Source organism: Haliotis asinina, chromosome 11, assembly GCF_037392515.1.
Source record: "Haliotis asinina isolate JCU_RB_2024 chromosome 11, JCU_Hal_asi_v2, whole genome shotgun sequence".
Classification (NCBI taxonomy): domain Eukaryota; kingdom Metazoa; phylum Mollusca; class Gastropoda; order Lepetellida; family Haliotidae; genus Haliotis; species Haliotis asinina.
Window position 1 is genome coordinate 45,236,827 of NC_090290.1, and position 71,810 is coordinate 45,308,636.

At 39.7% G+C, this 71,810-nt stretch overlaps 2 protein-coding genes across 2 annotated transcripts; both read left to right on the plus strand.

The window, feature by feature from the left end:
• The first annotated feature begins 5,476 nt into the window (after positions 1–5,476).
• Positions 5,477–31,739, plus strand: LOC137255466 (kinesin-like protein KIF28P). The gene is made up of 25 exons (XM_067792901.1): positions 5,477–5,629; positions 6,847–7,062; positions 7,463–7,577; positions 8,437–8,548; positions 9,335–9,442; positions 10,663–10,796; positions 11,271–11,341; positions 11,649–11,709; positions 12,375–12,542; positions 14,471–14,565; positions 15,328–15,442; positions 17,218–17,281; positions 17,968–18,096; positions 18,757–18,929; positions 19,472–19,620; positions 19,844–19,981; positions 21,847–21,982; positions 22,714–22,796; positions 23,098–23,166; positions 23,679–23,801; positions 24,514–24,744; positions 25,528–25,554; positions 28,766–28,840; positions 30,819–30,875; positions 31,599–31,739. Exons 1-25 carry the CDS (start codon positions 5,477–5,479, stop codon positions 31,737–31,739), a joined length of 2,943 nt encoding a protein of 980 aa, XP_067649002.1.
• A 6,849-nt stretch (positions 31,740–38,588) lies between these two features.
• LOC137256201 (kelch-like protein 10) lies at positions 38,589–55,208 on the plus strand. Its single transcript, XM_067793919.1, has 7 exons — positions 38,589–39,311; positions 41,173–41,425; positions 42,111–42,258; positions 42,884–43,053; positions 43,926–44,197; positions 53,019–53,110; positions 55,076–55,208. Exons 1-7 carry the CDS (start codon positions 38,589–38,591, stop codon positions 55,206–55,208), a joined length of 1,791 nt encoding a protein of 596 aa, XP_067650020.1.
• The last annotated feature ends 16,602 nt before the right edge of the window (positions 55,209–71,810 follow it).

Sequence of the window (71,810 nt, forward strand, 5' to 3'; positions counted from 1 at the left end):
AAGATACTACGCAAATTTGTCTTACCTCACACATGAATGTCACTTTCTGATTGGCTAAGAGCTATTGTATTATTTTCAATGTACACCGCTGACAGGCGATTTATTATTTTCAATGTACACATAAACATAACCTCGAGGGTTCATGAGCCCATGGCCCCCTCATGACCAGTGAACAACTTCCAGTGCCTATCTTGGGACCCAAATGTAGGGATTGAACCTGCACATTCAGAGTGGCAGGCAGACGCTTTACCACTGCCCTATTCTAACAACGCATACACTCAGGTCTTTGTTATCAGAATATTATTGTCATGAAATTTGCAATGGGGTAGCTCATCATGCTAATTCTTCACATGAGTACAATATAAGTTATCACATCGTGTCGAGGGAAATATGGGGTTTTATCAGTCCTGAGTAAGGTTGTATTACAACAAAGGGGAAATACAACCTTACTCGGGACTGATAAAACCCCGTATTTCCCTAGACACGATGTGATAATGCATTTATCTAGCTGAATATTTTCACTAGATCAAAACAAAACAACACAACACATTTCATTGCTGCCATGTTGACACCAGTTAATAAAGGCTTGTCGATGCACGCTTTTCTCACTTCGTGTCGTCACCAAGGCAAAGCGGGTGATATGACTTTCATAGCGAGAGTACATGACTTTTATACCCCCGCTCGTGGATTGTTATGGATGTTCATGGTATTTTATCAGAGTCATGTGGACCAATAAAACTCGACATTCTTACAAGAGGTTAAATAATGTGTGAAGCCCATTTCTAGTGTATCCTGCTCTGATATTGTTTTATTGTTTTTTGTGGGTTTTTTTAATCATCTTTATTTCCACAATTTACATGATACATATGTAGTACATTCAGGTATGTGTCAAGGAAGGTATGAGTAGTTACACAGTGTATTGTTGCTGACAAAGATATTTGCGTGATATACCTTTAACACACTTTCACAAATCCATGTAATGAAATAAACACTCCATCATTCCAACTGCAACGATTATTGCAAATACGCTTATAATATATTCTCTGGGTTATTGCACCTGAATAGATTATGAAAAGATGACCAGAAGGTGAAGAACTCGCTATTGCTACATGTAGAATATGCATTGTATTTTGTGATTTCATAGTATTTTGCTATCTCCCTTACTACTTGGTTAAAATATGGAACTTGTTGTTTTGTTTTGTGTGTATATTTTACCTGTTTCACTACAAGACATGTTGCATCTAAAGAGTTATTGCTTCTCCCTTTAAACCCGAGTAGAATATTTTCTGGTGTAAAATCAATTTTGCCATCAGTTCCAGTCTTAAGCCAGCTGGCCAGGTTCTCCCAAATCTTTTTAACATGACAACAATCGTAAAAACAGATGGATAATTGTTTCGGGTTCTTTGGAGCAAAATGTACACATAGATGTGTCCTTTAGTCTAATTCTATTTAAGAAAATATTTGTAGGTATGATGTCACATAGTATCCTCATCTGTAGCCATTTCAAAGTACTACATTTTGTACATTGATATGTCATCATGTATATGTTTCGTAACATTATGTTATATTGTGTTTCAAAGACCCTTTCCCACTTTTTATGTGCATATGATTTATTATGCATGTAGTTTGAATCTAGTAATGAGATACAGAATTTTTTGATACCTTAAACCTTCAAATTTAGTTTGGATATATTGAAAAGTAGTATTGTAGAAAATGGTATTGTTATGGGAAGGGAAATGTGTCTTTTCTTTAAACAGGCTGTTATGGAAGATTTGATACTATAATACCTTAAGATTTTTATTCTGACTCGATATATTTTTTGTAGCTCTTCATGAGTATAAAATTCTCCTGTAGTGGAGTTCATTAGATCATAGATAAAGTGTATTCCTGCACTGTACCATTTTTTTATAAAAAGTGACATGTTGCCTACTTTTAGCATGTAATTAAACCAAATACTTTGACTTAATATATCCCTTGAATTTAGAGTCTTGTATTGTTTTTGTAAATATAATCCCCATGCAGAGATGACATCTCGCCGAAAGGGGTTTCTTATGTAAAGTTTTATGAGTTTTTCCATATATTCTGGGTCTGCTAACCAAAGTCTCTTGTAAGTAATTATACAATTTTCAGCTAGTGCTTTCCATTTACAGGTACTTGAGTATAGTCTCTTTATCCATGATATTTTACATGCATAAATAATGTTCTTGATAAGTGGAACAGCTTAAAGCTGCTTTGGGTCCAATCTAAATGCCAGTCTTTACAGAGTTTATATCTACATCTTTTCTTAGAACCTATCCAGATCAATCTTGTCTTGTCTGCATTAATTTTTAATCCGGAGAACCTTGCAAAGAAAGATAAAGTATTCAGTAATGCATATAGACTACTCTCTGTGCCATCCAAAGATAGGAAAGTATCATCAGCAAATTGTGCAAGAACATATTCAATACTTCCTTTTTTAATACCTTTTTATATTTTTATTGTTTCTAATAAGTATTGCTAAAATTTCTGCATATAAGATAAAAATATATGGTGATACAGGATCTCCTTGACGACAGCCCCTAGCTATAGGGAAAAAAGTACTGGCAAATGCATTTACAAGTACACTTGATTTCATATCATTAAAAAAGGTTCTAATCCACTTCTGAAAACTAGGTCCGAAGTTATAAAATTTCAATACAACTAATAGTCCTGATAATTGATAGGATTCTGTGTACTCCATTAAATCGTAAATTAACCTTCTGACCTCACCAATATATCTTCCTGGTACAAAGCCCTTTTGATCCTCTTTTATTATTAGTGGAAGTATCTTTTTCATTCTATTGGCTATAACCACTGAAGCAGTTTTATATGATGTGTTTAAGAGAGAAATTAGTTTCTGCATATGTTAATTCACCCTCTAAAGTACAGCAGCATTGTCTTCATTTAGTTTTGGTATATGGTAATTATTTAATAGAGAATCAAGATTAATTTGTGTACAGTTTTCATTTTTATGAAGTTTTTTGTTTAGTATTTCTTCTTGATCTCTAATGGTTGTTCCATCTGTTTTTTTAATTTCTGACATAGATTTGTTTAAAAACATTCTAAATTCCAAATTTAAAAAATGTGTACTTGGTTTTTCTCCCTGCTCAACACATTTAGCTTTGGATCTAATAAAGGATCCTTTTGTTTTATTTGTTTCAAATTCATTAATTTCATTTTTTGTATAATATATTCTCTCTAAAATTTGTTCTTTATTGTGTGGGTTATCGTTTTTATCCAGTTCTGTCTGAAAATCATGCAACAGTGTTTCTAGATCGATGATTCTCGTCTTATCCTTTTTTTGTTTGTTGATGTATAGTAAATTGTTAGGCCTCTAATCTCCATAAGCATCGTTTCCCATAGTAATTGATCCTTAATTTGATATTTTGAAATTTGGTCGTCGGTTTTAGATTTATGAATGTTTAAAGTATTCTTGATAGTTTCTTTGACTAACTGTACATACTTTCGATCTTGTAATAAAGAGTTATTGAATTTCCAAAATCCTTTTCCTCTTTGTGTTTTAGATAGAGATAATATTATTCAAATAAGTGAATGGTCTGAATCTATACTTGGGCTTATATCACAGTTAGTAACATTTTGTAACAGATTATGAGAAATCAAAAAATAGTCTAGTTGAGCTTGTTTAATTGGAGTAGGCTGACGCCAGGTAAATCTTCTCTCGAAGGGGTTGGTTTCCCTTCATGGATCTTTTAGATCTAAAATGTGAATAAAATCAATAATTTTTTCTCTAGCTTTTGGGTTTTTAAATTTTTTATAATTGAAAGTATTTTTCATAGGGTCTTGTACTGTATTCCTATCTCCACATAAAATAATTTGTGCCCCTCCTAATTGTTCCACGTGATCTTTAAATTAATAATGTCATAAAATTCTGGTGAATCTTGGTTTGGGCCATATATGTTTGCTAATGTGTAAAGTTTTTCACATATTTTTACATTTAATATTATATAATTTCCCGAAACATTATCGACAACCACATCTTCAACTTTGAATTCAAAGTTATTATTAAATAAAACAGCTGTTCCTCTGGCATTACTTTTGGATGTTGTCATATAGCACTGACTCTAGCCCCATTGTTGCCTAATGATTTGTTCTTGATCTTTAGTAAAATGCACATCTTCTAAACAATAAATGTTGGGTTTATTTCTTCGTAAGAAGCGAAACACCTCATTTCTTTTAAAAGGATTATTTAAACCCCTACATTTTAGAGACACAATCTTATTTTTTTCTTTTTCAACCATTTTCAAAGGTACTAATTTCTCTGACCCATAAAACTATGTAGTCATAAAAATGGTATAGGATGGGATTTGTGAAAGTGTATTTTTCAGTGGCATATTTTATGGATTTTTCATTGTTTTGTATATGGAAACAAGAATTCAAAGATCTTAAAATTATGAATGTAAAAAGCACTTCCAGCATCTGAAAACCAAGATACATTTATGGTTTCTTTAGTACACTCTTCGTTTTTAAGAAACTTCACATATGGTTCTTTATTCTTGGAGAACTACAGTGGTATGTTTAAACGTAACACTACTATTTCAGGCATTGTATTGTTATCCCTATAATACTGATAAAACAATATATTACCATTAGTTTAATATCTAACGCACCACAGTATACAACTAGAAGGGTATGTTTACCAGAGATGTGTTACATGACTTTGAAACAATGAAATTTACCTTTAGTTCTGTATACAGTATACACAGTATACATCATATAGTGAAATTCATTATTATTGTGGTTCTTCCTGTCATCCAATTAATTATTATGTTTTCTTGGTATTCACCAACATTTACTGACCAAACAGATATTACATGGGATGAAACAAAATGGATAGGGGAGGTAACTCAATTTGCCTACAAACCAAGGAAACCATTATTTTTATGGACGTGAAGACACACTTTCCATCAAACAAATTTCATAGGGCTTTATTTTGTTAGTAATTTAGCATGATTTTCTCTCAAACTGTGTCTTAATTAGCGGACACTGCAGCCATATTGTTGTTATAATAACTTAAAGTGATGCAGGTTGATGCTGCATTCTGATTGGTGCACAAAAAAGTAAATAAGCCAGTGAAAATGAAGGGCAGGTGGGAGTGACAGAACCTTGGGAGTGGATCCAGAAATTTTTGTAGGCTTAAATTGAATTTAAATTTGATTAAACATGTCAAATAGTTTATGAAAAATCTCAGTTCACTTATTTTCCTGTTCTTGAAAAGTTTCTCCTTTAAAAGATGGAATAATTGTGAGAAAATAACAACAAATATTTTTCTGTTATGTGTCTAATCTGTTTGATATTTTTCATATACATGTATATTGTATTTATGTCAGTGATGCAGGAATATTGTTTGATCTTGTCAAAACCTGCTAGACACCTTGATTTCCTTGACGATGTCCACAACTCCCGCGAGACGGCCAGGAATGCAGCCCTCATTATCAAGATGACTGGTAATCAGACGGAGATCACAGACCCAGAAAATAGCAAGGAAAAGCCCAAGAAGTTTGCTTTTGATTTCTCGTACTGGTCCCATGATGGATACACGGAGAGGGATGACGGGTACTTGGAGCCCAGCTCATCTAACTATGCTGACCAGGTAGGTCTGTCTGCACCTCACAGTGCAATATGTTTTCAGAACACTCATAATGGTCCATAATTAATTAATCATTCACTGAATGTTTTTGAAGGGCATTAGAAGTTGGTTGAACATGAATACATCACACGTTTTATGGACAACATTTTTTATAATCTTTATTACAGTTTTTCGGAGCTAAGTCTCCTTCATCAAGTGAGTGATCTGATGGGAACCTACAATGTCTCTAGACAGTGCTATAAAGAATAGACAGGAGTCATTGATGTCTTCATCTTTATGTCATGTTTCTGACCAATTCCTTGACTGTTTGTTCATGTGACGAAGGGGCAAGGAATATGATTACACGATGCCATTTAGAAAGTGGTCAAATGCAACATATGTCATATTTGGGATTTCACTTTCTTGGTAAAGTACAAATTCTAGTGCTTTTTTTCGGTTGAGTCCCATCCGGGATTCGAACCCGCACCCTCAGAGTCAGGCACCTAATCGCCAGCACACAAAGTCAGCCGCCTAGCCCGCTCAGCCACCGCGAAAAAAAGTACTAGAATTTGTACTTTACCAAGAAAGTGAAATCCCAAATATGACATATGGGGCAAGGAATAGCCCAGAAATGCTGTGACATACAATAAAGAAGTTGCCATCCGTGATGTTTGTCTTTCACTCGTGTACCAACTTCTAAATGCCTCTCAAGAACTGGAAAAGACGTTGTTAAATAAAAGACATGTATTCAGGTGACTTGTTGCTGGGATCATAATATTAACAACAGACTTCTGGTTTTGGAAGGACCAAGGATTATTTTATGACTTACTTTCAAACACCTTGATGCTTTGCCAAAGGCTTAGGTTTAATTCCCACATAGGTACAATGTGTGAAACACCTTTTCTGGTGTCCCCCTGCTGCTATAAAAGAGTAGGTAAACTTAATCACTGGCTCACTCAAACACCATGATCATACATGTAGCATTTATAGCAACCTTCGTAGCTTTGTGGGTTAGATTGCTGACTTTGTATGCCGATAGGTTGGTATCTAATTTTGTGAGTTTGGGTTTGTATCCAAGATGGGACTAAACCTCTACTAGAAGCTATACTCTGCTCTCTAAACAAAAGCATTGCATGTTACCATGGTTAGTTTGAACATGGTCAAGTAGGAGTGTTTGTTTATTGGTACTTGTTCTCAGTGTACCAGAAAGCAGTTTTCCATGTTTTTCTGTATGTTCGCAGAAAATTGTGTTTGACGACCTGGGCAAGGGAGTGCTGGACAATGCCTGGAAGGGCTACAATTGCTCCCTCTTCGCGTATGGTCAGACGGGCAGTGGCAAGTCATACTCCATGGTTGGCTATGGCACCAACAAGGGGATTGTCCCCCTTGCCTGTGAGGACCTGTTCCGGGGCATCAATGAGAAGAAGACAACAGCAAAGGAGGGGGAAGAATATCAGGTGAATTCACTGTTTTCATTATAGTTCTCAATATTTCTGGTGTTATTATCACTTGTGCATTTTAATTAGTAAACAACAGTTTGAGTGTTCTATTTATCCAAGGGATTTACATATAACCAAAATAGAACACTCTTTAATGATCATCACCATGATGCCGTGTTTAGATTTATACCATGTTTATTCTATTATTCTATTATAAGTTTATTCTATTATGCAAGGTGTTTTGGGTTTTGAATAAAGGTTCCTGTTGTGGTGATGATAGTGCTTGTGGTGTAGATGATTATGTTGACAATTGGAATGATAATTGAAAGAGTGGTTGTGGTGATGATGATGGTATTATTAGTGATGATGATGATGATGATGATGATGATGATGATGATGATGATGATGATGTCTGCAGGTGAAGCTGAGTATGCTTGAGATCTACAATGAGCAAGTCAGGGACCTCCTCAACCTCAAGTCATCACAGAAAGGAGGTCTCAAAGTTCGACAGCACCCTTCCAAGGGATTCTATGGTAAATCAGTCAAACAGTAGCAATGTATTTTGCACCCAAAATACTTGGCCAAACTAAAATGATGCAAATAGAAAAGTGACAGCACCACAGGTGACCGACTGTGAGCATGACAAGTATTAGTAGTTTTATAGACCGTAGCATTTTAGGACTAACATTGTTGCAGGAACACCCCATAGTATACTCAGCAGCAAAAGAAAAAATGAGATCTAATAAAAGTAAGCATTCATGTCTTTTATTTAAAAACTTGATAAAAGCATAGTTGTGTTGCTTTTGCTGTTCAGTATATTTGTGTCACTTACCGTCTCACATTTAGTGTGGCCTCTTGTCTGTTATTATCGCAAGGAGTCATGTGACAACTTGACAACTTAATTGTCATATTTCACTGTATTTTACGCTGGTCAATCTGATCAGTGCCTGATCATCATAAAGTCATAAAAGGGAGAGTAGATACTTAACATGTATCAATGCCAAATGTTTCATTTTTGTGGTTTTATCCTAAAGACATGGATTGTACAAATGTACAAACAAATGCTTTGAATGACAGATCTGTGTTTCACTTAGACCTTGTGGTATCAGTTTCACCTTGACCTTGTGTTATATGTTTCACCTTGAGCTTGTGTTGTCTGTTGCTCCTTGACCTGGTGTTGTTGGCTGCACATTTAAACTTGTGTTATATGTTTCACCTTGAGCTTGAGTGGTCTGTTTCAACTTAATCTTGTGCCATTTATTTCACCTTGACCTTGTGTTGTCTGTGTCAACTTGACCTTATGTTGTTGGCTTCCACCTTGAGCTTGTGGTGTTGGTGTCACCTTGACCTTGTGTCATCTATTTCACTTTGACCTTGTACTGCATGTTTCAGTGGACACACTTACCTCCTGGCCTGTTGACAGTTACATGGCCATTGACAACAAGATCAACGAGGGAACAAGAAACAGGACGGTTGCCTCAACCAACATGAACGCCACCAGCAGGTGAGCCACATAATGTTTTCACTGTGTACTTTCACTACTGCTTTGCCCTTCAGGGCTTGTATATCAATGCTGACTGAAGCTCATAATATCATTATCATTAGGCTTTATTCAGCATTTACACTCTTACATAACTAATTCCATATTTTCATGTCTGAAACAAAACACTGTTTCAAGTTTATGATATGCAAACAAAAAATACAAATGAATTAATCCAAAGTTGCATTTAATCAACTCTCATGCCCACTACTGTACGTACTTTATTCTAAGTGAACCCCATAGATTTTGTTCTTTGGAAAGTTCAGAACAGACCGACAACACAGTGTGCAACAATGTTTTTTTTAGTATGGAGCAGTTGTTTATATTCCATATATGGCAAGTGTTACCTGTTTTGAAGCTGTTCACTTCGAATTTTCAATCATCGATTCCAGGCCAACTGAAAGGGATAATAAGTCATTTATTGTGTCAATAAGAAGCTAAAGCGAGTACTAGTGCCCCAGTTTATATATATTGTCAACCATTGTATTGCCAAAAAAGCTTGACATTGTGCCGTTAATGTTTGTGACAAGTCAATGCACAGTGACAGATTCATTGCATAAATTTGACATTAGCCTCAGATATGGGGTGGAGTTTTGGCCTCTTAGACTATCTAGATAAATCCTTAACTACAGAATATATTTTATGAAAATATGGATTGTTCTTAACGTGATGAATTTTCAGTACTGATATTTGAATTACAACAATATTAGACTGTGTAATATGACAAGGCTGATATCTTTTTAAATCCAGTCGAGCCCATACAATTGTGGCAATCACGTTCGTACAGAAGACAATGAATGAAGCGAACCAGAATATGACGAAGACTTCCATTATCAACTTGGTGGATCTTGCCGGCAGGTATGTACGCTGTCGGCGGTGAAGTGTTCAGCGGATTTGTTTTCATCATGGTGTAATTGATACAATCAAGAGAGGTTAGAGGTTTGAATATGTTGTCACTGGTCCCTTGGGGCCAGTGGATTGATGGTACATCGAGGGTATGTCAACCCATGTCCTGCTTGTGACCAGTGAACAACTTATATTGTGCTTAAATCTACAGAGAGCAGGCAGAGAGCACTAGTATTTCAGCTTTTGTGCTTTAAATCTACAGAGAGCAGGCAGAGTTTTGAGTTTTGTCTATGCTTGATCCTTCAGTGAGTGCGTAGAAAGCACTTCTTGTGAGAGTGAACCGTAGAAGGCACTACTGTTTTATCCGTTGTGCTTAATCCTACAGTTAGAACGTGGAGAGCATTTATGTTTCATCTATTGTGCTTTATCCTAAAGTAAGCATATGGAGATTACTTGTATTTCTTGTGATGTGTTTAATCCGACAGTTAGCTCATGGAAAGCACTTGTTTTTCTTGTATTGTGCTCGATTGAAGAGTGAGCCAGTAGAGAGCGTTTTTATTATCTTTTGTACTTGATTGCAGAGTGAGTGAGTAGAGAACATTTGTATTTCATCTATTGTGCATTATGCTAGAATGAGCCAGTAGAAGGCACTGCTGTTTCATCTAATGTGCTAAATCCAAAAGTAAATACATGAAGAGCATCTGTGTTTCTTGTATTGTGCTCTATCCTACAGTAAGCATATGGAGAACTCAAGTGTTTCTTGTTTTGTGCTTAACCCTATGGCTGGCATATGGAGAGCACTTGTGTACTTGTATTGTGCTTGATCGTAGAGAGAGAATAGTGAGCACTTGTATTTCATCTATTGCTCTTGATCATATAGCCAGTGGCGAGCACTTGTGTTTCATCCATTGTGCTATATGCTAGAGTGAGCAAGTAGGAGGCAGCACTGTTTCATCTACTGCAGTTAACATGTGGAGAGCATTTGTGTTTCTGGTATTTAGCAAGCACTCACATTTCTTGTGTTGTGCTTAATCCTATAGTAAGGATGTGGAGAGCTCTTGTGCTTCTATTATTGTGTGCTTAATCCTATAGTAAGCACATGGAGAGCACTTGTGTTTGTTGTATTGTGCTGAACCCTACAGTAAGTAGCAAGCACTCACATTTCTTGTGTTGTGCTTAATCCTATAGTAAGTAGCAACCACCTGTATATAATTTTGTACCTAATCCTACAGTGAGAGGGCAGAGAGCACTGGAGCCACAGGTGATCGGTTGAAGGAGGGGTCAGCCATCAATCAGTCACTCAGTACACTCGGCAACTGCATCAAGGCACTAGCTGATCTGTCTATGGGCAAGAAGAAAACTGTAGGTCAGTCTGTGGCATTGTATTCCATGGGTCAGTGTTGGCCTTGACTCTTTCTTGACAATAGGGCACAGGGTGGCTTAGCATCTATGTAGAGACAACAGGTTTGATAATAATTAGTGATGGTCATTATGATGATAATTGATGAAGGTCGTTATGATGATATTTAATGATGGTCATTTTGATAACCATTAATGATGGTTGTTTTAAAGGTTGCAAAATTTGGGGGCTCTTGTCAGTAGGGAATATATTAGTTGGTTTCGTGAAACGTCATGCACAGAATTTCCGATTGTGAAGTAAATAATTGCAAACTGAAATTGAAAATGTACAAAATCATGTTCAAATGCTGATTGATTGGTAGTTGTTTCCCTATATCCACTTACACGGAACTTTACTGAGATGTTAGCTAAATCAGATGAACAGTAAAGTTTTAATTTTGGGCAAGGCAATTCTAGTGAACGAATGTAACTCTCTTTGTAGTTCCATTCCGAGACTCAGTTCTGACGAAACTGCTTCAGAATGCCCTGGGCGGCAACAGCAAAACCATCATGGTAAGCGTACAATTACTGCACATGGAGACTGCGTCTCTTGGATGTTGGCCCACAGAAAGGAAGGCTGCTGTTTTGATTAGTGCCACGTCCTGTATACTATATCAGAGTGGGGTGTTTATGTCAAACTTTGGTGTATTTGAAATCTGTGTATTGGAGAGGCAAGTACACAGAGAGATGAATGGATGGAATGGTGGGAGGGCAGATGGACGGACGTACAAACAGACATCTTGACAGATACACAGACAGGCAGTCAGAACACTTGTCTGTAGTACTATACTAAATAACACATTGAGTGTTTCTCCTGTAGATTGCTGCCTTGAGTCCTGCTGATATCAACTATGAAGAAACACTTTCAACTTTAAGATTTGGTAAGACCAGTTGCCTTTTATCTCAATGTCTGGTAAAGTTTGGATTGGAGCCAATGACAATCCAGATAATAATAGTACAAAACACTAAAGGTAGTGAAAGACAAAATCTGATTAATATGTCCTTCTCACTGTCAACATGTTTTCTTGAGAGAATGACCAGATTGTATATCTATGAATAGAAATCGGAAAATGAAAAAATGTTTCATCTCTTATTTGAATTGATGAGTTCCTAGTCTGTAGGGCTGCATCGATTCACCCACTCCTCAATTTGATTTAATTTTCGATATTGGAACTTTTATTTGATCATTTTCAAATCAATTTTTAATACAAGGATAAACGTCAGTTTTCATTTAAATCTCAGAGTGGAGTGGAAGTCTACTAACAACAATTCTCACAGGCTAATTATCTCAGCTTCAACCAATCACATTTTGCTTTGTGTCAGCACTGGAGTTGGAGTCAAAATTACATGCTTGCTGTGTGGATATAATTGAAAGAAGTATTCAGATATTGAATTGAAATAGTTGCAGTAGTTATCGAAAAGTGAAATTGAGGCATCAGATTCAGTTTTCTTTATGAATTGAACTGAATTGTTGCAGCCCTACTAAACCTCTCAATATCACGAAAGCTTTAAAGTTAACTGAAGCAACGTTTTTGTTTTCTGTCAGCTGACCGAGCTAAAGCCATCAAGACCCAGGCTGTGGTGAATGAGAGTCCTACAGACAAGCTGATCAGGGAACTACGGGAGGAGAATGCTCGTCTCATGGAGATGCTGAAGGGAGGTGGTGGAGCTAGTGTTGTGGGTACTGACGCGTCCACCTTCAACAGAGAGGAAGGTATGGCGTTACACGTCATGAAGATATAATTCAGTTTGCCATGACCTATTATGTATACCTGCTGGCGTAGGTTTGTTGTGCTGCGAATATTGTACGTCTGTGTAAATCTCTAGCTGTCAAAATGGTTGTAGTGCAGCGTTACCTTTGTGGGTCAAGATCAGGCCCCTCTAAGTAATGGAAGGAATTACGGCAAATTTGAAGGAATTGCATCTCAAATGTAAACAAATGCAGTCCATCCGTGAAACAATTGCAGTGATATCGGTAGTTTAGCGGTAATAACCGCCATGCCACCTGAAGGTGTTTACGTCTGAACATCAGAAGCATCCAGGAGCATGAGTTGTGACGCTCTTTTGCAGTGACGATCTTTTCCTAAAAAAATAATTTATAGCCCCGATAACACCTCACACCTAGACATATCCAACATTAGTGGTCAATGATGGATAATTATGAAAATGAAAACAGTAGAAACTAAAAACAAAACTCACCAAGACAGGTGCTCCTTCCAGTGACGCCATGTTTTGATGTGTGAGTTCCAGGACGCGACTGACAAATCACGGAACTGAGCTGAGAAATCTCCGAAGATGGCCGATCTTCTTTCAAGTATTACCAACATTGTTTCCGATAGGGGCATTGTGTTTCTGTTATTACCGCTAAACTACCAATATCACTGCAATTGTTTCGCGAGTGGGCTGCGTTTGTTTACATTTGAGATGCAATTCCTTCAAATTTGTCGTAATTCCTTCAGTTACTTAGGGGTCCCTGAAGATGGTTGTAGCCCTCCTTTACCTTTGTGGGTCAAGATGGTTGTAGCACTCCTTTACCTTTGTGGGTCAAGATGGTTGTAGACCTCCATTACCTTTGTGGGTCAAGATGGTTGTAGACCTCCATTACCTTTGTGGGTCAAGATGGTTGTAGACCTCCATTACCTTTGTGGGTCAAGATGGTTGTAGACCTCCATTACCTTTGTGGGTCAAGATGGTTGTAGCATGGTATTATCTTTATGGATCAAGATGGTTGTACTATTGCATTACCTTTGTGGGTCAAGATGATTGTTGCACAGCGATTTCTTTGTGGGTCAAGATGGTTGTCCCATTGCATTGCCTTTGTGGGTCAAGATGGTTGTCCCAATGTATTACTGTTGTGGGTCAAGATGGTTGTCCCAGTGTATTACCTTTGTGGGTCAAGATGGTTGTATAGCTACATTACCTTTATTACCTCAATCTTAAGTGTGGGGATGTCTAATAGATCTGTTGACTTAAACTTGCTCCACAGAGTTGCCTCCCTTAGGGAATCCAGAAGCATGTTACCTTGTTTTTGAATCCTAGATTTGCCCTGATCATGATTCATGGTATATTCACACTGTACCTGTGTGTCGTGTGTTTCATGAGGGTTACCAGTGACATCAAAGTGAGAGGTGGAGATATGACTGCTGTTGTGGGTCCAGAGAAAACATTTCCCTGAATTTCCTAAGGGTCATTTCCTATTAACCTTTGGACTTAATGATCTACACACACACACACACACACACACACACACACACACACACACACACACACACGTGCCTTTTCCAAACTGAATGAGTAAGTGAGTGGCTTTGATCCACTTGTAGCTATATTCCTGCAATATATCACAGAGGTCACACCTTTCATCTATTTGGGGACTTGAACTTGTATTTTCAGTATGAATAACCAATGCTTTTACTACAAGGTACCCTCACACTGTTACTACATATGGACATTTAGAAACATGTTCATCCAGAATATTTCTTTTTGAAAAATTAAAATGTTCTTCTAGCCTATAAAATTGTTATAAGTTTTAAAATGGATTTACCAATGCCATTTTACACTATCCAGGAGGAAGTGACTGTCACGATAGGACTGACATTTTTTATAAGTAGACTTAACTCTTTTGTGTTGTCATGGTTACAGAGATGGAGCGTCTGAGGAGGGAGCTTGAGGAGCAGATGAAGGAGAGCAAGATGACATGGGCTCAGAAACTGGAGGAAGCTAAACAGGCTAGCAAGGTAAGACAAGCATTAACATGGTCAGTTGATAGCTGACACAATATCCAGATGTAGTACCTGTCCAGTGATTGTAGGTCGGTCGGATAGCCAAGTGGTTAATGTGTTTGCTCCTCACACTGAAGACCCAGGTTCGATACCCCACATGGGCACAGTCTGTGAAGCCTATTCTGGTGTCCTTCACTGTGATATTGCTGGAATAATGCTAAAAGCGGTGTAAAACCAAACTCACTCCACTTGATTGTAACTGTTGTGGTTCTGGATCATCATGGATGAGATTTATAGCCACCCATCCTGCTCCATCACTCACACGCTCAACCTGGTGCCCTGACTCCCTCCAGCATCCACTGACTAGCTACCTCGCTTGCCTCAGCAACCTATGCTTGTTGTAACGGGTTACTTATGAGTGAGTGAGGGAGATAAATTTTACACAGCTCTCAGCAGTATTCAATCTATATGGCGGTGGTCTGTACGTAAGTGAGTCTGGACCAGACCATCCAGTGATCATTAGTATGGGCATCGATCTGCGTAATTGGGAACCGATGACATGTGTTGACCAAGTCAACAAGTCTGACTGCCTGATCCCATTAGCCATTAGTCACGTCTTATGACAAGCATAGTCGCCTTTTGTGGCAAGCATGGGTTGCTGAAGTCCTATTCTGTGGGATCAGGTAGTCAGGCTTGCTTTCTTGTTCATAGTTCGATGCAGCGTTATACAACAAACCTCAAACAAATAAACATGTACTCATTTTGTTTTGTCCACAGGGCCAAGCAGAGGAGGAGAACCAGAAACAGATGAGACGGAAGACAGAGTGCCACTTCTGGAACCTGAACGAGGACCCCGCCCTCACCGCAATGGTCATACACTTTGTCAAAGAGGGTAAATGTCATGGAGGAAACACACTTCCACAAACCAGCATAATCTTCATCATAGTGGTAGATAAATAGTATCATTTTTCCTTATCCTGACTTAGCTTCATTATGCTTGTCTCCTTATATGCAAATGATAGTGGGACACCTCAATCCCTTGTATTTCCCTTGAAGTGGATGTAAAAGCACAAGTTGCCTCCCTTGCATATTTTCCCGCCATTATCAGTCACATGACCAACCATGCAAATCACTGTCTGCGTAATACTTGGATCTGCAGGGAAATCCAAAGTGCCATCTGATGGGGGAGGTTGGGAGGGCTTGACATAATGAGTCAGGATATCTATATGTATTTTCCCTTGAACATTATGTATGCCTGCTGGTGTAGGTTTGTCTTCACTGTGCTCTGAACTTTCATGTATGGAGCCTTGTTCCAAGCGGCATTAACAGGGTTCTCATGGGAAAACCTGAAATTAGGACATTTTACCCAGAAAATGCCCTAAATTCATTTTAGCCTGGAAAAGACCCTGTATTTAGTAAATCTTGACATGCTATGATTTTACAGGAAACTAGTATGTAACAAAATACCTTGCAATGATGGTTGATGTTAATTAATCTCCATCGTGAAGCCAAAGTCCTCTGATGTAGCCAATAGTTATTTCCCTCTAATGGTCGGTCCCACATTTGACCAACCTTGTGTCTTTTCAACTACTTATGTGTTATATTTAATTCCGTAGTTCCTTAAATTTTGAGTCTCGAAATAGGCTTAATGTGATGGATGATAATGTGTACAAACCCTGATTAAGTCAGTCTATCAACAATCTCTGTCCAAAATTCATAGCATCACATAAACATGCATGTCATAACACGTCATACAAAGATTGAATTCTGTACAATTTTACAACAAGTCTTGAATGCACAGTGCCTTGGTGGTTAGGTAGGTTAGACTGCTGACTTTGATGCCCCACCCTGTGAATCTAGGGCTGGGCGTGGGGTGAACACCAAACTTCTAATACATGGCAATATATTCTTCAACAGGGAGGCTAAAATATATTGAGTTTTCAATATCATGTAATTGTATTATATTCAGGAGACATGACTGTAATTATGTCTGTATCTTCAAAGAATACAACCTTTTAATCATGTCAGAATATCATTTTACATTGTTTGATCTTTCAGTCACATGTTCATAATGGGTCCACGTATTGAGACGGGTATCGGGGTCCAAATGTTTACCCACCCGTCATGGGTATTTGGGTTATCTGTCCCAGCCCTGCTTGAATCGCAGATAAAATATGTTAAAATCACATCATGCATGTGACAAGAATTAAGGAGAGAGTGAAGAGAGCACAATAATCTTCATGGCATTTTGATGTCACTGCATTGTATTTGTAACTCGGTATGACGTCACCGAACTGTATGATGTCATCAATGGAATGCTGTTCTTGTTAGTTATTGTGAGAAATATGTAAATTTGCACCATGTTTTTAAATTTTTGCACTAATATACAGATGTTTTCCTATAGATGAACAATTTATACTCATGTTAAAGTCTTTTGGGAAGATACAGCGTAACTTTCAAGATGACAGATGATTTCGTTTTATGTCTCTGTGTTAAAGGTTAATGTAAAAGTGATTTTCCACACAAGATGTATCCCTCTTTGTAGTTGAAGGCACCAACACAGAAAGCCATAAGACATAAAGGTTTACAATCTATTCTCTATTTCATATTATCAATAACTTATTAAACAGTGTGTTTGTGTTAGCATGTGATATGTTCTCTCTTCAGGGAAATCCACTATTGGCACCAAGAACGCTTCCCCTCCACCTGATATTCAACTGAATGGTTTGAGGTAAGCTGGGAATTAATTTAGCCAGACAGATGGCACTGTCCTTAAGTCAAATTATGTAAGTGAGTGAGTGATAATAGCTTGACATCCAATGTGCCAGTATGTCACCAGAAATGGCCTTTACATTGTACCCAAGTGGGGAACTGAACCCGGTTCTAGGATGTGTGAGTGAGAGAGTGAGTAAGTATTGTACCCATATGGGGAATCAAACCTGGGTCTGGGGTGTGTGAGTGAATGAGTTTTGTACCCATTTGGGGAATTGAACTCAGGGCTAGGGTGTGTGAGTGAGTGAATATTGTGCTCACATGGGGAATTGAATGAGGGTTAAGGGTGGGTGAGTGGGTGACTGAGTATTATACCAATGTTGGGATTGAACCCAGGTTAAGGATGTGTAAGTGAGTACTGTACCCATCTGAGGAATCAAACCCAGGTCTAGGGTGTGTGAGTGGGTGAATGAGTATTGTACCAATGTGGGGAATTGAACCCGGATCAAGAGTGTGTGAGTGAGTGAGGTTTGAATATGCAGTATGTAAACATTCTGGACAAGGCAGACCTGTGAGTGAAAGCAGCAATCTAGACGATCAGGTCATGATGACGTGCAGTCTCATAAGCCTGTCCACCAGTTTAGTAGCTTCTTTGAAAAGACTAAGTATAATAGGGTCCAGTGTTACGTTCTGACCTCTTTGCAGCATACAGAAAGAGCATGCAGTCATGGAGAACAAGAACAACATTGTGACGCTGACTCCAACATCAGGATCGCGCATCCTCATCAACGGCGAGAGCATCAAAGACAGCCGGGTCTTACACCATCATGACAGGTGAGTCAAACACTACTTTTTATAAAAAGCCTTGTTTCAAATAAACTGAAATCAGGGAAATTTTAATGTATTTTTGAAGTGATAGAAACACCATTTTTGAACATTGTGGATGCAAGAATCTATTCAAGGTTTGATTTTGTGCTTTGTTGCTTGCACTGGTGCAACTCAATATTATGAAGTGGTACATAGTTATCAGTCTTGCACCATATTGCATGTCAATGTTTGAGAGGGTAAACTTCTGAATACAACATCTAAATCATTCTTGAGCATATTTCTTTCATTGCAATAATAGCAGTGCATCTGGAATTTGTCTGGTGCAACTAGGTTTTTAGACAGATGGCACTGTCCTTAAGTCAAATTAGATGAGTAAGTGAGTGAGTGAGTGAGTGAGTGAGTGAGTGAGTGAGTGAGTGAGTGAGTGATAACAGCTTGACATCCCTCTTACCAATATGCCAGTAATGTCACCAGAGGGTTTCTAGAAATTGGCTTTACATTGTAGCCATGTGGGGAATTGAACCCGGTTCTTGGATGTGTGAGTGAGTGAGTGAGTAAGTATTGTACCCATGTGGGGAATCAAAACTGGGTCTGAGGTGTGTGAGTGAATGAGTTTTGTACCCTTTTGGGGAATATCTTGGTTATTTTCATTATTTTCCTCCCCAGAGTTCTGTTTGGATCGAACCACTTGTATGCATTCCACCACCCTCACGATGAGTCCAAGCAGAAGGAGCAGGGGATCCAGGTTGTGAGTCCGACCTATGACTCTGCACAGGAGGAGATTATGAAACATACAGGTCTCTTCAAAGACACAAGTGGCGGGGATGGCAAGTCTAAAGGTGGGCAGTAGGTTAGACTAACAAAATATCGAGGCTTGCCATATTTTATAGACTTATGTGGGCTTTCTTGGAGATGTTCTCTTCAGGGTCTGTATGACAAACTAGCTGTTTGTTGGTGGTGGCTCCTCCAGGGAGTGTGTGTTTGATCAGCCTGGGATGGTCTGAGGCAAATTCAATGTTTTCATGCTGTCATGTTTTTGTGGTGATTCAAGTGTAGATTTGGTCCCGACCAAGTGTTTGGATCTGAAGGCAGACAGATCTGCATTGCTGACATGTATATGAGTCTCCTATGCCTCATCTGCTTATATTTACAGATCAGATGGTTTAAACTGATGACTTCTTGTATTCACATATCAGATGATATTTCCTAAGACTGTTGCTTCATTGACATATCAAATGATATTTCCCTGGGACTGTAGCTTTATTAACAGATATATTTCCTTGAGATTGTTGCTTTATTGACATATCAGATGATATTTTCCTAAAATAGTTGTGTTCACATGTCTGATCATATTTTCCTAAGACTGTTGTTATATTTGCAGAGGACTTGCTGCTGCAGGAGGACCTGATACAGTTGCTTCCGATGGTGAATGAGGCAAATGCAATGTCTGAAGAACTAGACAAAAAGGTCAAGTTTGAAATTGCACTAGTCTCGCCTCAAGCCAGAGGTCTGCAACATGGCCGGACAGAGGTAATTTTAACTCCTTTAGGTCTAAGTATTTTTGTTGTGCTGTATGGATATTTGGAAAATAAATGTTTGATTTATTTTATTGAACTGTTTGCAGTCAGCTGTATGACAGAAGCTTGTAAGTTGTTTAGAAGGGTAGTGTTTGACAAAAAATAAACGGAACAAATGTCCTGTGTTTTCCAACAGTGTTTTCAGTCCTGAATTTTTCTCTGATTTTTCTTGTCAGGTGAATGTGAAGATGAGGAACTTGGTGAATGGCAATGAGTGGATGTTCGACCGCAACCACTTCATCAACCGCAAGTTCCTGATGCAGGAGATGTACCAGAATTTTATGGAGGGCTGCAAGGACTGGGATGTGGAGAGGGTGATTATCTCCCCTTGAATATGCAGTATTCTCAATAACAAGTGATAATAAGTCTCTTTGGATGATGCACCAATGTAGCTGGAAAAGATGACCCACCCCATATTTCTAAATCACCATGACCTTTTTCCATTTTCACCGTCCCCAAATATCCTTTCAATCATGATATATACTCACCAGCATTGAAAACATACCACTTACAAAAGCTGAAATTACTAAATGTATTTATGAGCAATTTGTATTTCTTAGTGGATAATAACAGATGGACTACTGACAAAAACTACACAGAAAAGATGCTAAATCATTTGATTGTTTCACAGTCAGAAATTATGAAGAACATGTGGGGCCAGATTGTAAGTCAGTATTGTGTGTGACCGCCATTTGCATTGACACCTGCAGTGCAACATCTCATTGAGTTGGTAAGCATCAGAATAGCATTCTAGGGGATGGCATTCTAATCCTGCAGTAGTGTGGCCTCAAGTTCATGGATGTAAAAGGCATTAACTCTCCCTTGACAGATATGAAGGACAGTCCTCTGATTGTAACTTATTCTACCCACACCATGACACCAACAGTCTGACTGAACCACACGTTTATCAGCATAATGTTCACCATCGTGATGCCAAACACATAATCGGCTGATAGCTTTAATTAGGTGACTCTAGTCAGTGACTACCACATCATTGCTGTATCCTGTCTGATCATGCCTGTTAGCCCACTCCTTATGGTGTCTGTTGGTGTCTGTCAGTCAGTCTTGGTACACAATAATGACATCAAGCATGGAGCCCTGTTGTGTGCAGACAGCATCTCGCAGTGTAGGTGCTGATAACATTATATCAACCTTGAACTAGTGCAGCATTTTGGCAGTCGGCAGCATGCAATCACGGAGATGGACAGTCTGGCGATCCTGATGGGGCATCACGACGGGGCATCCCGATGGGGCATCCCAAGGTCGGGGGTGCCACGAGTCTGCTAATGTCTTCTATGAAGCCTGACAATGGTGTGGTGTCTACATCCATGTCATTGAGCAATATCCCTGATACTGGTGCCAACCTGAATCGTTCCTGGGGCACGTTCTCATTCCTGAGATGTTAACCCTGGTATCTCTGTCCTCGTTTCACAATATTTAGTGAAGCCATGAGAATCCTGTCTCGTAGACACCTGCTATCAAGGCTCCAACATAATTTCAGAGCAAAATTACCTAACGTGACTAAGAGAGTGCACTGAACAGGAACATATTAGATTGATGTATTATCAAGGTTGGCGAGCATATGTATATGAACCTCGTTTGGAGACTGCTGTGTTTCTTGGTATTGGTGTCTCTGACTTGTTCTTGAAACTTTTAAAAGTTTAGTGACATTGTAGTGGTTAGGGCGTTTTCTCATCATGATGAAGATCCAGGTCTGATTCCTGTCATGGGTACCAGTGTGAAGCCCATTTTTGGTGTCCCCCACCATGATATCGCTGGAATATCGCGGAGTAAGGCTAAACTCACTATTCTTAACTCTAAGATAGAGTGTAATGTCTCTGTGGAAATTGCTGACACAATTAGGATCAGAATTAAAATGTGGCTGCAATGGTATCCATATTGGAATTGTCCTTTGACCATGATACTCAGCCTGTAAGTTTTGTCTTGCTGTCAGTTGAAATCTTGATATCTATTTATTGTTGAGTTTTGCGATGATTTATTGAAGTCACTGTTACATATGCTTTTGACTGGATGCCAATTGGCCATGGTGATTTGCTGCTGTTAATATAGGTGCAAGACTTGGTATTATGGCAAAATTGTGTTTTCTATATTTAATACTGTTTCTATTTTGACCACCTGCCTCATAGCAGATATTTTGACAAGGTTGCTTTTGTTGCAGGAGAAAGATCCTTTTTGGGAACCTTCCACTACTCCAGTTCAGATCGGTACAGTGCATGTGTACCTACAGTCTTTGGCCTACATGATAGAGTTGCAGGAGAACCTTGCTGTCACTGACTTCAAGGGTGTCGAACAAGGTAGGGAGCCTCTGCCATAGCTCAACTGACAAGATGATGTGTAATGGACATATGGTCCGGTTTGATTTTGACATCAGGAGTATCCAATCTCTGCTGTAGCTCATCTGACAAGATGATGTATTATGGCCATCAGGAGTATATTGTGTGAAATCTCTGCTGTAGCTCACCCGACAAGATGATTATTTGGCCATTCAGTAGAGCTGGGTACCAATATAGGTCATTGAGACTGATAATAGTTTGTTGTAAATAACAATTGATTACTGATATGTGTCAGAAGTTTGTTATGAGCAAAATTGCCAAATAAAGTAAAAAAGAAATGAACTTATTTCAAGCCAGCAATGATTGGCAAAATGTTTATGGATGGATTACTGAAACAACAGTTTCGTGAACATAATTTTGAAGCAACATAAATTTGTGCATTGATTGAGTAAACTGAACGTTTATGAATGTCCCGGGATAGAATAGGCCTTCAGCAACCCGTGCTTGCCATAAAAGGCGACTATGCTTGTAAGAGGCGACTAACGGGATCAGGTGGTCAGCTTCACTGACTCGGTTGACACATGTCATCGGTTCCCAGTTGCGCAGATCGATGCGCATGTTCATCATCACTGGATTGTCTGGTCCAGATTCGATTATTTACAGACCGCCACCATATAGCTGGAATATTGCTGAGTGTGGTGTTAAACTAAACTCACTCATTCACTATTTATTGTATCCGATCTCTGCTGTAGCTCACCTAAATGTTGAGATTCTGCCGTGTTCTGATGACTGGACAGAGTGTTGTGATGAATTCATTGAGGACCCGGGTGACCTGGTAAGTATCCTTTCAAAGCATAGATAAATGTTGTCTTAAAGCAGGTACGGAAATTGGAAATTCAATATGGCCAACTGGCAGCCATATTTGAATGACTTTCTGAAACAGCAGAACAGCAGTAGAACCAATATTATTTGCTCTGTACATTATTCAAGGTATTTTGTGACCTAACATGACTAAGAGAGCGCACTGTTAATAAAAGCATCCATTATTAGTCTGGTGAGGAAATCATATGATATGAAATATACAGCATTTGATGCTTGTGTCACCAGTATATTCAAACCCAGCTTTTGCGTTTCAGCTATCCAGAGCCCTACACTTCAAGCTGAAGATCATATCTGGACGTGGCATCGCAAACCGTTTCATCAAAGTAAGTGAGACATATCGCAGAATCTGAGAAGTATAGGAATGAATGCAGTCTGATTGGTGGTAATCTATTTGCAGAAGAACACCATTAGGTTTTGAGAAATCGACACTATTCTTATCTGTTGAAATATTGTGTAACCATGCAAATCTGGATTAGAATTGATCAACAGCAACCCATACTTGTCGTAAGAGTTGACTAATGGTGTTCAGGTGGTGACATATATCCCAAGTGTGCAGATCAGTTCTCATTGTTGAACCAAACAATCCAGTGATCAACAGAATGAGCACACAGGCAACTGGGATACAATGTCATGTGTCCACCAAGTCAGTCTGACCGACCACCTAATCACGTCAGTTACGACAAATGTTGGTTGCTGAAGACCAATTCTAAACCGGATTTCATTGGATTAGGGATATGAACATTCGTTATGAAAGTCAGCAGGCCCGACCACCTGATCCCATTAGTTGCCTGTTACAACAAGCATGTGTGTTACTGACATCGTGTGGTTTGTTTAGTCGTACTGCAGATACAAGTTTTACCTGGACGAGAACTGGGTGGAGACAGAGACAATCTCCGGTACCAGCAACCCAGACTTCAACCATGAGAAGCGCTTCACGTTCAAACCTGTCACCCAACAGGTACGTAGACTGTTCTGTTTTCTGTTTTACATTTAAAACAAGACTTGCCTGAAAAGGGGTTAAATAACACATTCAGACGGTGGTTGTTCAGTACTGTATGTCTAACAGTCGATTCACTCGTAACAGCATTAGCCATGGACACCATTTTTGCAAGTTAACCACACTGTCAACAGGTTAGTGCCGGTCCTTAACTTTATGTGACGTTAACAACCTGATAAAAGTTAATGGAATTTTGAACAACAAGATAAGCCTCTGTTATTAGTTAACAGTCAGTTAAATGTATTTGTTGACTGCTTAATATATAATTTAGTTTTGAACAATTGGGCCTAGATCTATTGTTCGTAAAGTTATAGTGGTGTCTGCTCTGTGCCATTCTGATTAATGCAGAGATTGTGGTGCTAGCCCTGCAATATTATTCAACAGTCTATGAGCACATAATTTTTGCTGACTCTAAATGACCAGAGGCGGTCAATATGACTTGATTGAGATGATAAATGTCAGTATTTATTATGTTTCTCTATGTGAACTACATTGCTATTTTTGGTCTTCGAAATTCAGCATATCTACCGTAATATACAGTACATATTTTGCTTGTGAGCACTTTGAGCATTGCCTTTGAGTGGTGGAAGTCAGTGCTATATAAGTGCAAAATGTACTCTTTTGTATTATTATGTTACCATGGTAACTCCAATAGTGTCATGGACTCTTCTAGTTGTTGGACTACCTGCTCACAAGGTCGCTGGTGATCGAGGTCTGGGGACAGCAGAAGCCAGACAAGTCGGAAGTGGTGGCTGATGATGCCAAGGCAGCGAAGACGTCTGAGAAGACGTCTAAGGGTGACCCCACCCCTGCCCCACCCCCAGCCCAGAACACCACGAAGGCTCTCATGTCCCGTGAGAAGACCACTCTTGGAGTGGGGGCAACTGCTGCCAATACTGTCACTGTGAGTTGATTGTCACATGCCTGTCATGTGTTGTACTTTCAGATCTTTGAATCAAAAGCACACTATCATGCCACAATTTTCTAAAAATCAATATTTTATAAGCTAACATGTAATTTATTCTGAACAAAATTATGTATTAAAATTATGTATGAAATTAAAAAGTGTCAATATGAAACTAAAATGTTGCAATGTTGCATTAAATTGACTCTCATACTGTCTGCTGACTGAACTTTATTTCATGCGAACCCCTCAAAACTATGTCCCTTAGAGTGTTCTGTACGGAGCAATCATTTACAGTCAGTATATAGCAAGCGTTGTCTGTTTGGAAACTGCTCGTCTCAAAGTTTCAGTTATTGATTTCAGGAAAGAATGAGATAATACGTCTTTTATTGTTTTAATAGGAAGCTACACGGAGTGCATATGCCCCAATATATATACATATATATCATAGACTAAAATACTTTTGAAAAAGCGTCACATTGAGCTTTTAACCACAAATGTGATACTTTCACAGATCACTGAAATAAATAATTTTATATCAGTGGTAATGGATATTGATGGGATTAAGGATCTGTACTGTCAGACGGTGAACAAGGGAATGACCACTTGATATTCTTCAGGGTCAGAGGTGGGCTGGAATTTTGTATGGGGACCAGATAACTTTTCAACAAGATCTAGCTGTTAAAGCAGATACTATTTTGATGCTAATCTTGTGTATAAAGACCAAACACCTCATGAATATGAAATTGATTTGTCTCTAATCACTTGCTGTGAATGTTTCAGATCGACAAAGAAGACAAGATCAAAGAGGTGAGTATACGTGTCAGTTAGTTAGTGAGTCATTGTTATCCTTTAATTAACAGAGTAATGCAACCCAAATGTGTTATTTTTTATAATATACTAGTTATCATACATGCTTTTAATGCTATGACTAACAAATAAAAGGTTATTCTGTCTACAGCAATAAATTGCTGTTGACAAATTTAACATGGCTGCCTTAGCTGCCATATTGAATGTATAATTTTGGGCTGATACTAAGCGTATTACAGTTGTGTGAATGTGTAATAACATCTACATGCATTGAAATTCTGGTTACTACCGCAATATTGCTGACACTGCTTAAAGAATAATCACAATAATCAAACTTGTAAAAAGATTCAGGATGGAGAGCAATATTTTGTCTGTTTGATGCTGAGTGGAATTTGCCGGTGCCATATCTTCGTGACCTCAGCCCAAATATGTCTAACTATTCAGTGTTTGCCTTAGACATGAAAATTTAGGAGTAATCAGGACTCCCCGGTGTCATGAGAGGGAGTCATGGACATGTTTTTGGGAGACAACTTCAGTATGCAACTGTCATCAAGACATCTACTGTGATTGTTTAATAGCGATAAAAACCAAGGTAAAGCAGGTCAGGCAAACAACAAACTAAGTGGTTTGTAAACAAAAACAAATAACAAGTTTAGATTTTCTGAACTTAGGGCCCAGTAGCATTGCTTCAACAATGATGTAAGCTTTTATATTCACTGCGTATTTGAGATAATTTGTGCGTCAAATACGCAGATTTTCTGTATCAGGGCAAACATTGCCCATCCTCCCCAGTCCCAACAAATTGTCCCAAACATTTCAGGAAAAAAAATAATAATAAAAGAGTAAATTTTTCATAGCCCCTTATATTTATGAAGTATGCGTATGCTCACTCTCTGTCATGATTGACCCAGTCCCCAAACTGGCTAACATTAAATCAAAGCGTGACATATTTGAACCATCAGACAAAGAATTACACAAGACATATGTACCAGTCAGTAACTCAAGTTTGTTAGTTTCCATAGAGTGATGATGTTCTCTAATCTGTCAGTGGATTAGCTGTGTGGTCAAAGCATTTAACTCAGATTTGATTCCATAGGTACAGTCAATATTCTAATGGTCATCCTGATTAATTTACCCGGTTGCACCTGTGCAGGAAGTGAGAAAAATAACTGAATCTTGTTCTCGTGTCCTCTGCTGTGATGTTGCTTGAATGTTGCTGGAATGTTGCTGAGAGCTTTCTCATAACCGTACTCAGTTGTATGTCAAGTGACTAAGCCTCTAGCTCCTCACTGGTAGCTTGGTTTATCCAGGGTGATAATGTCCATGTTGTATGTGCTTAGACCATGTCCGTGGGGTGGGATGGAGTTCATAGCTTTATCAATCGCTTCATTATTATTATGCTATGAAATATGTGAGCTTTGCAATGTCTGATCTTGTAACTTTCCTCCACTAACCTGCAGAAACAAGAAGTAAGTATGCATGGGTTGGACGAAACTAAATTTTTGTTGCTTTTTATGTCTAATATTGGGCCAGGTCTTCTTTCTAATACTTCAAAAGGTGGTGGGGTAGCCTAGTGGTTAAGGCGTTCGCTCGTCACGCCAACGACCCAGGTTTGATTCCTCACATGGGTACAATGTGTGAAGCCCATTTCTGGTATCCCCTGCCATGATATTGTTGAATATGGCTAAAAGCGGAGTAAAACCATACGCACCCACTCTAATGCTTCATTCACAATTTTATGTCTTAGGCAAACCTTAATTTGGGATATATTTAGTGGTTTGTTTCATTTGGCCAGCAATGCTACTAACAGTTTATTGTTTTTCCTTTACTTAATGTGAAGGTTTCTCACATTTTCCAATGCTTTTAACATTATTTGGATTAATAATGAAAGCTTTATTTTGTTGATCTCATTATTAACACAGTTAAAGTACTTAGATAGACCGTTTGTGTTTGGCACTGTTGCTAACTTCCTGGGCATTAAATACTGGCTGCAGCATATGGACTTAAAGCATGAGGGGCTGAGCTATTTTGACTCAATCTGTTTTTTTCCTTGGTGCAGTAAGAAGCACAACTCATAGTTCAGTATTACAGACATTACCGCTATTTAACTGGTCTTTCCACCTGCACTTCATCTTGATACATATTGTCACCCAGTGAAGATCCAAGTCAGAATTGGTCTTCAGCATCTCATGCTTGTTGAGTGAGTGAGTGAGTGAGTGAGTGAGTGAGTGAGTGAGTGAGTTTAGTTTTACACCACACTCAGCAATATTCCAGCTATATGGTGGCGGGCTGTAAATAATTGAGTCTGGGCCAGACAGTCTAGCGATCAACACCATGAACATCGATCTTCTCAGTTGGGAACCAATGACTTGACATTGTGCCAACCAAGTCAGCAAACCTGACCACCGGATCCTGTTAGTTGCCTCTTATGACAGGCATAGTCATAGTGGTTTAATACATGGCCTATTCTACCCTGGACATTCACAGGTTGTGCTTTATGAAAGAGGCAACAACATTGTTGACACATGTCAACATATCCCAGTTGCATAGATTGTGAATGATGATGTCAATCACTTGATCGTTTGATTTACAGTGGCGCTAAATTATGAAAGTGAACAATGTTGAAGATACTGCAGTGATAGTTAATGAATGTTGTTCTTGAGAGCCTGAACATGATAAAGATAAGAAAATCTTCCAAAGTAGATATGTAATACCATGATCTGTCACCATCAAATCCATGGGTTCGATCCTTTGCATGGGTGCTATGTGTGAAGCCCACTTTTGCAGTCCCTTTCCGTGATATAGCCTGAATATTTTTAAAATTTCAGAAAAATATACTTTCTCCCTCCAGAATAGATAATAACAAATAAACCCTGCTTGCGTGAACAACTCCACCCCTTGGATGACATGACCCCATGAAGAAGCATGTAGAATGTGAATGGCACCACCCCCTACCCCCAACCCCTCTACTACATGTGTGCAAAATTGACACACCTTCCCCCAGAGAACAAAATGGATGATCACCATCGTCAGCCCCGGTTGGTAGGGTAGCCAAGTGCTTGTTGTGTTTGCTCATCATGCTGAAGATCCGGGTTCAATTCCCCACATGGGTACAATGTGCGAAGCCAATTTCTGGAGTCCATGCTGTTGTATTGCTGTGATATTGCAAAAAGTAGCGTAAATCCCAGCTGTCTCACTTTGTCACTTTCAGGAGGAAGCCAAGTACAAGGCAGCACATGAGATCAACACATACAAGAAGATCGCGGAACGTGCAGAAATCAGACTGGTATGTATGTGCAAGGACATCATGTCCTGTTTTTAAATTTTTGGGGGGTGATTTATAGAAGAAAGTATGAATTACGTGATGAAACACTGTCTCATCTCAAAATGTTGGTTTGATATCTGACTTGAATGAATTTGAGATTCTTGGGCAGAGAACGTTTGCAGTACACCTTGCTGTCCCCTTGTTTGGACTTGGATAGATTATGTCCTCATTTTCTGTCCATATCTTCCTTTGTGGGCAGAGTATGTCCCCAGTGTCCCCAGTATCCAATTTCATTTTCTTGAACAGAAAAAGGCCAAAGCCTTGTTTCAAGTGCCATGCAGCAGGCTGCAGAAACTGATTGTCTGACCTAGGTCTGATCCACATCACTACAACATTCATGAGCCTATGATAAAGCTGACAATGTACACAAGTTGTAATATTATCAACAGTTGTGACTGTTGAGGGGGAAGCAACTATTGCAATAGTCTGTTGCAACATACTGTTGTGATAGTGATAGTCTGTTGTGGCCAACTATTGCGATAGTGATAGTCTGTTGAGACCAACTATTGCAATAGTGATAGTCTGTTGAGACCAACTATTGCGATAGTGATAGTCTGTTGAGACCAACTATTGCGATAGTGATAGTCTGTTGAGACCAACTATTGCAATAGTGATAGTCTGTTGAGACCAGCTATTGCGATAGTGATAGTCTGTTGTGGCCAACTATTGGAATACTATTGCAGTAGTCATTTTCTCTTTACGTCTCATTTCAAGTTATTATTCCCAAATGAATGTATGGTCCTCATGTGGCAAAAACAAGTTGAAGCAGCTTCAGTCTTTTTTAGTAACTGACAAGAAACTTGAAACCCATATCAAGTAAACAAACTCCATGACGCTCTAGCCTGCATCCAAACGTCCTGTATTTTACGTTGCGTATTTATCAACGGAAGTCAGTTACTGAACTATCAATAGTCACACGTCTTATTGGTACGTTGTTAGGTTTTCATTTCTACCATCAATTAATTGCTATGGGGGACTTGGCAATTGCAATCCATTGATAGTTTGATGCATCGTAACAGCACTAGTTACGTGTGCTTGTGGTTCTGGACCTTGGCTTCTTGGATGTTATCATAGCTAACTGTTGATCATGGAGAAACTACAGTAAAATACTTTAATAACAAACTACAAGGGACCACTGAAATTATCATAGCTAACTGTTATATCATGGAGAAACTACAGTAAAATACTTTAATAACAAACTACAAGGGACCACAGAAATTATCATAGCTAACTGTTGATCATGGAGAAACTACAGTAAAATACTTTAATAACAAACTACAAGGGACCACTGAAATTATCATAGCTAACTGTTGATCATGGAGAAACTACAGTAAAATACTTTAATAACAAACTACAAGGGACCACTGAAATTATCATAGCTAACTGTTGATCATGGAGAAACTACAGTAAAATACTTTAATAACAAACTACAAGGGACCACTGAAATTATCATAGCTAACTGTTGATCATGGAGAAACTACAGTAAAATACTTTTATAACAAACTACAAGGGACCACTGAAATTAGTTCATTACATCCATAGTTCGCTATTCATGAAAACCCATTGAAAGAACAGTAAAATACACTATACAGTACAACACATTCCTAGTCAGTTTATTCATACATTCATTCATATTACGTTCTTTTCACTACAAAGTCAGTAATCTTACACAGGTCACTCGTCACTATGCTCTCGTCATTGAATATATGGTATTTTAAAAGTCTTGCGACTATCAAAAGCCTCTGTCCACATTTCCGATGTGTGTGGGAGGCATATGCACAGGCCTTTCGAGGGGATGCAGTTGTTGTTTTCTATTAACAGCAATTGTTAACAACTATTGTTTTTCTGGCCAAGGATTATTTACAGACAAAGTTGGAATAATGATATGGATTTGTATTCAAATTTACTCTAGGTTTCTGATGACAATTTTACTTTTCAGAATCAGCTACAAGGCTTGATACAAGGAGCTAAAGATTCTGGTGATGGCACGATTAAGGTCAGTTTTTGATTTTGACAGTTTGATGATGAAATTGATTCTGTGTGTAGCTGCACACGCCTTGCTCATAAGGTTATCAGGTGGTCATTTTAGCACTACACTTGATCACGGATAACTTGGCGCCTCTTCGCTCATAATGGCACTCACACATGCAAATAAGGGTCAGTTGTCAGATTGGTGCTTAACTTATCCTTCTTTGCCAGTAGTTATAGACATAAAGAAATGGTGTGATTCACAGATTTCAAAAAGAAAGCTCATGGCTTTGATACATTTATTACTCCACAACTTAATAAACACAAATGTACTGACATCAGTTCTCACACATGGGGCTAGAGTCTCTTTTCTTCAGTCTGACCTGTGAAGGTGCGGGGTAGAATAGGTCTTAAGCAATCAATGCTTGCCACAATAGGCGACTTATGCTTGTCGTAAGAGGCGACTAACGGGACCGGGTGGTCAGTCTTGCTGACTTGGTTGACTCATGTCATTGGTGGCTAATTTTGCAGATTAATGCTCGTGCTGTTGATCACTGGATTTTCTGGTCCAGACATGAATATTTGCAGACCACCACCAATTAGATGGAGAGTTGCTGAGTGTAAAACTAAACTGACTCACTTGCTCACTTTCTTCAGTCTCAAACTAGGAATAGATATCAGGCAAGTGTTACTAAATAGAGAGTTGTATGAAAGTTTTACTATCATTCATGGTGGCTTTCTTTGTTTGTAGATCGCAGACCTGGAAGCCATAATTGCAGGCAGCGATGCCAAGGTGTCGTCCTCTCCATCAGCCAGTTCAAACGGCAGCAGCCTCCGTGCTGCCAAGCGTTCTGGAGAGAAGCAGGGCTCTTCAACATGCAGTCTACAGTGAAAAAGGCTCGTATCCGAAGTCATCTCTCCGTCCATTGTTTATTAATCTTGTTATGGATTTGTCATCAATTAACCATAACTAGTTAATATTGGTTATTGAAAAGGAACTATGAAACATCTTTTCAGTCAATTATTTAACTCACAAAACTGTATGTATATACTACCCATCAAAGGTTTATACTCACAAGTGTACATGTAACCACTTACTTCAGTCAACTGTTCTAAACTAGATTTTGTAAAGTATCTCATACTGTTTAAAGGTAGTTGTAAAACAAATGTAACATTTAAAAGATCCTTGTCATAGTTCAAAATTGGCAAATTCGTATCAAGACTTTAACCAAACGCAGCTGTTCATATGCACATTATGTGCACATGCTATTCAGCAATTTGATGCTTGATCTTCATATAATTCATCTGCATAAGGTTTGCAGTTGGTTCCCCTAAGGTAGTGAAGAAATCCTTTTCGATCTACACATATATATACACATTAAATATTGGGAATGGTTTAAGTATGTCTAAACGTTTGATGGGTAGCGTGTTTTTCTGTTGTTATTGAAGATGTAAAATGAAAGACCTGTTGGATGAATGCGGATAACAGAAGCAGGTGATTTCATTATGGATTAGAAATGTACGTTTTGACTCAGTGCAAGGGAAGCTGTCATAATTACTTTATCAGATTAATATGATTGTGACATGGCCAGAGTTGGTGAATAATCTTTGTCAAAGTCAGAAATATTTGAACTTGTGTCAGTATTCTGCTGTAATCAAGGTAAATATCAATGTGATTACATTCAGCATGTGTTATCAGACAATATAAGCAGTGTGTCCCATAGTAGCTGGTTTGTTAACTGTGTGTATTGACTGCTGATTGTCTTGACAAAGTTGTCTCCCCTATTTGCCATGGTGATTGTGCATCTCAAGGCCATGTAAAGTGTTTCATGACTCAAATCAATGCAAATGTAGAACTGTGATGTTGTTAACGCTACAACAGTTGTAGAAATTGCCAGTATGATGATGTAACACTATTGTTGTTGAATTTTGAATCAGAAATTCATTGGTCATTCTAAACTTGACACAACTTGAGGTCATTAAACAAATATATTCATAAATTGTAGATCAAGTATAAAATGTTATTTTGTCTGAGAAGTCATTCAAATCTGTTGATTCGGGAAGTGTGATCAGTAAACTTTAAATGATTTCTCAGTAATGTTGAACCAGTACATTTCTTGGATGGGTAATTAGTTGATGAAGAATGATACATTTTTTGTGAATATGCAACTTCTTTTGTTCTGGAAAAGGAATCGTTTAACTGATTTTCATGTCATTATCAAGCAAGATAATGACATTTGAATCTGCTGAAATGCCACTTTTCACAGAATAAAAGAAGTTGTATATCCATGAAAATTGTTGTCATTCTTCAGTTAGGGCATGTAAGTTGAATGCTGGTTGCTACTGAGTAATGAGTTCAAGTGGTGTGAGCTGGAAAAAATAACCCACATTTGTCTTGTTGAAAAATCACAGAGGGAAAATGCTGAAGGAGCTGTTTTTTAGGATTCATTATGCAAAAAGTATTGAGGTGTGGTAGCAGTAATGGTATTGTGAAGACAGGGATCCCAGGAACTTGGTAGAACACTTACTTTGGTCTAGGAATCATTTGAGAAAATATGTTTGCATGTTTGAATAAACTTGATTTTTTTAATTGTTTGTGAAAGTATTGAAAAGATGAAATTAAATTAGTTGAAAATGAATACAATTGGAAAATGGAAAATGTAGTGTTGTATTTTTTAATGAATGTTTAGAAATCCTAGCATCTAAACATGCTTTGTGTCTCAACAGACTGTGTCTCCACAAAATGTTTTGAAAGAATGTTGATCTATGGTGAATGATGGAAGCAGAAACTAAGAAAATAGATGTATTGATTTATGGTCTGAAGGAACAGATGGTGAAACTGCTATTACATTATTAAGGAGTGATAGATAATCCATGCTTTAAGTCATTAGTTCTTATTTTGTGGATAATAGTCATTTGAAGAAAGAAAATGTGCATTTTCTTGAAGTCAACCAACTGTGATGATGATGTGATGTCACATATTTGTGATGTCATAAAGCATGATGTCATGCAGCATTGTTGCAACTAATCATTCAGCTTTAAGATATTATGCTATATTTCTCTGTCGTCATCTATAGGGATTTACCTAGGTCATATGTTTTAAGATTCAAGGAGACCCAAAGCCTTAAAGTATAATGGTCCAATTATGAAAACAATGAGGGTTTTTATGCAAAAAATGGTAATACAGTGATCTACCTCAGAGGCTTTGCTTCAGAGGCTGTTAGAACGAGATAAGTTTTCTGGCTGATGCAATTACAAATCTGTCACAACCAGCCCTTGAAGATTGTGAGGCATTTCAGTATGTATTGTTCTTTTTAAGTGATTATATACAAATATTTATTGAAACAATATTTTATAATTTATATCTGTATATATTTACCAAAATGTAAAAAAAATCATTAACTTCTGAACATGGGTATACATTTGTGTATCCCTCCTCTCTGTATATTTTGCATCCATTGCCAGTTTATATGCTTATGAGATACTGGGATGCATGCATGGTATGTCTTGAATAGTTGTGAACTTGTTGGTAATTAGGTCTGTCATAGACCTGTTACCGCCTTTTAAACTTAAGACAAAAAATGGTTATGTTTAGGAATTGTATTTCAAGGCATGTACAGAGGAGACAGGTGAAACATTCACCCATAGATGAAGCAATGTAAGGCCAGACCAATTCTGTTTCTTGTTTTACAGATTTGCCAGTCATATTTTTTGACGATTAAGAAAAGAACAAAGATCTTGTATTTAACAGGAATATTACTTTGATTGATTGATTGATTGATTGATTGATTGATTGATTGATTTTCCCTCCTGTCTTTAGGTTTTCTGAGGACAAAAATCCATAAAACAAAAACAATATTGGTCTGGCCTAATTTTAGAATCAGAACTGAGCCTAGCTTCAGTTTGCTGAACATAGAATAGCCTCTTCATTAATGTGCAAATTTGTGTTAGTTGTGTTCTTGGTACATTTAATGTATTACCTGTTGCTGATGAACACTGTTGATACATTTACTACCACTGAAAATAGTGTCAGTTTTTGTTACATTGAGATATTTAGGGTATTGTTCATGTATAGAAAACAGCTGCTTGGCACAAATTGGATAGATGTGAAGCATCTTTTTCATTGCTTCAATCAAATGTATCATAAGTATAAAATTCCCCCAGGACATTTCATTAAATTTTGGTACAAATATTACTGCAACTGGGTCAACGGGAAAAAGGGGAAATTTGCGAGAATTTGAAGAAGACCACAGAACAAGCAAGGGGTAACGTTATTCCCACACTGACTTAAAATGTTATTTTCAAACATGTAAAAAAGCAATTTATTGCTCAGACTTTATTCTGTTTATTAACATATTTTATACAATCTTTCATTGTGATATTTATGTCTAATTTTTATTTAACAATGAATCAGCATAGAGAAAGGTTGTTTCAAAGGCATTTAGAAGTTGGAGGAATCAAACTAAAAGTGCTTTATGGTTCAGCTTCTTTATTATACAAGGTCACAACGTTTCGAGACAGATTCTAGTCTCACTTCACCTGAAGAAGAGACTACAATCTGTCTCGAAACGTTGTGACCTTGTATAATAAAGAAGTTGAACCATAAAGCACTTTTAGTTAGAGAAAGGTTGCTATGCAACAACTAGCTGTACTAGTACTCTTGTTTTTATTTTTCATTGAAAGTTTGTATAAATATTACTGTGGGTAGGTCCCATAGGGAAAAGGAGAAATATGACAGATTTTTTTTTTGTTTAAAAAAAGGACCGTAGAAAAGCAAGATATTGTATTTATTCCCTGACTTTTGATTTTTTCAAGATTTTTAATGCTCAGAAATTCAGCTGTTAATCAACTTTTTTAAAAATCCTTTATCATGATGATTATATCTGTTAAGCATATACTTAAAAATACTTCTGCTTTATAAAGTGTGAATTAGAGCATCCTCATATCATTTTGAGGTTAATGTGTTTTATATCTTTAACTTTATTACAGCATTGTAACAGCTTTTTAACAATGTAATGTTTTTAACTTTTACATGTTGATTTTGTCTGTGTTGTGTGATTCTCATGCAGAGGAATGTCTCTGTTTATAACAAATTGTGTATTATCTGTGATATTTGTAAATTTAGTTTGAATTTGCACAAACTGTGATCCACTCTCTGTCTCCGTCCGTTCTATTATGCCTGTATGGCTGAAGGTATTATTAATTCATCTCAATAACCCTCTTTACCGGAATATTTCTTGTTTGGAATTGAGGAACAAGTCTTGTGTCATGTTCCACTGTTGTAGGTTAAGATACACTTGTACACGATTGGTCATATTCATGTCAATCATTACTTTTGTATTTTTGACACCTACACAGAGCCATTTTCATCAAAGTCATCTTAGAGTTGAAGAATAGTGGGGTGTCCTAGTGATTAAAGCATTTGCCCAGCACGCTGAACACCTGGGTTCGATGCTCCACATGGGTACAGTGTCTCCCGCGTGATATTGCTGGAATATTGCTGAAAGCGAAACTCACTCCTGTGTTTCAGCATTGAAGTTACAATTAGCTGAGCCGTGAACTCAACTTGTAGAACTGTTTCTGTGTATGGATTCTGTGTATTTGTTTGTTCTCGTTTCTTAACGGCCTGCTGTAATTCAAATACATACTAACTACAATGGATCTGTATAGGTGACATGATAAAATCAAGATTAAACTATGACAATCAGTAGGGTAGTGCATAGTAGTTTTCCGATGATAGAAAATCAGTTGAAAGTAGGATTAAAAATAATTACTGATTGTAAAAACATGTTTCGATTAATCAGAGTTTTGTCGTTTGCATTTTACACACTTGAATGATGTAAACTAACCATTAAATTTGAGCTACGTAAACTTTTAACTACTGTTACTTGCAAATTACAGTTCCAGTGTCTGTCTTGCACATGTGCTTTTCATTGCATGACAGTATTAGTTCTAAAATGTTAATTAGAAAATACCTGGGGAAAAACCCCTAAAATTGGTGATTGCATTAACAATGTATATATTTGAATTATAATCGATAATCGACAAGTCCTCAGATAATTGATAGTGGATTTGGTTTCTGATTCCCAACTCTAATAGGATAGATATTACTCCATCACTACCACCAACTGACTCTAAATTTATGGTTTACAAAATGAGTTGATATTATCTGCATTTGTTTCTCAGTATTTGGGTGTTGTTTTTTGGAGATAAATAAAATTGATTATATGTTATATTAATGTCAACATATAGTCAAACCATATAATCAAAATATTGAGCATTAATCAAACGCCAAAATATCTGTCACTTGACGTTTTTGAGGTAGTTAAGATCAGTGTTACAGAAACTGATAATTTAAGATGAAGGTTTGTGTTTGTTGTGACTTGGTTCCAGTTTCTGTAGTGTCTGTTCATATTTAAACTTTTGGGACTGTATTTTAGATGAATATTCTGTTGCTGTTTCTTTTATATTTTGAAATATACATTTCTTGTGACATATTTCACAACATTGATCGTTGATATTTTTATAAATATATGAAACTGTTATGTTAATGAGTGATTTGGACCAAATAAAATTTAAAATAACCACTGATATGTTTTTGTCTTTTTCTCTATTTTTTTGTGAATAGAATAATTTTATTTTTCTTAGGCAGACATTCGTTTAGTTGTGGATTTAGAATTGTTGATTGGTACTTTTAGCTGACATGGTATGCACCTGAAACTGTTGTTTCTTTTTATAAAATATAAAATATTTGCCCAATACAGCTTCCCTGTCCTATCAGGGTATATGCTGTACTCAAAGACATGTCTGTGAATCAGAACAGTTTTACCATTCAACCTGTATTCTTAGGTTAATGAATGAATATGTGTCTTGGGCAAATGTGAATCCTGGGTGTTATATGCTGAAACACAATATATAGTATAACAACTTCCCGTTGTGTCACTTGACACCAGCTGACTATGCTTGGCACTAACCATTGTGTTAAGAACTGAGTTCACTGATACAGGAATTTGGAAAAAAACTAGAAGATTTTCTTGCCGTGAAACAATAGCTGCCAGATAAATGTAGCATGTACGACTGTTTCTTTATTTGGGAGTCGTAAAAAGACTTTTACGTACTGTTCACTGAGTTCAGATACATATAATCGATTGGTGTTAGCTTGTTTTGAGAAATTACAAATGGAGGGTAACGTTATATATTCTCCCTCATCGACTCCGGAGAAATTAAAAGTGATGCAGTGAGTGAATGCGTGAATATAAGTATCTCCGAAATGTCAGGGGAGATAAGCATGCATTGTCTCCATTTTCCGTGTAGTGAGAATGTTTGAGAGTAAAGCATTCTCATGTCTGAAATGTCTCCAATTTTATAACCTTTTAAAATAAAGTAAAATTTAAATTAAAACTAAATCAAATTTAAACAGCAATGCTTTGTATTGTCATCAGTACCAGGAGCAAAGAAAGGGATTAATATCACGAATATACGCTGTCAGAAAAGAACTATCCTAAACTGGTCGTGTGGTTAATACTACGCATTCCAAGAACACTGGTATGACGTCATACACACTGCTCGTCTTGACGCTTGTCAGTGAAAGTTCTGTGACGTCATAGCCTTATCGCTCAACGATTGGCTCCTCGACGTCATTGTCCAGAGCCGTCCGTATCTAAGTCTTCATTCTTTCTCCAGATACAACCCGCATCAGTCGTACTTCATCTAGAGTCCGTATTGTACACAAGAGATAGCCATGAGCGAGATGGACATCGAGGATGACTCAACGAACGGCACAGTAATGCAGAAGAAGTTTAGTGTGCAAGCCTGCAATGTGTTATCAGAGCTGAGGAAGAAGGGGGAACTCTGTGACGCTGTGATCAGGGTGGAGGACACGACATATAAAATCCATAGGGCTATCATGTCCGCCTGCAGCCCTTACTTCCGGGCCCTCTTCACAAACCAGATGTTTGACACGAACAAGCGGGAAGTCACAATTCCCGGAGTGTCTCCAGATATTATGCACATCATTATCGAGTACGCCTACACCAGAGACATCAAGATTGACAGAGAAAATGTAGAACAGCTTCTCCCGGCGGCTGACCAATTCCACGTCACCGGCCTCGTAAGGCTCTGCTGCGATTTCCTTCTGAAGGAGATGTGTGCAGAGAATGTCATTGGAATCAGAGCATTTGCCCGAGCGTATTTCTGTCACAGCCTGGAGCGTCATGCACTGCGCTACCTCCTGCAGCACATCGGCGAGGTCTACACCAACAGCAACGAGTTCCTTCAACTGGATGTGGAGGAAGTATGCGAGATTTTGGGATCTGATGATCTCAATGTAAAGAATGAAGAGATTGTTTTTGATGCTGTTCTTCGATGGATAGATTTCGATCCCGAAAAACGCAAATGTCACATAGCTCGGCTTTTGAAGACAATCCGTCTTGGGCTTCTCACAACACAGTACTTCGTGGAGAAGGTAGGTAATAGAATGTCAATTCATTCCTAGAAAGTTATTCCAGGTGTGTTTCAAATTCGCCCAGAGCAGAAACAGAAAAGCAGAATAGTTGCCACAAAACAAAACGAACTAGCACCCCCCCCCCCAAAAAAAAACAAAACAAAACAAAAAAAAACAAACAAAACAAAACAAAACAAAAAAACAAAAAACAAAAACAAAACAAAAACAAAACAAAACAAAACAAATCCCAAAAAACACAATAAAGGATGTTCCTTTGTTTTTTTTCAGTATATATATACCATGTACGACTATTACATACGAAAAGCTAAATGGAAATAAAACAGTATATATACAGTGGTATGTGACCGCGTGTGGTCACAAAGCAAAATCAATATAAGCAGGGAGCAGAGGGTCCATGGGTGGGTGAACATTTTTGGCAGATTGACTACTGTTTCTAGGACTTCAGTCCTGCTCCATGTAACAGTCCTGTAACACATGGTTTGACCTTAGGCAAGTGACTTTGTTCACCCCGCAGTGAAATAGTGAGATGGTCACATTACTTCTAGCTCCTCTTGGGCATTTTTGGCTCAAGTGTATTGATCCATTAACCTGGTAATAATGTAAAGACAATAAAAGTACATACATTGTAACAGTGACACCGATTTTCTTAGAGTGGAACATATCGCGAGAATCATGTACTGCAATACCCATTCGACAGTACAGAAGATTACCGTATGCATTCAAGCCTGGCAGTGGCAGGAAACTGCTCAGAACACCATGTAGCAATTTTACATAACATCTGTGCACTAACGGATCTGATACAGGTGTATGTGGACAGCGATACTGAGATTCGGGGAGCATGGTGAATGAGCTTTCCAAGGCGACGCGATAGTAAGCGAAAATTGCCTGGATCGCTCCCTACTGGCGACTGAGTGTAAAAAGCTTGGAAATAACAATTGTTGCTGGCTCTTCCAGTGTTGTCATAACCCTTAGTGTGCAGTACACAACCATGTGCTCTGTGTAGGTGACCAGATGGCGGACATACGAACACATGCAGACACCTAGTTGCGAGAAAAGTAACGTGCACTATCGCTGGACAAAATCTTTTGACTGTGTCCCAGTTTACATAACTGCAAATAGGTGCCTTGTGAGGATAGAGGATGTGAGATAACTCGCAGCACCTAACAGGCTGCATGAGTTGAATACTCCATAGGGAGTTGAGTTGGTGAAGACACCCAAGCGCCTTGTATTAGCTGTGTGGATATGCATCCTATATAAATATCCCATCATCACCTTCGATTCGTTTTTGTGTGCTAATGTATCATGCCGCTTCACTAGTCGGGCTACCCGTTGCAGATCCGGGTGGTCATGCTCGCAGACTTGGTTGACACATGTCATCGTATCCCAGTTACATAGATCGATGTTCATGCTGTTGATCACTGGATTGTCTGGTCGAAACCCAAATATTTACACATCGCCGCCATATAGCTGGAATATTGCTGAGTGCGGCGCTAACAAACCAAACACCCACCATTTGTAGGGTCTTGTTCTGAACCTTATGATACATTTCTGAAGAAGAAATTTTAACTGAGTGAGTGAGTGAGTGAGTTTAGTTTTAGGCCTCTTTTAGCAATATTCCAGCAATATCACGGCGGGACACCAGAAAATGGGCTTGACACACTGAATCGAACGCGGGTCTTCGGCGTGACGAACGAACGCTTTAACCACTAGGCTACCCCACCACCCAAAAATCTTAACTAGACCTGTAACATGTATAGTAGCTGTCGTGGTCAATTACCTTACATTTACCGATTTTAACAAATGGGCTTTCCGCCGGAGCACTTTAGAAGAATAATTTTACCGAAGCCATGCTTATCTCTAGGTGAAGTCCCACCCCTATGTCAAGGAAATAGATGCATGTAAACCAATCATCATTGAGACTTTGAAGTTCCTGTATGACCTCGACATGGATGAAGACAAGGAGGTGGACCTCAACAATCCTCTCGCCAAGCCTCGCGTGCCACACGAGATCTTGTTCGTGATTGGTGGGTGGAGTGGAGGGTCGCCCACAAACATGGTGGAAACGTATGACACGCGAGCAGACAGGTGGATTGTCTCTAACAACGTCGACACAGGTAAGACAGACACGTGATTTCTTTTTCAGTGTTGTTGAAAATTAAAGATTTATTGAGGAACAATGCACTCACATACACATATAGTTCACATACACACATGTGGGTTCTAGTTAGGGCATATTCCATGTAAAATTCATCTAATAATGAATAAAATACGTTTTTTCTGTGCATCAAACCAGTCTAGGTCAGAGGAAAACCCTATATCTGTACAACCCATCAAAAGTTTAAAGCTCTCACTATTTGTTTCATTCATGTATATGGTTACATCGAGGATGAATTTCGCCACTATCTACGGGGAACCAACTCCAAACTTATGCAAATGCACTGGACAAACTTGGTACAAACTACGAGCAATTAACGTGCACGTGAACAGCTGCGTTTGGTGTATTTTTTAAAGTGTTCGTCCATTTTCACTGATTTTATCAATTATTGACATCATGAAAATAATCTTTTCGACGTTATGTAGTTGTTTTACAAATAGTTTACATCTGTTCATGTGTAAACAGTGTCTTTAAACAGAATGGATTATTTTTCAAAATCTAATTCAGAACAGTTGACTTAAGTATGTGGCTTCATTAATTTTTATACCAGTAAGTCTAAACGTTTAATAGGTAGTGTTTTCACCGAGCATGATACTAGGGGTAAATGATCACACTCGAATTTATGCATGTTTTCACATGACCAGGTCCACGTGCCTATCACGGCACCGTCGCCCTCGACCATCACATCTACGTCATAGGCGGCTTCGACGGTATGGAATACTTCAACAGTGTCAGGGTCTTCAACCCCATCAACAGTCAGTGGACGGAGGCTGCACCTATGAACGCAAAGAGGTTAGAAGCCGTTGCGCTTAGATAATGTTCAGATGTGGTTTCTATGTCGGAGTTCTGAGTTTGGTTCTAGAAATCTATGACTATACAAGAGGTGAGCTCTTTGACTTGAGCTCTCACGTTTTTGACTGCCCGATTATTTGCAACTTTGACAATAATAATTTGATAATAACATTTAAGAAAATAAATATTTTCTCTATACCTGCATGACATCAACCGAGGAATCGCGAATACAAAACACAAACGAAGTAGTGTTCTTTGGAGAGGAAATCAAAATCGCTTTGAAAACATGAGCATTTTATAAAGAATTTCGCGATAGGATTTCGCTGGCATAAAACAAGAGAAATCTTAAATCTGGTGTCATGGCGACAGTAATTCACATAAGCGTCGGAATTTCAGGTATCCGGTATTCTGTAGGTGTAACAATGCTTGTAACGTCATATATGGCGAAAGCGTTTTGAAGGATGGGGCCTTTTTCATTTTGTTGTGGCATTCAAATTAACATCTTTTGGGCCATATCAATGTACACAGCTGTTACAAGTATCAGTAAGACTGGGATTAGCAAGTAGACTACACAACCGCCACATGCCGAAGCTTCAACAATTGCAATCTTTAACATTTCTCTCAGGTGCTACGTCAGCGTTGCTGTTCTTGACAAGTATATCTATGCCATGGGAGGCTTTGACGGCCATGTGCGACAGAATACAGCCGAGAGGTACTTGAAGAAGAACAACCAGTGGAGCCTTATACAGCCCATGAACCATCAGAGAAGCGACGCAAGCGCAACTACCCTGGAAGGTGAGTGAGTGGGTGAGTGAGTGACTTTCGGTTTAAACCGCACTTTGCAATATTCCAGCAATATGGCGGCGCTCTATTTATAATCGAATCTGGACCAGACAATCCAGTGACCAACATCATGACCATCGATCTGCACAAATGGGAACTGATGACATGTGTCAACCAGGGTCGAATGCTTGAGTGAGTGTGTATATGAGTGAGTGAGTGAGGATCTTACTGTTAGTGGATTAGTGAGCGAGCGAGTAACGATTAGTCAGATATTTGTGTGAAGAAAGTCTGAGACATATCTCTACATTATATAGGCCCACCCATAAGCCTTACCTACAGTCAATCTAAGCATGTAAATACATGTGTGAATCTCGGTTGGAACCCATCTGTAGAGGAGCTGTGCAGATTGGCAAGCCTCGGGACAAAGATTTACAGCGCCTCCTGCGAATGTGCCACCTGTAACTTCGAACACCTCATTGGTCAGGATGGCAGCTCTGATCAACTGGCAGCGTTCACACTAAGCAGATATGATAAGTCATAGAACAAAGCATCCGAGTACGGTTAAAAAACCTTGCACTAAGGGGCCGGTGAGGTAGCCCAGCAGTTAAACCGTCCGCTCGTCACGCCGAAGACCTGGGAAGGTTTCACCACTTGGGTACATTGTGTGAAGGTCATTTCCGGTGTCCCCTGTCGTGATATTGCTGGAATATTGCTGAAAAGCACAGCAAAACCAATTTCACCCACAAAAGCTGAGATATTATGCATGGCAACCATACAGACCTAATTGTTACAATGTCAAGAGCAGTGCCATATTGTTAATGATCAAAGACTTCAACCATTTCCAATCGCCTAAAATTGTACGCACCGTATTTTCACACATATAGGTAAGATTTACATCTGCGGAGGGTTTAACGGGCAGGAGTGCCTCAACACCGCGGAGTGTTTCGACCCCAACACTAATCAGTGGACTCTCATCACCCCCATGCGCAACAGACGGAGCGGCGTCGGAGTGATCGCCTACAGGGGCTGCGTGTATGCATTGGGAGGGTTCAACGGCATCACGCGGATGAATACAGGAGAGAGGTTCAACCCTCAGACCAACACCTGGCAGACTATTCCAGAGATGTACAACCCTAGGAGTAATTTTGCCATCGAGGTAAGGGACTTAACTACTATCAAATTAAAGTTAATATACGGCATTATACAATAATACATTGTGGTTAATAGCACAATATCACACATTTTCGACAATATTTTGCCCCATATTTTATATAGTGAAGACATATTTACGAACAGGCTCCAAACAGATAACACTTACCTTATATGGAATGTAAAATTTTAATGATTGTTCCGTACATCGAATATTGTCGCATGCGGTGTTGTGGGTGTTTGCCGAACTGGCCTCAATCGCAGGATATTCATAAAGAGCGCTCCAAGGGAAGCAACTCTGTCGGGTTCTCGTGAGTGAGTGAGTGAGTGAGTTTAGTTTTACTCCGCACTCGGCTATATTCCAGCAATATGGTGGAGGTCTGTTAATAATCGAGTCTTTACCACACAATCCAGTGATCAACAGCAGGAGCACCGATCTGCGCATTTGGGAACCGATGACATATAAGTGGTAGTTTTCCTAAGGGCTGATAGTTAGTATCATTGCGAGATATGCATTATGTATTTTTCGAGAAATGTGGTGTGACATTGTGTCTTTAAAATGTCGGCTATGTGTTAGCTGGGTTCAAAGCTGTCTCTTGCTTTCATATTCATCCGATATATTCATAGCGATCTACATCTGAAACAAGCACCCCACAGTGTAGAGTGGGAACGGTTTTCGGCCGCTTTTCGCAATATTGCAGCTAGCAATGTCGGGTACGTCGTTCACACCAGATATTGGATTCATTGGGTCTTCGGCTTTCACGAGCAAACTGTGGCGCAACGGAGAGAAAATGACCAGTTGATGCGAGCGAAGCAAGCAAAGGTTGGCAACGTACTTCCCTCGCTTCGGTTCGAAAAATATTTTTCATGTCAAAATAAAATATCATAACCATCAGCTGTATACACCCATTTCCTCACAGGCTTCTTATCTCAGATTCCAGTTCCATAGATAATTAATAGTTACTCACGTAGAATATATTTTATTCAACATTTTAAGAGCCACTCGTGGTATGTCAGATTCCCCCTATACCAGCTTTAGGTTCAACGGGCTAGTCCAGCACACAGATGGACGACTTCGCACTATACCAAGATGTAGAGCCTGGGCTCAAAATACGAGTTTATTTCTATGAACTAGTCTTCAGCGTGACGAGTACTGTGACGCTTTAATCACAAGGCTACCCCACCAAACCCACCAGACATTGTACCAGCACGATATTCGAACCCAGGTTTTCGGCGTTTTCGGGCTCCACCGCCCTTACTGCCTTTGTTTATAAGGGACATTATCTGTTGGAATGGTATTCAAGAAGTTCACAGAGGAAGGACAACGTAAATTTCATGAATTACTCCTTCTGGTTTATTATTGCGAAAAACGAGACGGATGCGCCTTCCAATGACGCCATATTTTGATGTGTGAGTTTCAGGACGCGACCGACAAATCACGGAACGGAGCCGAGAAATCACCGAAGATTGCCGAGTTTGTTTCAAAGGGCGTTGTGTTTCTGTTATTACCGTTAAACTACCGATATCGCTGCAATTGTTTCGCGAGTGGGCTGCGTTTGTTTACATATGAGATGCAATTCCTTCAAATTTGCCGTAATTCCTTCCATTACTTAGGGGCCTGAGATATGTCCAAGAAATGTACCTGGATTTTCCGCAATTGAGCCCTGTGCTTAATAACGGAAAAGCACTGGGTTAGTCGACTGCATACTAACTTGAAGAGAATACACCGCGGTACACAAATACAGCTCAAGTCGGAAAATGGCAAGTGCTACGAAACTCACGCATTGCCACCTGTTGCTCTGTGGTTGTTGTCGTAAGGGGAGGTCACTCTTATTACCACAGCGTGTGTGGTAATATTTGCCTACGACATAACACCTGTCGCAACATATACACAAATTCATATTTACTTTGACTTCCTTGCTGTAACGTTTGATAACGGTGTAAAAATTTGAAAAAAATGTTGGTCTGTGCCATACACCAGAAACTGCTAGCCAAATAGATGTCCTTTAAAAATATTTTAAGGAAAAAAAAGAACAATATGAACTGTGTGTTGCCGAGGAGACAGAGCCCCTGCCGTAATGTTTCTAGCCTTTCGACATAATTATGCTCGACCAAGCATAGACTGAGCATACTCTTAAATAGTTGTCTACTTTTGAAAATGTCATACACTGATTTGGTTTCAAACATCGAACCAGGCCAGCACCCACTAATAGGATAACTGTATGCCATAGAAGCGCCGGGAAAATATCACCGAATGAAGAAATGCTGCACACTGGGCCTTTGGCCAGTCTAACTAAACTTTGGCTGAGAAGACAAATCTCAGTCTCAGTATGATCAGTGTAACGAATAACACTGAGTCAAGTTTTACTTTGACGGGACTCTTGGCCGTATTTATAGTATATATTTATGCATATTTACACAAGATTGTTGTCAAATTTGAAATATTGCCAGAACAGCTTCTCTTAAAGATATGTTATATCCCCGAAGCATACCATTCTGTTTACCCGAAGCATACCATTCTGTTTACCCGAAGCATACCATTCTGTTTACCCGAACCATACCATTCTGTTTACTATTCCGAGTTAAAATTGGGCATAACATTCAGTCCATCAGTCGGCCTGCAGTGATGATAAATCTTTATGACAGACAGGGAGCGGGTTCAAGGGCAGGGTTTACCATGGTTAAATCTTTATGACACACAGGGGGCGGGTTCAAGATCAGGGTTTACCATGGTTAAATCTTTATGTCAGAGAGGGAGCGGGTTCAAGAGCAGGGTTTGCCATGGTTAAATCTTTATGACACACAGGGGGCGGGTTCAAGATCAGGGTTTACCATGGTTAAATCTTTATGACAGAACAGGGAGCGGGTTCAAGGGCAGGGTTTACCATGGTTAAATCTTTATGACACACAGGGGGCGGGTTCAAGATCAGGGTTTACCATGGTTAAATCTTTATGTCAGAGAGGGAGCGGGTTCAAGAGCAGGGTTTGCCATGGTTAAATCTTTATGACAGACAGTCGGTGGGTTCAAGATCAGGGTTTACCATGGTTAAATCTTTATGACAGACAGGGGGCGGGTTCAAGATCAGGGTTTGCCATGTCTTTAAAGGGCATTTAGAAGTGAAATACATAAGAATGAAGATTTTTATGGATATCAACTTCTTTATATGAGAACACAACGTTTCAGGTGATGAAGGAGTAAGCATTAACTCCAAAACGTTGTGTTCTCATATAAAGAAGTTGATATCCATAAAAATCTTCATTCTTAGGGTTTGCCATGGTTAAATCTTTATGACAGACAGGGGGCGGGTTCAAGAACAGGGTTTATCATGGTTAAATCGTTATGACAGACAGGCAGCGGGTTCAAGAGTAGCGTTTACCATGGTTAAATCTTTATGACAGACAGGCAGCGGGTTCAAGAGTAGGGTTTACCATTATAACCACCGCTAGTATTCTTCTCCACTACAGTTTCAGTTCAGCTGCACAGAAGAATCAATTAAGGTTTAAACGGGGATGGGTTGGTTAGTTGTTACGTACACAATCGAATCTGGACCACACAATCCAGTGATGAACAGCATGAGCATCGTTCTACGCATATGGGATACGGTGGCGTGTGAACCAAGTCAATGAGTATCACCATCCACCACCTCACGGGTATTTGAGAGGCCAGAGACACGATGGGTGACAAACCTTAATCTGTGTCAACAGAATTTCCTGACCACAAAGCAAATATTAAGTTCGCTTCTTGTTCTGTTTATTGCCATTCTCGATAATCATCCTTGATTATCGAGGATGGTACATTGCTCGGTACCTATGCTACACACTTAGGATATCTCATCACGAAAACGTTTTGTTACATAAAGATAAAGTGAATATTTGAAGAAGTTGGATATCGTGGTTTGTGTGCATACCGTATGCGACGGGATGTGACAGCTGGAGCGCTTATTTGTGTTACTCAGTTATTTCCCTTTACCCTTCTTCTAATCACACTTCACGCCTGAGAGGGTTCGTAAGTCTCAATACGTCCAAAGTCAGTGTAAACATCCAAAGTCAATGTAAACATGCCAGGATTTTTAAACGTAGTATTCTTGTTATTTTAATTTTAGGTAACATTTTTTGCAGTCGGCAGAGGGGATGGTGTAAATCCAGCTAGGGTCCGTGCAGATAGCACAGACACTGTGTTAGTGCCCATGGTTCCTAGTATGGTTATTTACCTTCAGTTGTTGGCGATCTATAGCCTATTTTTCTATTATAGTGTCCCCTAGCGCTAAAATGTTTTAGATTTAATTACTAATGCTACATGTATATCAGTGATGTTCTAGTTATTTTACTGTCCTTCGTTGACAGGAATGTATAATCTATCTTTCATTATTGTTGATCAATATAATTATTGTTTTAGTCGCGATATAGCTGAAAAACTGTCAGAGTTGACTTTAAATTTTAACTCATTCACTAATCACAGTTCATTATATTTTGACCACGTGTTTATCCTGAGGTAAACCTGGGCAAGAGTTATCTCCCCTTATCAAATTCAGTTTGAGGCGGACTTCTGGATGCCAACTTCTGGAGGAAAGTATAAGCTTAATTACTTCCTCCTTTATCACGTCAATGGATGGGGGAAGTAGATATGTACATATGAAAACAATACAAGTGATAGGATAACCACAAGTCACAGTTAACACCGCAAGACGGCTCTGGATTCCATTCACATACTGTACGACATTGACTGCTTATAGTAACGCTGCAATGATTACAACGATACTATATCGTAAGTCAATCAGTGTCTTAACTTTGAACTTTGTTACTTACTTGTAACGCTGGGGACCACAGGTGAGACTTGTAACATGTGATATTTTGGGATAAGACAGTGAATACAGAGTCCAGTAGTTTGGGGATATGTCCCATCCGGGATTCGAACCCGACTTCACAGAGTGAGGCATCTAATCGCCAGCACATATACTCAGCCGTGTAACTCGTTCAGCCATTGCAGCTCTCATAAAACTGAAGTCTGACAACAGGTGATCTATATCACGCACTTTGTGAACCTCTTACAATTGTAAATTGGTGCGAAGCTAGGTGTGTGTGTGTGTGTGTAAGAGAGAGAGAGAGAGAGAGAGAGAGAGAGAGAGAGAGAGAGAGAGAGAGAGAGAGAGAGAGAGAGAGAGAGAGAGAGAGAGAGAGAGAGAGAGAGAGTGTGTGTGTGTGTGTATGTGTGTGTTCGTGTACATCGGGTGGTCTGGCTCAATGACTTAATTGACACGCGTCATTGTATCCCAGTTGCGTAGATCGATGCTCATACTGTTGGTCACTGGCTTGTCTGGTAACTACCAGATTATTTAAAGTTATAAATATCCGATCTCATGATTCGCCTTTTACAACAAGCATGAGTTGCAGATCAGTTTTAACCCGGATCTTCACGGATGCGTATTGTTGAACTATGTTTATATATATAATTTCAAACATACCAATAAGAAAAACAAATTATGTTTCAATATTTATTCTGTCTTGGTCAATTCACAGCAATGTCTAAAATTCACAGCATGGGTAAAATGTTCTTTGTGGAGGGCTAAATAAAAATGAAACAGCTGTATTTACAAATGTAAGGAATAAATTCATATGCACTCATCACCTTGTTTGTACAAAGTCTGGGACAGCATGCATGTATAGGTGCACGTGATGTTTATAAGGTACATTTCTTTCACATATTTTGTCTAGACTTCTGGAACAGAAAAAGCCATTGTGAAAAGTCGCTTGGAATTGCGCCAGATTTAGATCTCAGGTCGAAGTGTCCTCTTTTTATGACATAACCCAGTCAATTTATTACACAACGCATTTTTATTTGAAGAAAAGCGGTTGCATGCATGTCTGTTGTGTAACGCTGCTCTCAGCAATATTCCAGGCAGTCTGTAAACAATAGAATCTTGACCAGGCAATCAAGTGTTTTATCGATATGTTACAGTCACCTTCTGAAATCAGCCATTTCGTGAAACAGCAATCCATATACTTCAGTCATTTCACGAAATTTCATTTCAACTATATGTGGTGGAGAGGAGTTTTAGAGTTGTGATGCTCTGGACACAGCAAGTGTCAAACAAACAGGTGTAAATGCTTCAAAGCCAAGCTGAATGGCAACATTCGCTGCCACAATAGTTTTAAGTGTAAAGTGATAATAAGTAATGTTCTAATTGTAATCCACTTTGTGGCTTACATTATTGATTGAAATTTCATGAAATGACTGAATATATTGATTGTTTTTAGACGAAATGACACAATATGACTGACTCTCTTAGTCATTTCATCGTTTGCTATTTCATGAATTGACTTATTTCAAGATCTGACTGTATATACGGAGATATACGGAGTAAGTTTGTGGGGTGGGCGTAGGGGTGGGAGAGCACCCGTTCCTACTGACAAACATGAGAAACTGATAACTGTACTTCTGATATTCCGTTAGGTTGTTTGGGAAAAGATTAGTCACTGATTGTAATAAAACACATGTTACAGAAATGTGTTCACTTTTGTCAGTAAACATTATATATTAGTAATCAGGCATACATGTATTTCTAAATTAATTTGAAACAGACAAAATCTCAAGAATGTTATACATGACTTTGCAAGAAAAGTCTCCCAATATACTGTAATAAAAACAATCGTATACAATACTTTAAAAGTGTAAAAAAAATCCCACAAAAACCTGAAGTGTTAAGTTACAAGCATTTAAGTTTACGTCTTTGAAGTTTTCATACAAATAGGTAAAAAACATTATATTGCTATATTTTGCTAAATGTATGGTGAAGTAGGAAAGGCGTGTTAACGTGCAACGAATGCGGTTTCCGATCAATTCCACATGGAATTGGAATAAACGTCTGGAATATTTCAGGGCCTTAGAAGAAACATCATATAATCCTAGAGTTCTGTAAGTCATCAATATTGCGCCTTCTATGTGTGTCAGAGTGACCCAACCGCAAATATTCTCAATCTATTGTTATAAAAAGAGCAGTCGTGTTTTTCATTATGGCAAACGGTAGCACCTGGGAGGAAAGACAGACGTACCACGTTACCCGATCGGAAGGGCCATTGTTCAGAAAAAACGTGGTTTGTCTGAAACTCGGCTTTCAAGTGTTTTCGTCGAGCAGTTAAAAACGACGCTTTCATGGCTACAGAAATATCACAGGGTTGCATCATCATTCGGTTTTGGCAAGAGCGGTATATAACATGTAAAAATGGACGGGCAGATACTATCTGACAACAGATGTATATACCTTGTTGGTAGCGGTTCTGTTCACTCTGTCTGTTTCATGTAATTGTGTTTTACTTTAAGTTAAAAAGCAAGAGAAATGGATTTCAACTTCTTTATTGTGAATAATACTACGTTTCGGAGTGTGTGCTTGCTTCTTGAGACTCATCACATGATGAAGGAGCAAGCGTACTCAGTGAACCTTCGTATTATTCACTATGAAGAAGAAATCCACAAATCTTTTCCTTCTTACGCACTCCACTTCTAAATGCCCTTCAAAGATTTGTTTTCTGTTTTTAACAAAACAAAACAAAACAAAAACAAAACAAAAAACAAACAAAACAAAACAAACAAACAAACAAACAAAAAAAACACCCCAAAACATTGTATGAAGATGTTTGCTTTCGTTGCTTTTGCACTCTACACACATGCGTGCGTGATTATGTAAAGACAGATACATACACGGAAAGGCGGACAGACAAAAATGCTCATTGATTAGTTTATCAAACTGATTTGTTGAGAAACATATGGTCAGCTGTATTCCAATGGCACATTACGCAAATCAATGGTTAACTTCTGTGCTAAGGTTACAATGAGTAGCTGAGCTTACGTCGTATGGGCAGTATTTCAGGCATATAGCGACGAGACGAAGGCCTAGATTTTCGAAGTTCTCTTAGTCTTAGCCTCAAGATAGTCGTAAGTGCCATTAAGTTACGACTATCTTAGCGCAAAGAGAGTTTCGAAAATCGAGGCCCAAGTCTGCATACATAAACACTTTCAAAGTTAATGGTTGCCAAGGATACTCTTGTATAGTTCACAATGTACATTCACAGCGGGCGATAGGGTAGCCTAGTGGGGGAAGCGTTCGCACGTCTGGGGTTCGGTTCTCCCCCAGAGTGATATGTAAGGTAATGGGGTTTTCCTTCTTGCTAAACATTGCGCCCGCTGCAATCACTAACACACGTACGGTGCGTTCACGTACAATATGGATGGCGTCAAACGGTGAGTATAGTTTTACGCCGTTTTAGCACTATCAAACGGAAACACCAGAACATTATTTCACAAGGGCGAACGATGGAATCACCCGCGATCCGGCCGTCTCTTTGTGACTGACATTTTAAGCCAGTGGTATGTGTCGGTCGAAGTTGAAAATCTGGGTCATCTGTGGGTCAAAAGATGTAATTTCTCGTGGTAGGTCACCTACGTCTTTCACTAGTTGGGCGGTGGCCTGACATGATCCTCATGTTTGACCAGTCAAGGGAGACAACTCGTAGTCTTATCTTAACCCAAATGAAGGGGAACACTGCCACTGTTTCTTTGTAGTTTACAACTCTGTGGCGACGGTCTGTAAAACAGTTGAATCCGGACTAGACAATTCAGTGATCAACAGCATGAACATTGATCTACGAAACTGGCATACAATGACACGTGTCAGCGAGCCTAACCACCCGATCCCCTTAGTCGCCTCTTACAACAAGCAATATAGACCAATTCTAACCCGGATCCTAACGGATGGAAACCACTATAAGACCTTACACGGTCTTTCATCGCGGTCTACAGCTTCACAAATTAACTTGGGGCCTCTCTGTTTCAGGTTATTGATGATATGATATTCTCAATCGGCGGTTTCAACGGGGTCACCACCATCTTCAACGTAGAGTGCTACGACGCCAGTACCGATGAGTGGTAAGTGAGTTATTTCAGCAGTCTATCAGTAACTTCTTTGAATGAAATTTTAGAAGTTGTATAGATGAAGGAAAACCAAGTTCTCCAGGTTACAATTCTATGTATCACTTGCTCGATAGCGGTGTTAGTACCTGCACCGAAACGTCGCGCCCGATTCAATAAAGAAGTCGACTATCCATAGAACTTGATTTTCCTGCATCACAGTAAATTCACTGTACCTAGGGTACCCTGGATTGTCTGGCCCAGACTCTTTAGGTTCAAACCACTTACATATAGCTCGAAAATTGCTGAATGCGGCGTTCAGCAACAAAGAAATCAACCCTGGGAAACGAACCCGGGCCTTTGACGCTACATGCTAACGCTTTAACCGTTGCACAACGCACCGCCCCTTAACTGAGAGGTATCTATACCTGTCGTCACTGTAGATTTGAATCCAGTGACCCGACTTCCCCCTCGTTCACGTCAGATTGGTCATGAACAAAAAGGCGAGTCGTCCTTTGTCCGGCCGGATATGGTCATTATAGAATGGTGTATTGAACGGAACGCCCTCTGGTGCGGATGCTTCTCAACAAAATATCAGCCAAAACATTAACTGACATCGGTTGGGGGCAGCTTAGGATCGCGTGATATCTCGAGAGATTTCATCATTTCTCGTTCAAAGCAGTGAATGAATGGCGTCGCAAATAGACGTTCAACTGGGGCGGAGCGGGGAGGAGGGGGGCATTTTTTGAGAAGGGTCGTGTCGTGCGTATTGCACCACAGACCTTGGAATAACATCTTGTTTACCGTCTGGGAAGACTATTAGTTTTTATGTTATTTATTTAGTTTTACGCAGACAAAATACATGCACACAATTTTATTTTTAAACAAGTCCCTGCATGACTTTCGTTAATCCTGTTACTCTATTTTTGAACCTGTCTGGGATCGACTGACCCACATTCCGCTGTCCCGACACCACAGGGGTGTTTATAAGTTTTGAAAAATAATGTTACAAAATTAATTGTTACAATTTAAATTTTTGTATGAAAACTCCACTCAGCTAAAACGAATGAAAAAAAACCCCGTGAAGCCCGTGTCAAATAGATCAGCTAACTAATATAGTCCCTGTTTGTTCCATTCACCACGAGTCAGGGAACTTGGGGTCTAAGCAAAACATACATGTTATCAAATAATAAATCCAAGATATTACCACTTTGCATGCGTGTATGACAGATATTACTTATCTTTCCACGAATCGGTTCGAAAGGTATCCTCGAGCGAAAGCTGATTCGATACTATTTGAAACAGCGAATCGTAAGACATATAGTATCAAACAGGCACGAATGCATTAATCTGTTTCTAACACTTGCGATAATCGCTAGCTCCGATTTATGTTTCTTGATACATTTTATTTATTTTTGTCACAGTTTATATTTAACAAAGGAAATCCGTATACTTCTTAAACGGGAACTAATTAATCAAAGATGAAGTTAGTGAACAAAATAACGCAAGTGTTATTTGGGGGCCGCTTATCAGAAAGTAATGAAATACATGCTATTCTGTTGTAATTAGAATACTATGGCTTTTCGCCTGTTACCGATGTTATGTACATGCCACATTGGTATTTTCGTTTCTCTGGCATTTCATTGCCAGTAACAATTATATACACCCGAACCGTACCACCCGATTTCATGTTTTGTGTATTTTTTATGTAACCACGTGATGTACGTGTTGTTGACGTGTGCATTGCCTTGCAATGCTTGTACGCAAGTACAGAATTGTCAGTAAATGTTTTGACAAACTACCGGCTATTACCGGTAGCACTGAAAACAAACATATTTTGACTAAGCTTGTGGTCATAGTGACGTATCAACACATTGTGTACAAACATAGCACCTGGGCAATTTGTTTACTGCTTATTTGAAACGTCCACTGGTCACTAAAACAATTTCCACCAATCAATGCATATCTTTTCCTTTGCTTCAGGTATGACGCCACAGATATGAACTTATACCGAAGTGCTCTTAGCGCATGCGTAGTGAAGGGTCTTCCAAACGTTCAGGACTTCATTCACAAAGAGCGCGACAAGGATGAATCAAAACGGAAGAAGACAAACTGAAATGGACGGACTTCCGGTCACGTGGATGAAAATACCAAAAGTGATAACGTTTATATTTGCTATTGTTTATGGTGTACATTATTTATTTTCATGAATATAATTTTGAAAAATATAACCCTAAACATAAAGAGGCTTTTGTAAAAAAGATACGTGTGTTCAGGTCAGGGGAAGAAGATGTTTTTGAATGTGTGTGTGAATGTGTATTTTGAATATGTTACATTGATTGTTGTCAGAGTAGGGTAATATTTTTTCTTTTGTACATGCTCAAATCTTCTGTTAGAAAGATCCCTATATATAGAACCATCACTAATACAAGTAACACAACATAGCGTAGATCAATAATTCATAATACCATGTCTCACTAATTTATGAATAAATAATCACAGAAATGCATGATTTCTCGTGCATTTTTATTGTTTATTTGGAATGAGTGGCGATTCTTGCACAAGTTTCTCAGTCAGAAACCATTTATCTTTGCCAAATATACTCACTATGATTATTTACAAAGAAATGCACTCGTGAAAAACAACATTTGTCAGACGGAAAAAGACACTTGATGAAAATAAAGCAAAGTGATTGTTCCCACGCTAATGCTTCGCGACAGGAAGCAGATGACGTCAGACAGTTAGTAGCCCGTCATCTTCAGTGCAATCGCCTCATTATTCATTTGTCTGTTTTGACTAAACCATCCCACCACAATAACAAAACCCCGCGAAACTGTTCCAGCCGCGCCATTCATAAGACACAAACAGCATACCACGTCCGTTATGGGCCAGTGCCACCAGGCCCTATTCAAACCCAATCCCTCGATACTGGGTACACCGTGGGTTAATCTTAGTCGTTGATCTGTAGTGAACGTACACCCTAAGGTAGGGTGTCCAACAGGGAGCCACGAGTGAAGCTGATGAAACGACACTGAACTGGGTCAATCTCTTGCCATGACGTCATTGCCTAATTGCCAGTCTTCCAGTGAATGTGTTCTAGTGATTGAATCGACACGAGATGTGTCTGGTTGCAGGAAGAGCCGGATTCTTGTGTAAAGTGTCATGATGTTATTATGAGACACACAATCTCGAGCTATATCAATGGATGTCGAGCTACAGTGTTTCTGAATGAACACTTTTGGTATTCAAACGATGCCGTTTCTAAGATTGCCTAAGATTTAAACTCATCCCGGCGTTGGAGAGTTTGTTAGGTTTCTTGACCAAATTTATTCTTGGGGCACGATACCAAAAATGGCTCTTTAAACGATCCATGCACCTGTTGAAAACTGTTGAAACATTTCGATAGACGAGATAGAAATTTTGGATTCATGTTGGCTTCAATGGTTCATAAAGTGCTGGAAACAGAAAGTTAAGCAGCAACACAATTAGTTAAATTTGAAAAAATCAACAACAACAACGATAAAAAACAAAAACACACAAATACCTAAATTCAAAACATAAGTAAGATACTCGGATCATCTACCATTTAGAGGGGGCTTTTTTCGACACCATAAAATATTGGTGTATGATCTTTTGTGCGTCAGTTTAGCTTGTAAACATCGTTCACATATATTGTTCATTACATATAAGTAAACCTTCTCGCAAAAGAGAATAGACTGATCGCAATTAGACGTGACATTGTTTAACGTACTATGATTGATGTTCTGCTTTGGCTGCAGTAGACGATGTAAAAAATACACCAGTATTTGTTTTCTGAGAATCTGTATCACCAAATGCTATATATGGCATCATATGTCACTCATCCCAACAATAATAAAATCATGTACCTGGCAGGAGGTAAGAAACGCCTGATCATGGCATACATAAAATAAAAAAAATTGTGTTGAACATCGATCTTTACACTTGACATGTGTCTTAATAAACCTACACCTGAAATATAGGTGATTTTCCAAGGATATATACAGAAAGTATCTGAATATTGGATCTGACAGATTTTTGTAAATACCTTTGTGACAAATTCAGAGTGGAAGTACAGGTGAGCTACAATACCAGAACAACATTCCTCTAAATTTCAGCTATTGATTTGAACAGAATTAAGACTTAAGTGTCTTAAAATATATAATGCTGGAGTACGCAAACAAGCGAACACAAATATTTTTCTGTTTTGTTGCCAAAATGACATAGAGCCGTCGCTAAGGAATTGTCCTATGGAGCGTGAGGCATCGGATCATCACTACCAGTCTCCTCAGCAACCACTGCAATTTGTCCCATGTTTCACTCCCTGCCGACATGGGTCAGTAAATCTCCATTCTTATTACAGAACACGCGTAACGTACGACATGTGATATCACATCGTACGATATTCCCGTTCAGCCGCCTTGTAGTCTCCTCTCTATTCATTGGACGACACGAACGAGGCGGGACACCGTCATGAATGGCGTGACGTCACATCACACGATAACGGCTGAAAATGATTGATGTATTCATCCGCGAGGGGCGGAGCCTAAAGATGAATGTAACATCCGCTGTCCAGACACTTCAGCCGTAATATAGTCCAGGATGCCACACACATCGCCAAAGCGAGACTGTATTCACGTCATTTTATGGTTTCAATTGTAAATGTACCTGTTTGAGACGTCAGGAGCTTTTTCGGTTAAAGGTCGTACCTAACCGCACCGAGGCAGGTGTGAGAATCAGCCATGTCCTTCAGACCCAGACGTGGAGTAGCGTAGAGCTCGTCTAGACCCAGTCGAGTTCAGGTAATCAGGTGCTTGTGCCTGGGAATGTCGTACACAATTGGCTTATGTAACGACTAGACGAGCAGACTGCCATTTGCTTCTTAACTAAACGGTGCGAGAGAGAACGATTTGCTTTCAGAATTAAATGTATATTTTTCTTCAGGATTATGAAACCAAATTTAATGCCAGATATTGCTCTACTTTTTGAAGAAACAGACGCTTGTTGTTAAACGCCGCAAGTGTGTCATGTAGGTGTCTTAAACACTGAGAAGGGATCCGACAATCTGGTAGTAGATATAGCATCGGGCAACGTTCATATACATCAACAAGTCTTTAAGTCTGATCTCTCCATCTCCGATCTCTATTGTCGCCTGGCGATCGGCACGAATGGGATGAAATTAATATGTGACTTGTCAATTTGAAATAGTACGTCATCAACAGCACCCACGCACAATGACACAGACACACAGACACACAGACACACACACACACACACACACACACACACACACACACACCTGCAAACGCTCCCCCAAATCATCAATTACACAAACACACACAAACACTACACATACAAACACACACGCTGACGCAACGCTCCGTGAGTTTATAGTGTAGAAAGCGAAGTGAAAACCCCTAAACCCCTTTTCTCCCGACCTTAATGCCCGTGGGGGCTAGGCCGAGTTGTAAAACAGAGAGTGAAATTTGGGCAAATTCTCACATCAATTGTGCGCGTATTGTCAGTGTTGAAAGTGCAGCTGAAATCCCATTTCTGCCTCCCCACCCCACAAGAGTGAAACATGGACAGGGTCGTGACTGGAAAGTCTCTCAAAACTTGTGTTCGTATTGGAAAAAACATCGGAATTATCCTTTACAGAGTTTTGAAAATCATAATTTTGTTGCATCGTATGATATGCACTTACAGCATGACACAGCGCCGAGTGACATTATCAGGGGTATTTCGGTTAAAGACAAACATAGCATTCCAAGTCTGTAACCAGTGAGGCAGGAACAAGCCATTGCAATGTCCGAGACAGGTACTTCAAGGTGCAATGTTATGAGGACGTTCGCTGTACATGGAACACCATCATCACTCCAAGTAGACTCACAAACCAGATGTGTTAGACCGTCTCAAAGCTGGAACACCGAGACTTATCACCCCACTTAATGACCAATGCCTGTGCAGTCCTCATCTGCACATTCTTCAGTGACGCAATCAACATCAACAACTGGCAACGACACAGTTGGATAAAGTATCTGTTTTGACAACACATACACAATATGTGTGACTTCTAAGTGACTATCAAAATTCATTTCGATATATACTCAGTTTAAAAAGAACCGCACATCACTTAAAACTGAGATACGAAGGTAAACGCTGCGATCAGAGAAAACAACATCAATCTTTAAGTCACATTAACTTGGTGCGTCTAGTGGCTGCAAGAATAGTATACTTCCCAGGGAGTTTAGATTGATAATTGAAATTGGGATTGACATCCAATGACCATGTACTAGTTGCGTGGATATCTGTGCGCTATGTAAATATCCTATAATTATGACAAAAGAAATAATTAAAATGTACATACAAATAGTCTTTATTCCTAGCCAGACGCGTTTGTGTAAAATAGAAATAAGACATTACAACTTGTCATTTGGAAACGTCACTAAGGATCCTGGAAATAATATTTCAGTATTGAGCATGGGCTTCTGTTATAGCCCTTTTCGATATCACCAGGCTAGCTATTCTCGAAGCATTCACGACCCTACGAACTTCTTAAGTCCATACTTAACACATTGGCTAGGATAAAATCTAAGAATTCTTTGGGCTACGAACTTTCGAGAACAAGGGCCCAGGACACACCCCTAACTATCTGATCATTGATCACCAATTCGCCTTGAATATTTAATGTAATTTCAAACATGTTTGACGTTTGCGTTTCTTTTGGATTTCAGTATACTTACATTGTTTGGGGGAAAACAATCCCAGAGCACCAGGTGTGTACTTTCTTTTGTACGTCAATTTATTTATATTGTTATCACTATAAATAAACTGACGTACAAGTGAAAGTACTGGTACTCACCTATCCCAATCATTCCCCTTATCAGACTGTAGGCCTCAGCTGATCCTCTGCTGTTCAGTATATTTCCACACTATTACCCATGAGCTTGGATACACACAGTGAGTCAGTTGCAGAGAAGGATTTGAATATATCATACAAAAGACTTCACTAATGGCCTTGTAAGTAGCTAGTGTCGTGTGTGTAGCAGATGGTGTGACGTGACAACGTGCACTTACGACTGAGGTAGACGTTAAGTCGTGGTCTTGGGCCAGTGACATTTGACCTGTGGCCACACATGAGAGCGCCAGTCTCAAAAGTGACAATATCAGATTACACTTAATCTGCAGGTGTGGTGTCTATATTCAATCGCCTAATGGAGGGTAATAAGCGTCGTTTATACTGTTCTGTTGACAAAGGTTAATGTTTACGAGATAAACATCCCTTGTTTCCGAACAAGGACTATGCTGGGTTGTTGACGAAAGATTGCAAAGGAAAATGTTTAACACGAAATGAGAGGTGTCATGTGTCGACACCATAGACAGGCGATGTCTACACTGTAAACATGTTTGTGTATTTTATGTGGTGTAAATGAGTATTCGAGCAATATGTCGGCGGTTTGTAAATAATCGAGTCTGGATCTACAAGCCAGTGATAAACAGCATCAACATCAATCTACACAGCTGGGATACCATGACATGTGTCATCCAAGTCTGCAAACCTGACCACCCGATCCCGTTAATCACCTCTTAAGACATGTATGGGCTAACGGAGATCAACCCATTTCTTCGCGGGTCTGTTGCTTGTATTGCGAGTCCAGTGTTTGCCGATTTGATTGAAGGGATTACTGATAATCACATTTATGTCTTGGGGTGGTATTCATTAACACCTCGCAACATGTGTTATATTTAGGATACTTATGTTGGGTTGAGTCGCATCCAGGATTCGACCCCACGCCCTCAGAGTCAGGAACAAAATCGCAAGCACACAAAGTCAGCCGCCTAACCCGCTCAGCCGCCGAGGCTTACACAAAATGGAAGCCGTACAACTGGTTGTCTAGACCACGGACTTTGTGTAAGGGTAAAATTGGCACGACTCCCACGGCCGAAAGCTATGGTTACACAATGCCATTTATAAAAAGGTCAAATGTAACATATATATTTGGGTTTACACTCTCTCAGTGACACCTTGCTTAGCGTATAAGGTCCAATAACGTTTAACTGTGGTGATGCTGTCAACAAATCAGTTGTTTGAATCAGAGTGAGTGAGTGAGTTTAGTTTTACGTCGCACTTAGCAATATTCCAGCTATATGGCGACGGTCTGTAAATAATCGAGTCTGGACCAGACAATCCAGTGATCGACAACATGAGCATCGATCTGCGCAATGGGGAACCCATGACATGTGTCAACCAAGTCAGCTAGTCTGACCACCCGATCCCGTTAGTCGCCTCTTACGACAAGCATAGTCACCTTTTAAGGCAAGCATGGGTTGCTGAAGGCCTATTCTACCCCGGGACCTTCACGGGTCTTGAATCAGAGTTGTCATCGTGATTTCAAACCCCTAAAAACACAAAAACACACCCTTCGCGTGGTAAATACTCTGTCCATGGATAGTTATATAGATAATCACACCCGTGTTTCTTTCTCCATAATTGTAAAGGGACATGAAATATATATTCTATGTAACATATGTCATATTTGGGATTACACTTTCTTAGTATTGTACAAATTGTATGCCAGCACACAGTCAGCCGTCTAACCCACTCAGCCACCACGACTGTGGACCGTGGAAGTCTCAGTGGCTGAGCGGGTTAGACCGCCGACTACCCAGAGATAAAACTGTATAACACCCCCAAATCAGAAACATTGTAAACAAACACACAAACACACAAACAAACACACAAACAAACAACGTGAATCAAACAAGCCCTTAATGTGTCGACCTCGATGTTAACATTTTATTTAAAGACTGTCAAATCACTCTTAGGCCATGGTATTAATAATAATTACCATAATAATGATCAAGATTAACATGTCAATCCTCTTTCCCACGCTTAATGTCGCTTTTGTGACCACATTGGGTAAACCTCGTCTACAACGTGCCGAAAGCCTCCTCACCTTGGCACATGGCACTTGGCACTAACAGTCTGTGATTTGTTGCATGGTTCTGCAGACACGAAATGTCAATGATCGGCACAGGGCTCCATACAGCAACACAAGTTCATGGTCAGTTGATCGGAAAGCAGACTTGGGCCAATCGAACCTGCACACTCTCCCCACATGTTCGGAACAATTACAGTTTAGATTATTGACCAGGAGTTTATATGGATGTCAATGGTGATTTAGAGTCACTGAGACATCGCCTATGACCTAATACACTTCAAATTGTTGATGTTCTCGACGATGTGATGTCAAATAAAGAAATAAAGGTAGTGTTGGGAGTTCTTTTAAACTCAAGAACGAAAATTGGTCCATACAACCGATCAAACATCGAAAATATTTGGCTAGTATAAGCCAACCCCCCCCCCCCCCCCCCCGCAAAAACACAAAAAAAACCAAAAAACCCAAACAAAACAAACAAAAACAAAACAAAACAAAAAACAAAAAACAAAAACAAAACAAAACAAAAAACAACAACAAACAAACAAAAAAGCAAAAAAACAAAAACAAAACAAAAAAAGCCAACCCGCCACCCCCATAAAGCAAAAACCCAAAACCGACAAGTACATTTGCAAATTTCACACCTTTTAAGAATAACTAATATCCCGGTTTTTGTGGAATAACTGTCTCTTCAAACACAGAATTCCACTTTATTCCTTGTCTCACTATGCGATTACATGATAGTGCAGCAACGGCCAGAGGGTATTGATGTTGTTATTCGCCAAACAGTCCACAGTGGCACGTACTGTGTGAGGCCTGTCGTTATCCTGTTGAAAGAGGTGTCGTTGACGGTCAACAAGGTGAAGGGCCTGCGGACAGAGAATCTGGTCGATGTATCGATTGGCTGTCAGATTGCCTTGGACAAGCACAAGATCTGCGGGTGTATGAGATCTCCCCCCACACCATAACAATCTCACCTCCGAATCTGTCCACCTGTCTGATGCCGTTAGGAGCAAAACGTTCATGATGTCGCCTGTAGACACGGTCTCTACCATCACGTCGCCATCCACGAGGAACAGTCTAAGTAAACTTAGTCTCAGTGTATTTCGTTACACTCCACCACTGAGTCTAACGAAACCAAGTAGAAGGTCGCGTCAGGTAACCTTTGAGCTACTTATAACCGTCCAGTCAAACGCGTGACGGTTAAATAGATTTAACCAATCAAACAACGGCTACTATTTAGGGATCGGAGGGACTTTCAAAATATTCAGGTTACCGACATTGATCTCTCCACAAACACAAATCTGTATATAACATAGTTATTTGACCAGCTGTATATACGCTTTGGGGGTTCTGTTGACATGGTTACCATTACCCAATATTTCCGTAAAATGACATCCTTGAATATTGCCCAAAACACTATTTTCAGGGACTGTTTACTCACCGTTGTCATGGTTGTAACGTGCGCCGTGTGCATCACCCGGAAGGGATCGTGCACTAAATATATAGCATTCGGAATCGTTCGGGTACAAACCTTTTCGAGATAAAAAGTTCAAAAGGTATGTGCCAATGTCCACTTTTGCGATTTGGTAAGTTGTGTTCTCATTGGTCAATCTCAAAGGTTACCTGACGCGACCTCCCATAATGTTTTGTTAGACTCAGTGGTGGAATGTAACGAAAAGTACTGAGGATAAGTTTACTTGGGCTGTCACGAGGCGGTAACGGGATTCATATGCCCATCCAGTTTGCCAGGTTTCATGGTAGCACCGTATTACACCATCTCACTCGTCGACGTCGATGTAATCGTGTCAAGGAGGGGGCAACTTTTGGACGTTTGGCACGTATTCCTACTTCTCGGAGACGGTTCCTGATTGTCTGATCGGACACTCTTCGGGCTCCCAAGTGTTCTTGTACTGTGTCCCGGGCGGTACGATGGCGGTCACGTAGGTGAGTTACCCGGATGTACCGATCTTGGGCAGGTGTGGTGACTCCCGGACTCGAGGTCTTCCCGATCTTGGACGGTCATTTCTCGAATTTGTTTGACGAAATCCATCCCACAATCGAGTTATTGTGCTAGGATGAACGTTGAAGATCATGTCACCTCACTCTTTGATTCGCCAGCTTCCAATCGTCCTATTGCATGATTTCAATCGGCAGCGTTGAGACGTCCCGTTTTCATGTACAGAGCTTGCAAAGATCGTGGATGAAATTGTGAGATTCATTTGGGTCTTTTATAGTCACATGCTGTACTCATGCTTTGCTCGTGAGAAACAACCATTGTGCCTGATATTCGTGCTGCCATGCACATCCTGACAATCTTGATTGATAAAACCGTTCAAAATAATTTTTGGTTGCGTTTGGTCGGGCATGGTCTTCTAAAACACTCCAGAAACATTGTGCAACCCTAAAAAATGTTTGAGTTTACATATGTGTACAAAATTGGAAGTATCATTTTTGAATTTCATTTTGCACTTCTTTTTCTGAAGAGTGTATAATCCCTGATAAAACTCATACCCCTTCAAAGGGCCTAAGATAAGTGTGTTAGGAACATGAATTTTCTGGAGTCTGTAAGGTAAAGTGACGCATGACTCGAGCTTGTAATGATCAGCCTGCAGTATCTGCACCTCATCCACAATGTTCAACTTCCGTGGTCAACCAGCCATACGCTAATGTTCATTAGGGGCAGATACACGCAGGCAGCTGACCAGTACACGGCTGTGCCGACGGTCATGATAATACGTTGACCATTGTCAGATATTTCATTTACGTTGACAGCACTGTGATTTAGATGTAGATCACACAACGAAACTCAGAAAATGTGCAGACATTTCTATGATATTCTGTGATAAAACCCGTACCCCTTCAAAGTGCCGAAGATACTGGTGTCTTAGGAACATGAATCTTCTGGAGTCTTTAAGGTCAATTGGCTCATGTGGTTCTTACCTATTGCAACAGACAAAACAAACCTTATGAAAAATATTGTTATAACAAACAAGTGTTCAAGAATTGTTTGTGTGCGATTATGAGAAATAATGATCGAAAGCTTGATCGATTTGTCATTGCGACCAATCCTATTTCAATTAATCGGACCACCATTACATAAATATGAAGTGAGTTAGGTCGTGCAAATGGCAATACGAAACCAGTTATCACTTGCTTGATGACGGTGTTAGTACCGACACCGAAACGTCAGTAATACATATTAATAGTGAAGAAGTTGCATGTGGAAAATGAAAGACTGAGGCGGGTCACACAACATGGGGCACCTGGCAATATTACACACATAGCTGTGACATTAGTTTTGGCGTGTGAGGCAATGGTGCTCCATATTTTGTCTATTAGGACGATAACACCAAGTCCCAATCGAGAGCACGTGTTGGACATGATCGGAAGACGTGTACGCTGACGTCATACCTTCTCCTTCAAGTTTATAATTAGCCGAACTGGGCTACAAGAGTCTACAAGACCAACTCTAATTATCGTTAGAATTTTCGGACAACGCCACGCTGCTGATTTTACCCACTGCTGATCAAGTAATGTCAATTCTTCGTGCTTTATCTACACGTCATCATTCTTGTTTGTTTTCGCCCTTGCAATACTCTAGCAATGTGCTAGTGATGGGCACGTTGCATCCTCTCATGTTCATGTTGTTGATCACTGGGTTGTCTGGTCCACACTCGATTATTTATAAACCGGTGGTCCTAAACAAACAAACAAACAAACAAAAAAGTCTATTACTATTGCTTAAGTTTGTTATTTTCTGTTATTATCTGCTTTCGTGATATTTTCGAATTTCCAACACTTTGTATTTTAGCCTTCTAGAACATGAAATAACATTTCTTCTCTAGATCGATTTATACAATTTATATTTGGTTAAATTATATTTTGAATTTGTAAAGTAAAACTTAGTTAATATTGCATTATATGGCCTTCACACCAAAACACATTCACTGAGGCGTGAAAGAAACCATCACCCATTCGGTTGGTTAAAAGTAATGCATTGCATTGCAGACAGCTAAGTAAACATACAAAGGACGAGTGCGGTTAGAAATGAATCTGTAACCGCCAGACACCTTCTAGACACGTACACATGTTGAAGCTGCTGTGGCTGAATGGGTTTGATCGCTGACTTACTGTGCTGGCGATTAGGTGCTTCAGATCCAAAATGTACCAGGATCTGTAATTTATTGACAGAGTGTATCCAAAAAATAAGACGCGTTGCATTTGATCGCTTTCTAAACGACATTGTGTATTGACCTGCGATATTTAATGAATTTCACCAATATAATGTGCTCAAAAGTACTTATGCCTCATGCAAACTTCGTTTATTTCCTATGCACAGTATATTTTAAAACACTACAAGTTAGACACATATATATTGACAATTGCCACTTCAGATGCGCTGTTGATGGTGTCCTGTCTACCAAGAAGTCATAACACTGGGTGCAGTGACATTATTGTTGGTGTCCTTCCTAACAAGGAGCCACTCTGACGACAAGCATTGGGTGCAGTGAAACTGTTGTCCGTGTCCTTCCTACCAAGAGGTCACTCTATTGTTGGTGTCCTGTCTATCAAGAGGTCACAGTGAAGGCAAGCATTGGGCGCAGTGAGACTATTGTTGGTGTCCTGTCAGGACATGTCCAACGTTGGTCGATATACAATGCACTCAAATTCCCACCTCTCTCAAACGATTTCAGATGATTTGGTGGGAAGTTCTTCGAATATGCACCGGTCCTGCGGTGTCTGTTGCTGTAGCAAATCGGTGGCCTGGGTGAAACACCCGGATGGAATCAGTCTTGAGCAGGAGTGGTCAGCCACTCTTGGGGCGATCTTGGGCCGACTTGAAGCGGGCATATCGGTGTCATAATCGAGATATGGTGCTGTTGTGGACGTTAAAGTGTCTTACAACGACAGATGGGGACTCCGAACGGCAATAATTCAGTCAATGAATCACTCATTTTGTTGACCTTCGTTTACGTCGTAAATTTCGAACTGAAATGAAGAATTTGGTTTGGCCATTTACAGTCGATGGCTCTACTCATGTTCCCAAGACACTGCACGTGCATTACGTGGAAACCTTTTTACTGCATGCACTTTTTATGCATGGTTCAGAAATATTTTTTCATGACAAACGTTTACAAACACATGTTGCGATGCGTTTGCGCGAAACCCACGACACGATACACGGTATTAATACATAGGAATTATTTTCATGATGATTGATGTCAAGATATATCGAAACGACTGAAAAGGCCCAGCGTTTCTTTTTTGAAGAGTATATATGTCCGTTCACATTAAGATTAATCATTAAAAAAATTAAGATAATTTTGCAAATGAACTCATTCTCACCCTGAAAATGATATGCCATCCTCCATACCTTTGTTGATCTGGTCAAACTAGCTTCTACTCAGAACTGAGTTGCACGATTTGAAACAGCCGAAATTGTAACTCAACTGCATTTTTCAAATATAAAAGATTTTTCTCTACCCCCAAAATTCATACAAAAACTGTTCCGATATCTGTACAATCTTGAAACATTTCTGAAAGATCAAAGTCAAACGTTAATGTCGTGCTTGGAATAATTGGAAGATCTACACCAACATTGACTCGAAAAAGATTGTCGGGCATGTTTCGCTTGTGGATTATGTCATGAACTCGTCACGAACAATGCTACATGTGTACCCAAGATTTGCATGTTAAAAATCCTTTTCTTTATGTATCAAACAACGCCATATATAAAACATTTCTGTGTAGTTAATGTCAACCCCATAACGCTCTGGAACCTGTATTGGAATTGGTCGTAAGAGGAAACTACAGGGATAGGACAGCAAACAAAGAAACAAACAATCAAAGCCCTTAGATTACTTTACGAAACCAGTCGTTGAAACAACAGACGTAGATGCAGCTAAACATTTAGCTGCTCGAATTCCGTGTAAAATGGCTTTATACACCGAAATACTTGTAATGCTTGAACATTTGTACTGCCATTGTACCTCCATATACGTATGTTGGTGTGTGGTTCTATACAATGATATCCTGTTACTTATATCATCACGTATGTTGGTTTGCGGTTCTATACAACGACCTCCATGTACCTATGTCAGGACGTTTGTTGGTGTGTGGTTCTTTCAAATAACCCCCATGTGCCTGTATGAGGACGGAGGTTGGTGTGTGGTTCTATAAAATAACCTCCATGTACCTGTGTGAGGACGTATGTTGGTGTGTGGCTCTACACAATATGCTCCATGTACCTGTGTGAGGACGTATGTTGGTGTGTGGTTCTACACAATAACCTCCATGTACCTGTGTGAGAATGTGTGTTGGTGTGTGGTTCTACACAATATGCTCCATGTACCTGTGTGAGGATGTGTGTTGGTGTGTGGGTCTACACAATAAGCTCCATGTACCTGTGTGAGGACGTATGTTGGTGTGTGGGTCTACACAACATGCTCCATGTACCTGTGTGAGGATGTGTGTTGGTGTGTGGTTCTACACAATAACCTCCATGTACCTGTGTGAGGACGTATGTTGGTGTGCGGTTCTACACAATAACCCCCATGTACCTGTGTGAGGATGTGTGTTGGTGTGCGGTTCTACACAATAACCTCCATGTACCTGTGTGAGGACGTATGTTGGTGTGTGGTTCTACACAATATGCTCCATGTACCTGTGTGAGGACGTATGTTGGTGTGTGGTTCTACACAATATGCTCCATGTACCTGTGTGAGGATGTGTGTTGGTGTGTGGCTCTACACAATAACCTCCATGTACCTGTGTGAGAATGTGTGTTGGTGTGTGGTTCTACACAATATGCTCCATGTACCTGTGTGAGGATGTGTGTTGGTGTGTGGGTGTACACAATAACCTCCATGTACCTGTGTGAGGACGTTTGTTGGTGTGTGGTTCTATACAATAACCTCCATGTACCTGTGTGAGGACGTATGTTGGTGTGTGGCTCTACACAATAACCTCCGAATACGAATGGCATCACGTATGTTGGTGTGTGGCTCTATACAATAACCCCCATGTACCTGTGTGAGGAAGTACGTTGATGTGCGGTTCTACACAATAACCCCCATGTACCTGTGTGAGGTCGTATGTTGGTGTGTGGTTCTACACAATATGCTCCATGTACCTGTGTGAGGATGTGTGTTGGTGTGTGGTTCTACACAATAACCTCCATGTACTTGTGTGAGGACGTATGTTGGTGTTTGGTTCTACACAATACCTCCATGTACCTGTGTGAGGACGTATGTTGGTGTGTGGTTCTACACAATATGCTCTATGTATCTGTGTGAGGATGTGTGTTGGTATATGGTTCTACACAATAACCTCCATGTACCTGTGAGGATGTCTGTTGGTGTGTGGTTCTACACAATAACCTCCATGTACCTGTGTGAGGATGTGTGTTGGTGTGTGGTTCTACACAATAACCTCCATGTACCTGTGTGAGGATGTGTGTTGGTGTGTGGTTCTACACAATAACCCCCATGTATCTGTGTGAGGACGTATGTTGGTGTGTGGGTCTACACAATAACCCCCATGTACCTGTGTGAGGATGTGTGTTGGTGTGTGGTTCTACACAATAACCTCCATGTACCTGTGTGAGGACGTATGTTGGTGTGTGGTTCTACACAACAACCTCCATGTACCTGTGTGAGGATGTGTGTTGGTGTGTGGTTCTACACAATAACCCCCATGTACCTGTGTGAAGATGTGTGTTGGTGTATGGTTCTATACAATAACCCCCATGTACCTGTGTGAGGATGTGTGTTGGTGTGCGGTTCTACACAATAACCTCCATGTACCTGTGAGGATGTGTGTTGGTGTGTTGTTCTACACAATAACCTCCATGTACCTGTGTGAGGACGTATGTTGGTGTGTGGTTCTACACAATATGCTCCATGTACCTGTGTGAGGATGTGTGTTGGTGTGCGGTTCTACACAATAACCTCCATGTACCTGTGTGAGGAAGTATGTTGGTGTGTGGGTCTACACAATACCTCCATGTACCTGTGTGAGGACGTATGTTGGTGTGCGGTTCTACACAATAACCCCCATGTACCTGTGTGAGGATGTGTGTTGGTGTGCGGTTCTAAACAATAACCTCCATGTACCTGTGTGAGGACGTATGTTGGTGTGTGGTTCTACACAATATGCTCCATGTACCTGTGTGAGGACGTATGTTGGTGTGTGGTTCTACACAATATGCTCCATGTACCTGTGTGAGGATGTGTGTTGGTGTGTGGCTCTACACAATAACCTCCATGTACCTGTGTGAGAATGTGTGTTGGTGTGTGGTTCTACACAATATGCTCCATGTACCTGTGTGAGGATGTGTGTTGGTGTGTGGGTGTACACAATAACCTCCATGTACCTGTGTGAGGACGTTTGTTGGTGTGTGGTTCTATACAATAACCTCCATGTACCTGTGTGAGGACGTATGTTGGTGTGTGGCTCTACACAATAACCTCCGAATACGAATGGCATCACGTATGTTGGTGTGTGGCTCTATACAATAACCCCCATGTACCTGTGTGAGGAAGTACGTTGATGTGCGGTTCTACACAATAACCCCCATGTACCTGTGTGAGGTCGTATGTTGGTGTGTGGTTCTACACAATATGCTCCATGTACCTGTGTGAGGATGTGTGTTGGTGTGTGGTTCTACACAATAACCTCCATGTACTTGTGTGAGGACGTATGTTGGTGTTTGGTTCTACACAATACCTCCATGTACCTGTGTGAGGACGTATGTTGGTGTGTGGTTCTACACAATATGCTCTATGTATCTGTGTGAGGATGTGTGTTGGTATATGGTTCTACACAATAACCTCCATGTACCTGTGAGGATGTCTGTTGGTGTGTGGGTCTACACAATAACCCCCATGTACCTGTGTGAGGATGTGTGTTGGTGTGTGGTTCTACACAATAACCTCCATGTACCTGTGTGAGGACGTATGTTGGTGTGTGGTTCTACACAACAACCTCCATGTACCTGTGTGAGGATGTGTGTTGGTGTGTGGTTCTACACAATAACCCCCATGTACCTGTGTGAAGATGTGTGTTGGTGTATGGTTCTATAGAATAACCTCCATGTACCTGTGTGAGGATGTGTGTTGGTGTGCGGTTCTACACAATAACCTCCATGTACCTGTGAGGATGTGTGTTGGTGTGTTGTTCTACACAATAACCTCCATGTACCTGTGTGAGGACGTATGTTGGTGTGTGGTTCTACACAATATGCTCCATGTACCTGTGTGAGGATGTGTGTTGGTGTGCGGTTCTACACAATAACCTCCATGTACCTGTGTGAGGACGTATGTTGGTGTGTGGGTCTACACAATACCTCCATGTACCTGTGTGAGGACGTATGTTGGTGTGTGGTTCTATACAATAACCTCCATGTACCTGTGTGAGGATGTCTGTTGGTGTGAGGTTCTACACAATAACCTCCATGTACCTGTGTGAGGACGTATGTTGGTGTGTGGTTCTACACAATATGCTCCATGTACCTGTGTGAGGATGTGTGTTGGTGTGTGGTTCTACACAATAACCTCCATGTACCTGTGTGAGGACGTATGTTGGTGTGTGGGTCTACACAACAAGCTCCATGTACCTGTGTGAGAATGTGTGTTGGTGTGTGGTTCTACACAATATGCTCCATGTACCTGTGTGAGGATGTGTGTTGGTGTGTGGGTGTACACAATAACCTCCATGTACCTGTGTGAGGACGTTTGTTGGTGTGTGGTTCTATACAA

Bases quoted from the DNA above. Each gene is read 5' to 3' on its own strand.
- LOC137256201 (XM_067793919.1), top strand. From the start codon at position 38,589: ATGAGCGAGATGGACATCGAGGATGACTCAACGAACGGCACAGTAATG. The intron at 43,054-43,925 runs GTGAGTGAGTGG...TCACACATATAG, and splicing joins AAGCGCAACTACCCTGGAAG to GTAAGATTTACATCTGCGGA. The intron at 53,111-55,075 runs GTAAGTGAGTTA...CCTTTGCTTCAG, and splicing joins GACGCCAGTACCGATGAGTG to GTATGACGCCACAGATATGA.
- LOC137255466 (XM_067792901.1), top strand. From the start codon at position 5,477: ATGACTGGTAATCAGACGGAGATCACAGACCCAGAAAATAGCAAGGAA. The intron at 17,282-17,967 runs GTAAGCTGGGAA...ACCTCTTTGCAG, and splicing joins ATTCAACTGAATGGTTTGAG to CATACAGAAAGAGCATGCAG. The intron at 21,983-22,713 runs GTAGGGAGCCTC...TCTCTGCTGTAG, and splicing joins CTTCAAGGGTGTCGAACAAG to CTCACCTAAATGTTGAGATT.